The 69,908-nt window shown below is 42.7% G+C and overlaps 1 long non-coding RNA gene across 2 annotated transcripts; it reads left to right on the forward strand.

The window, feature by feature from the left end:
- Positions 1-31,200: 31,200 nt before the first annotated feature.
- LOC309335874 lies at positions 31,201-60,743 on the forward strand. 2 transcript variants are annotated; one of them, XR_014153784.1, is made up of 3 exons: positions 31,201-31,401; positions 37,280-37,333; positions 60,598-60,743. It is a non-coding gene; the product is annotated as an uncharacterized lncRNA (long non-coding RNA). The 2 variants fall into 2 exon arrangements; XR_014153785.1 differs by lacking the exon at positions 60,598-60,743 and adding an exon at positions 42,475-42,614.
- Positions 60,744-69,908: the final 9,165 nt, after the last annotated feature.

A 69,908-nucleotide genomic window follows, 5' to 3' on the forward strand; every position in this document is an offset into this window, starting at 1 on the left:
ACTCCATATCTGTGTGGAAGACGCACTTCCCATTTTCTGCCCTTTTTTCCAGCCCCCTTCTAAGAGAAGATGCAGCCATTAAGCTGTCATTTTTTATTGTTTTGCTGCAGCAGTGATTGTGTTTTACAGCACTTCTCCATTGTTTTCAGCTGTGTCTTGATAACAGGTGCTCCTCCCTACTTCATGAGCTCCTTGTTATGAACCAGAATTGCAGCACATTAATATTGATAAAATCTCTGGGGAAAACCAAAGGAAATGGCATGTTTATCTTCAGTGGGGTGCATTCACTGTCTTCTAATGAGGAAAAGCAAGCTTCTATGAAACACTTTTCTATGCAGAAAAGAGTCCCACCTGCTCCTGTTGAGTTTATATACCCTGTAAATAACAGAGGATCACCACAGCCATCTTGATTCAGGTAAGAATTTTTCAGCCCTGCCCCAGGAGTTTGGGGGGAACATTTCCTCAATTTCTCTGGAAGTAGCTTGCATCAGCCTTCCTTCCTTCCTTCCTTGCCTCCCTATCTGGCCCTTTCCCCAAGTCACACACTTCATACTTTTCATTTCCCTCTGACCTTTTTTTTTTTTTTTTTTTACGATCGCCCACACCCAGACATATACAGTGGTACCTCTGGATGTGAAAGGGATCTGTTCTGGAGCCCCATTTGCATCATGAGAAGAACACAACCCGCGTCTGCACGGGTCATGATTCGCTGCGCGTGATGTCATTCTGAGCATTCGCAAGCAGCAAAACCCGAAAGTAACCCGTTCCGTTACTTCTGGGTCACTGCGGGATGCAACCTGAAAATGTTCAACCTGAAGCAACTTTAACCCTGGCAACTCCAGGACAACATGCATAAATGTGCTAGCCTTGAGTCTCTTCACCATTCTTATTTGTTTTTACATTGAGTGTTTTCCCTGTGCTGGAATGTATAATTGAACTCCAAAAGTGCTTCGTGCTCACCTGGCTGGATTTTGCAGAGGGGCAGAGTTTCTGCATGAAAAAAACTAGCCTACTGTCCAAAGATAACATTTGCATTCATTGCCCCACCCGCTTTTACCTCTGGACATGCCCACCACTAGCATGTGGTCTTGTGGACTTGTAGTCTAATGTGCATGGATCCTCAGCCCTCTTCTGACATGATCTGGATTCTTGAGGAGTCAGCAGGACTGCACATTCAACATTCTAGACCTACTTACAGTGACGCCTTCCTCAGGAGCAAGGGAAATTGACCATGGCTTTATTGATTCCCAATGTAGGTAGGATTTGGCTTAGGCCAGGGGTCAGCAAACATTTTTAGGAGGGGTCCAGTTCACTGTCCCTCAGACCTTGTGGCGGGCCGGACTGCACGTGCGCGGCGGAGAGGGGCTTCTCTCTCCCCCCCCCCCAGCCTACTTTCCTATCTCCTCTGCCACTCTGCCTGTGGTTGGGAGTCAGTGGCGGTGGCAGCGACTCTCCTTTCAGGGCAGTTTTCCTGTGTGCCAGGTGCGGGGCCAGCAGGCACGCCCATCTCCAGCCAAAGCCCCGCAATGTGCCCATCATTGATGCCCACAGCACGGCCATGGACTGAGAGGCGGGTGGGCGGGTGGTAAGTCTGGGCCGTGCCTCAGCGCATGGTGAGGGTTTGGATTGGCTGGCACCAATCAAAGCCCAGTTCCCTTCCTCTGCAGGGCTGGGAGAAGCCAGGAGGAGGGAGGGAAGAGGAGGGAGGATGCACCGCCATGGTGTGTGTAAGGGAGGGAGGGGGGAAATGGCAAAAAAATGGTGCCTCCCAATGGCAAAAAAATGGCGCTACGCGAATGATCATGCCGATCCAAGCGGCGATTTCAGGACCATCTGCAGGCCGGATCCAGAGGGCAATTGGGCCTGATCTAGCCCACGGGCCTTAGTTTACCAACTCATGGCTTAGGCATTGGATGTGTATCCCTCCCAGCCTCCTGGTGGAGGACTGAGGAATGGCAGGGTCAATCATGGAAGTTATGGGTCCATCGCAAGACACAGGCCTACATGGATGGCCCTCCACTGAAGGGAGCTCTATGGCCTTTTAAACCCAAGGGGTAGATCAAAGTAAAGCCTGCTCCACTCCAAGCCCCAACCCATGGACTGGCCTGATAAGCTGGAATTCAAAATTGGGACTGGTGGGACTCTTGCCCTTCTCTGTGGCCGGCACAGGGATTTCCCAACTGTTGGCAACCCAGCCCAGCATTGCTCCCTGGGGTCAGGCCCAGTCATGACAGGCCTCAACTGCCACCCACCCCAGGTCTGGGTAAGCGGCCATTATATTTGCATCTGAGACTCCATGCACACAACAGCACACATGATCAGGTTTTATACCTTAGGACATGGGTAACATTTATATTCCCTTTGCATTTTGCATTATCATTTGCTGCATGATTTGAAAGTCCATGCCGACGGCATCACCTGTGGCTGTTGCTGATCCAGACCCAGCTGGGCTTGATCTGGGTCACAGCTGCTTCAAGGAGGGCATTTGCAGGGGAAAAAAGAAACAGCTTTAAAGAAATGCTGTGTTATACTTAGCAATATTCTTAGGTTTCATTTATCCACCGGCACATGAACAACCATCTGATGCCATGCTGTGCCCCTTCCAATGACATTTGACTCTTGGCTGATCATTATGTCAAACAAACCTTAATAGAATGAATAATTTAGAGGAGTGTAATTTGCCCTTGGTACTATAACTTACTGTCAATTTGTGATAATGATTCAAAAAAGAAAAGGAGGAAAAAACACCAGTGTTCAAAATGGAACAAAATGATAGGAAGGGATGTTTGGCTCTAAGATGTCACACTGGTCCCCTTTTTTGAAGACAGAACATAAATTTTAAGAGTCCTTTGATTTGTTAAATGGTGTCAGACAAAAGAAAAGCTTTCACTGCTTGGCATTTCCAGACCTTTTCAATCTGCTGCAGAAGAGCAGCATAAAATTGCACTGAGAGATCATTGCGGCAATTATGTCCTTGTGGACATAGATATGCAGAGGACTTGCCACGTTTTGGTACATGCTGCGCTAAGCTACATTTGCATTTCGTATTATGAATAGGTAGGTATATATCTATATATCATGACCTTTGGGAAGCAACCAAACTTCCCCTCATTCTTTCTCAGTTTAAAATGGTGGGTAGCTAGTTCACTGAGGAGGTGCGTGGGGAGGATATACATTTTAGATGTCTTTATCTTTAGAAAAAAACAAAAACAAAACATGTTTGGAAAGTTGCTAGGGCCCCAGTGCCCCGAAAGAGTCCACCATTGATATGTGTTCTGTGTCCTCTTTAGGAATGGAAAGGTTTGTGAGAAACTAGCATTGACATTCCACACAGTGCATCTAAAAAGTCGTTAACATTCTGTCACGGCTTAAAATTAGCTGCTGTTTCTTTAATACAGCATGAGTCAGTGGCCTACAATGAATGGGCAAAGCCTGCATGACTCAAGCAACCTTTTACCTACATATGTCTGTATATATAGAGTGGTCATTGATTGTATGTTGGATTGGAAGCTGGTTGTGTTTGATATGTATAAAGCTGTCGGTCGTGGTTGGAGAAGACTTTTTAGAATAAAAGCAGCATTCTGCAAAGTACTCTTTCTCAAGGATTCTTTGTGCCGACTAGGGTCTGAGGACCAGGCAAACACTGACACATTCTCCCTTTTCAAACACTGACACATTCTCCCTATCTTTTCCCACCCCCAGTTTTCTAGTTTCTTTCCCCAGCAGTTAGCATTCTGTGTTCACAGAGCATCCTCAGTCCTAATTCAGCCATTTTGGGGGATTTCTCCATCCATTTGTTGTTTTACCCCCAAATATTTTTTGGGCTTCTGAAAAACTCCCGATAACCTCTCCTCTTGTCTGTGAATGTGTGACATTTTAGCTACAGAAGAACAGGCACTGAGCAAATGAGGCACTTGGATACACAGGATCGTTGCTGTACCCCTGGTTATTTTGCTGTCCTGTCTATTTACTTGGGCATACAGTGGTACCTTAGGTTACAGATGCTTCAGGTTACACACACTTCAGGTTACAGACTCTGCTAACTCTGAAATTGTACTTCGGGTTAAGAATTTTGCTTCAGGATGAGAACAGAAATTAGGCAGTGGCAGCGGGAGGCCCCATTAGCTAAAGTGGTACCTCAGGTTAAGAACAGTTTCAGGTTAAGAACGGACCTCCAGAACGAATTAAGTTCTTAACCTGAGGTACCACTGTACCTCCAGTGAGGCAGTTCTGCAAATGGAAGCAACTATGAGAAGGAAAGTAACTGCAGCATAGGCCTGCCTTGGATTTTTACACATTTCAAACGTCCTGGGCTGTTCCCAAAGATCCTTTTAGCTCTGATAGCATGTACTTAAACCTGTGGCTTTCTGCATGAAAGGCACGCACTCTCCCACTGAGCTCTGCATATAACTCCTCAACATTTCACAGACAAAACTAGAAACACCTATGGGTGGGTGAAACTGACGCGCCATCCCCGGAGGAGGAAAAAACTTAAACCCCGTAGCAGAGTTCCTAAAAAATAGACCAGAGGCAATTGCGCTTCATCCTGCGGAGGTTTCACTGGTAACTGAAGGCAAATGAGCATAAATGGTCACAAATGCAATACATTCAGGATTGGCACAGTCCATAAAAAATCCAGTTGCAGCACTTACAATAAAACTTACAATACTTATAAGAAGACTATAATATAGGTTCATCCTGTTAATTGAGCAGTCATTCTCATTTGTTTGGAGAGAGGTTGTACAACAACAAACATCCTGATTTACTTGCAGGGTGTTTATACATCTTCCCATTAACCATTTGCTACATTGCACACTTTTCAGGGTGTTTCCCTCTCACTTTACTAACCACTAAAAGCTTTTTTCTTTTCTTTCCGGAAGTGGATTTGTTGCATCTGGCTGCATATTTTAATTGCGCAAACTTCAGATTCTGGTCCCTGATAACAAATTCACATCCTAGGGATTTGTAAGTATCCTTAACCTGCAGTATAAGTTACGAGTTCATCCAATAAGTTAATTATATGTGCCTTGCCTGGTGGTTCTTGCTAGATGCCACAGTTTTAAAAAAATTCTCCTAAAATCCCAACTGTCAATATGACAGTTTTTATTGATAATGTCTTTCTATGGAATATGTCAGTCCTAGCCTAGAGCAATTTTTGGTTTGAGCTTCAATGGCCTTTGTTGGCTAACAGAGTACATTATGGTAATGTAATTCATGTATTGGTTTCCCGGAATCCTGTGCATTGTGTGGAAACTTGGCCATCCAATCTGTGGCTCATGCAGCACGACTCTCAAGATTTATGCAGTTTATTGATCTTCATCAAACAGACTGTATTTTCAGACCAACCTTCCTGCAAATTCTTGAAGATGAGATTAGCTTTGTGCACAAAGAATAATCCTATTAAATGTGATGAGGAGAGAAAATATGAGGTGCAATCAGGAGGACCCAACAAAATATGAGGTGCAATCAGGAGGACCCAACTGTAGAGTTGGAAAGGGCCACAAGGTTCATCTAGTCCAACCCCCTGCAATGCAGGAATCTTTTTGCCCAACATGGGACTCAAACCCACAACCTTGAGATTAAGAGTCTCATGCTCTACCTACTGACCTATCCAAGGTGCTGATGCTACATATATCCACCCCCTAACAGTAATGCTTTTGTGCATGCATCCAACCAGCCATAAAATAAGACCCTCATAGTGTGATTCTGGGCTCATTGTTTCCAGAGATGGGAGTGCCCACTTCACTCAAACCTTCCTGCACTGTGTGGGAAGATCTGAATATGGCTTCTAAATGCATTTGCCGAACACACTCCACACAGCCAGGAAAATTTACTAATGCACAGTACCCAATCACAGGGAAGCTTCTATTCATGTTCAGCCGAACACGCACAGAAACTCCCTTCAGACCTTCCTATTGACTGTGGGTAGGTGGTTCCTTTGTCTAGAGGACAGGCTAGTTGCCGGTTCTGGATGGGATTGCACTCCCTCTGAAGGAGCAGGAGTGTAGCTTGGGGGTTATTCCTGGATACATGTTTGTCACCAGAGGCCAAAGTGATCTCTGCAGCTAGGAGTGCTTGCCAGACTCTGACGCACCAGCTATGGTCATATGTGGATTAGGATAGCCTGGCTAGTGTCATCCATTCATTGGTGATCTTGTCTGTATTATTGCAGTGTGCTGTATGTGGAACTGCTGTTTGTGGATATTGCAACTCTGCTAAAACATCTGCATTGGTTGCCTATGTGTTACTGAGCCAGGTTCAAGGCTGGTGTGTTGATATGCAAAGCCCTGAACTGTTCAGACTGAACAACTAATGTCTATCATACCTTATGGACCACCTGAGTCCTTACATCTTTGTGGGAAGTGATAATCCTGTGTGATTGTTATTCAGATAATATTAGAGGCTAATTGTTCATTAATTAACATGACAAAAGAGCTGACTATTATTAGTGGAAATGGGAAAATGCTAACTTTTTACTCTAACAGGGTGCATCTATAAAGTAATATGCACATATACTGGCTAAGAGCAGCATAGTTTAAGCTTTTATGGTTTTATGACTGAAGCTTCTTTGACACCCTTTAAAATGAATGTAAATATATTCAGCCTATTTATATGTTCTGCCATTGTCTGCAAGAATGCAATTGTGGACTGTCAGTGCATTATAAAAAGTGATGGTGTTTCTATTGCAAATTGTGCTCTATCCAATAAAACACACACATTTAAATGAAGGTAGTTGTACGGTGGGGGGGGGATTGCAAATTTTTATGTCCCTGAGGGGCAATAATGCATGAGGTACAGTACCTGCAATTTGTCTTTCAAACCCAAATTGGAATTACACTATATTGTACTTCAACATTACATTAATAGTGATTTAGAATCCCACCAGTAATAGATCTTCTATAAAGGCTGGACCCTGGTGATACATAACTATCTTTGATATATAAAAGTTAGCTGAATTAATTTTAGATACAGAAAGTTTAGGAAGTTGCTTCCGGAATTCAAGTGTATGGAAGGAACTCTGTGAGAGAGAAAGTGGTGAAGACCACTCCAGAGCTGGCTTGAGCTGGACTTCCTTTTCCCCTCATGGGGCTATCTACTATTAACTGTCCTTTGGTAGTTATTCCAGAAGAAAGAGGAAGGCAGGTGAAGACCATCTCAGAGCCTACTCCAGCTGGAGTATCCCCATAAGCAATATCAACATGTAGGCAATATCCACAGCATACATTGGAGGCACTAGTATAAGAGAGCTCACAGTTGCTGGATCATCATCTTGTCATGGTGAGTGGGCTTGCATGTTCCTATGACCCTGGAGAGAGAAGCCATCGGGAGTCTTGTACTCCCAGCAGGGTCATCCAAGGCTGTAAGGTCAAAGGGCAGGAGCTAGACAAAGTATGATCCAAGAAGTCCTCAACGGCAGAACAGGCGGATGATAACAAGTGGTATGTTCCAAATGGCTGTGAAGGCAGATGAAGACTGGAGCAGATAAAAATCTACCAGTCATTTTAATACTCATGCCATCGGAATAGAGCCTTACTGCGAAGACTGTGCATTGGTCAGCGTGCACTGATCTACACATACAAAACAAATTAACACAAAGGTATCTTCTAAAAACCCAACCCAAACCCCAAAAGTCCCATGGCAATAGGCAAATGGTAGCGGGGGCAGGACCATGAAATCTGGAAGCCCCTAGGCATGAATCGACACATGGGTGGTGGATACAGATTCCATCGCTCTGACTCAAGGAATGAGGCAGTTGAGCAGCTTGGTAGCAGTATCCATGACTGAGCAGCCCTATTTAGGATCCACTCTGCTCACCCCAAAAAGGGGAAGGGGCTAGAAAAGCTGCCCTAAACATAGTCTGCCTCCCTTTTCCCCTGACTGGATTACCGTGTCCAGTGGGGTCACCACCCAGTGGTCGTAAAAGACAATTGAACTTTGGAACGTGGAATATATGGACAGAGCTACAGTTCCCTGTGTGGTTGAACTATCAATCTCTCTTTCCAGGGAACTCTGAGTTCTTAAGCTGACTGTTTGCCTCCTTGAGTGCCTTAGGTAGAAATGTGAGATATAAACTGAAATAAATAAGTTAATGCTCATTAATTTACACAAGTAGCTGGGCTTATTTCTAAAATGAAGGGGTAGTTGTAAGTTACAAACATAGATGGCAGCACCGTTCAGCTCTATATGGAAGACTTCAATTCACGCATGCCCATGATTGATTGAATGGAATATTTACAACAGTTCACCAGAGCCCAAAATTATACCAGAGGAATTATCAGTTAAAGATTCATTTCTAAAAAAATAAAAATAATAACTTCAGGAAGGAAATAGAGTGAAAAATTAGTTTCTTAAGAATGGCATGATCTATGCACCCATCGTCATCCACTTCTACCCATAAGATTTGCCTTTGATATTGGCTTCGTTATATACTGTATGCATAATAAACATCAGCAATCTTTTGCACAAAAATAATTTGATAAAATAAAAACAAATAATCTGAAACACTTTAATCTTCATTAGGTAGTCATGTTGGAAACAACCCCCCGCCCAATTTATGCACAGCTACCAACAGAACTTTCTACAGTACCTTATGAATATCATGTGTTATTTAATGAATTAAAGTCATGATACTTCCTTGACTGCTTCTTGTAAAAGGGCAAGATTGTTCCATTTTATCAGCACAGCGAAAATAAACGCTGTCTTTCAAGTGTTCTCTTGTCTTGGCTGATGGTGGTTTTTATCTTCTATGGCAAGATTTTGCAAATTCATGGAGGTCTGGTCTCTCAGTAGCTATTGGCTGCAACGGTTAATGCAACCTTCATGTGCAAAAGCAGCACACCTCTTGGTAAGCAACATGGTATGGCTCTCACCATCTTGCTCTGTTAGTGAGCATGGTCATATATGTCAGGTATAGGGCAAGTGGGTTTGACATGGCCAGAACAACTTTATGGACCAAATGGTGAAGCCTCGTGGGCCTAAATAAGCCTATAGGCCAAAAGTTTCCTACTGCTGGTAGCAGTCCCACCTATATCTGGCCGCTCTAAATGCTACTATGGTTAATAGAAGGGAGCTGACTCAGGTTTGTCTCTTCTGCTTAAGACATTGTATTATGGGTTTCCTCGTGTCCATATCTAGAAAACCTAATATGACAGCTTTTACTCATGTGACGGTCATCGCTCAGCCAGTGCTATGTTGCAAGGATGGCAGCCATAAGTAGCCCTTCATAACATGGATGCAGGAAGGAAACAGAGGTGACAGCTGCTGTTAACAACAAAATTCCAATAGCATGATTAAGAGCTTCCTTCTTTAAACACCAATATGTTTTTGTTTCCAAGTTATAGCTCTGGGCTAACATGAGCCTGTAGAAGCTTTCTGAATGGATGTTTTAGGTCAGGGGTTAGGAACCTGAGGCCTGGAGGCTGAACAAAACTCTCTAGGTCTCTTTATTTGGCCCTTGGGGTTCAACCCAGACGACATTCCCTTCCAAGCTATACCCCTCACTGGCTCTTCTTCATACCTCCTTGAGTGCTTTTGGCTGGATGAAATGTGTCCTTGAACTCTGATCATGTCTCTTCCTTACCTGGATGAAGGATAGGGAGGTGCATGAGCACCTAAAGGCCAAGCCATCTGCATAATGGTAGTCATATAAATTACCCAGCCCAATATTGCATCTGGCCCCACACACCTCTGTCGTGTACCTCCCCGCATAAGATCCCCAGAAAGGAATGTGGCCCTCAGCTTGAAAAAGTATCCCAACCCCCGTAATAGCTGTTTGACAATATAATGCATAATGGTGCTAAGTTTGGAAAGCCCTCTAACACTGATCAGGTCAGAATAAGGATAAGGAATCTGCAACTACAGTCCAGTCCTCTATTTCCACAAATGCTTCTGCCTTATTTGAAAAGCCAAAAGAACTCAGCACGTGGGAAGAAATCTGTGCTGTTGTTTCCAAATCGTCTCTGGATTAAATAGCGGCAGCTACTGCCTGCCTATTCATCGTTTTATTTTAGCAAATCAATCCTGATAGCATACCAGGTCACATCACCAATAAATATTCATCAACTCTGGGGTTTGCTTTGGAGCCTCAGTGGTTTCCACACATCAAAAAACACCCCTTTCCCTCTAAATTAGATCTAAAAATAATTTGTATACACTATAAATATTTTTAAGATTCAAACAGGATATATGAGTTAATCAATGCTAGTTCAGTTGTCAGCTGTGATATATACAGAGCACATTTAATGCTGAATGGCTACACGATGATGTGACATTACAAGACGAAGTACCAGGCCATACCTGGGGTGTATTATCATTAATCTCAGATTGCCACTCCAGAGGAATACTTAACTACAAACTTTTCTTTTCCATGAAATGAATGCATGCTCCTTCCTTTAGCCTACATCTCTTGTTTCCCTGTTGTGACAGTTACTATCCTAGAAGCATACATCAGGAATTGTCAGTTGGGCACCCATAGGCATGCCAAATGCTTGGGCATTAATGCATGAATTTGTGCCTGGAGAGAGTGGGGCAAAAGCTAAGTGTTGATAAGTCCAAACTCATGCAGGTTGTCTATCCATGCAGAGAAGACTCCTCCTTTGAAACTTCCTCCATAACACATGGACTGCTGGGGGTGGGGGAGGCACTAATCTGAACACAGTGAAGAAACTTGTGTAGTGAACAAGCCCACTCTGTCCCCTGCATGGGATTGTAGTCACATGAGGTGAGAACACCTACAAGGGACTTGTAATAATCTTGTGAGGGGAATGCTTGGAAAGAGATCTAGGTTGGCAGCAGTGTTAGGAGCCTTGTTCATCCTGCACACTTAGACAATGCTTTGTCACACATCCTAACATAGAATCTTGGAACGAAACCCAAGAGCCATCTAGTCCAACCCCCTCCAATGCAGGAATCTCAACTAAAGCATCCATGACAGATGGTCATCCAACTTCTGCTTTAAAACCTCCAAGAAAGGAGAGCCCACAACCTCCTGATGAAACTCATTCCACTATTGATCAGTTCTTACTGTCAGAATCTCCTTTCTTGTAACTTGAAGCCATAGGTTGGAGTCTTATCCTAAAGAGCAGGAGAAAACAAGCTTGTCCCCTCTTCCTTGTGACAGCTCTTAAGATATTTGAAGATGGCTGTCATATGTCCTCTCGGTCTCCTCTTTTCCAGGCTAAACATTCACAGCTCCTTCAACCATTCCTCATAAGGCTTGGTTTCCAGACCCCTGATCATCTTGGTTGCCCTCCTCTAGTCACTGCCACTGCACCCCCTCCCCATGGCAAATGCTCATCCCCCAAACAAGAACTAAAATGTGCATAGCATAGGAAAACATCCTAATGACAAAGGTGTACCTGGTACCTTCTAGGTGTTCCTGACTACAGCTCCCATCAGCCACAGCCAGCATGGTTGATGCTGGCTGGTGGTTATGAGAGTTGTAGTCCAACACATATGCAGGGAGGATATGTTGGCATGGCATAATGCTTTGTCTTGTAGCATTTCTCTGAGTAACCCCCATCCCCACCTGCCACCTTGGGATAAGTAAAATAATACAATGAGTTTGCCCACTGCCTTAAAAGATTAATCTGCAAAGCTGGTCTCAGTACTGAACAAATGTCAAGCATAAGGGCATTATGTGAAGCAGTGGTTTCAGAAGATCAAAATACTTGGGTGGAACGAGCAAACAGTAAATGTAGTAGCAAAGGTTGCAGAAAGCAATCAGGGATGCATGGTTTGCCTGGTGATTTGATTCTCCCAGCAGAGATTCGTAAAAATTCTTGCTGGCTTCACAACTGAAATCACGCAAATATTAAAGGATTGAGGCAACACCTTGTTTTTAAATGTACTGTAATGACATGTTCTTTAACAAAATCAGCTTCTTTGGAGTGAGCTGTTTGTTGGTCATACAGAAATGGGATAGAATCTCTCTTTCTCTCTATATCTTTTGATATAAAAGCAGGTTATATTGAGGCATATCATTGAGATTCATGCACAATCCTTTGTTGTACTTCTGAAATTAACAAATGTGCTTGTGTGTTCATATAATACATCATGCCAGAGTTTCCAGTGCCAATGTTCTGCAACTGGGCAGCTGTATTTTATCCCTGCCTAGTCCCACCTAGGGATGCGGGTGGTGCTGTGGGTTAAACCACAGAGCCTAGGACTTGCCGATCAGAAGGTCGACAGTTCAAATCCCGAGCTCCCGTTGCTCGGTCCCTCCTCCTGCCAACCTAGCAGTTCGAAAGCACGTCAAAGTGCAAGTAGATAAATAGGCACCGCTCCAGCGGGAAGGTAAACAGCATTTCCGTGCACTGCTCTGGTTCGCCAGAAGTGGCTTAGTCATGCTGGCCACATGACCCGGAAGCTGTACGCCGGCTCCCTCAGCCAATAAAGCGAGATGAGCACCGCAACCACAGAGTCGGTCATGACTGGACCTCGTGGTCAGGGGTCCCTTTACCTTTACTAGTTCACCTAAAGCAGGGATGAGGAACCTGTGCCCCCCCCTCTGGGTTATTAGACCACAACTCTCATCATCCCTGAACACTGGCTGATGGGAGTTGGAGTCCTTCAATGCCAGGTGGGTCACAGGTTTCCTATCTCTGAAATATTTCATTGTATATGAATGGAAGGTTGCTGTTGGGGATCATTGTTCCTCACATTTGTTTCCAATGAAAAGAGCTGGCGCATGGTTAACTCAACACATTTTGCTGACTGGGGTGTAGCAGCAAATGGTGTCCTCCCTAGTCAAGCTGCGTAGTATAAAAGCAGGCAGAAAATATGACAAGCACTTCTCCAACAACTTTCTTGCGGTAAAAATAACAGCAGTCACAAATTCAGCTAGCGCCTTTGAGGGTCTCCCTTAGAAACCAAGTGAGATATAGCAGAAGAAGCTCAGAGAAAATCCTCAGAGACAAAGAATCCTGTTGGTTGTGGTGGTGGTGACTGTAAGGCCCAAAGTGACCTTCATTTCCTCACAGTCATACCTTCTGCTTCTTGCTTCATGCCAAAGGGTGTCATTATCCTTTCACATTACTCTAAGGGCGATGCTGGAAGTCAATTTGGAAGAGGTAAAAAAGGTGTTCCCTAAAACTGTTCACCTGAGTGATCTCTTCTTAGATCTATAGTATATTTAGTCCTGCTTAAAGTACATGAGGTGCTCTTTATTCTAAGCATTTCACCCATGTCTTAATATAAAAAGGAGCTTTGTCCCCAGAGTCGTTTAATGCTATCCATATGTTAACAGATGTTTCTAAGAACCATCATTAATTTCACTTCTGTTCCCTAATTCTTAAGAAGTCCACTTAACAAGCTGAATTCCTGCTGTATGTTTTAGATAGACAGACAGATAGATTATATATATTCATTGCTTCTCTCCCTCTCTCTCTTTCCACCCTTCCCTCAGGTTTCCCAAGCGCCTTCCAGGATGACATGCATTTTAATTTAGTTATGAGGCTCCTACAGGGAAGCAAACGGAATGTCAGCAAAACGTTTTTCTCTAGACGTGTTAAGCAGCTAGTCCAAAGAGATGAAGATCATTCCCAATGGAAAAGCTAGCCTGGAGGGGCTGGTCTTTTAGCTGCCCAATACAATTCCATCGGTGAAGAATGCAGCAAACATGACTGCTCACTTGTCCATCATTTATGGCGATGGACCCATGACTCATCCCTGGCGAAAGAGTCATAATGTAAACTACCTGGTTTTAGCAGCTGATTAATCTATTCCAAAACAGGGAAGTGAAAGAAAAAGCCATCAGTTCCATCAATAAAACATTGTCCACTGGAAATATTTTCGCCAGCCTAAGCAGTGTTATGCAAAACTGTGCCTTTTGTGAAATACATAAAAGCAACCACCTGTCATTTGGTATTAGTTAGTTAGCGTATGTCAGACACTTAAACAAAACACATTGTTCCAATACGACTGGAATATTTAGATGGGTTCTGGCAACGTTTGAAGTGATGGCATCTTTGATAGAAATTCTCTTTATTACTCAGAGTCCTACTTCCAACCCACCCACATTTTCTTCCCCTTTGGGCAACCTTCTTGTGCGAAGAGGTTGATTTATCTTTGTTTTTATTTTCAGCCTGTCATCTAGGAGTCTGTTGAGCAGTTCTTGATATTTGCTCGTTTGCTCCCCCCCCCATTTATATTCTGCCTTTCTTCCACCATACAACCCAGGGCAGTGTCCAATGTAGGCCCCATGTGATTACCCACCCAAGCGCTGACTGGATTCAGTTGGTTTCTGTATATGGAACAGGAAGAGTAACTATCCTTTTACACCCCCCCTTTTCTTTTTCTAAAAATACACATAATAAACAATTTCCATATACCCCACCCCTCAAGAAACATTTCATGCCTATACAGTGCAAATAATACAGGAAAACATACAGTAAATAGTTTAGATCTGATTACTTCAGTTAGGGGTATTCTACTCTATGTCTTAACAGATTGGTGGCAAGGAGGCAACACTATCCTTTACAGTGTACTAAATAAACATGTACCATATAAACATGTACCAAAAATTATCTTCTTTTTTGTTCCCAAGCACTCTAAGCTGCTTTGTTAGCTTCTCCATAAAGGCTATATTCCATATGATATGTATTGTCCATGTTTGAGGCAGGCATGACTGGTGAATACATGGTTGTTTATAAAGGCCTTTGGCTATTATTTCCTCCTTTTAATTAATTTTAAATTTAATTAATTAAAAATTAAATAATTTTATTTAATTTTAATTCTAATGACTGCTCTGTAATCATTACCATGGTCGTGGGTTTTTTTATGCTAATGTTTTGTGATTTGGGTTGAATTAAGGATTGTTTTATATTTTATTAAAGTTGTTCTCTTGTGATGGTTAGCCACTTTGAATTTCACACACACACACACACACACACACACACAAAATGTGTTACAGCTGAATAGTAAGAGCCAACTTCTCATTCTGAATTTCTCTCTCAAAATGATCTCCATTGGGTGATTCATGTTTTCATTAGCATCTTTTTATGGATAAATATCAGGAACTCAAATGAAACCACATCCGATTTCACCACAGGACTATAAAACGAATTGTCACCTTTCATTCCTGGAACAAATGAAGATGGCAACGGATGAGCAACAGTCTCTGCAATAGTTCCAGTTACAGATAGGTAGCCGTGTTGGTCTGCCATAGTCAAAACAAAACAAATTCCTTCCAGTAGCACCTTAAAGACCAACTAAGTCAGTTCTTGGTATGAGCTTTCGTGTGCATGCACACTTCTTCAGATACACTAAAACAGAAGTTTCCAGACCCTTCTATATAGTGAGAAGGTGGGGAGGGGTATTACTCAGAAGGGTGGTGGGAATGGGTGATTGGCAGATAGCTGTGATGAGCCTGTTGACGACTCTTAACGACTGCAATAGGTCTTACAGGAAAAAGCAAGGGGTGAAAAGGTGAAAAATGGCTTTGTCATGTATAATGAGATAAGAATCCAAGGTCTTTGTTCAGACCAGGTTTTTCCATGGTTTTGAGTTTGGTGATAAGTTGTAATTCAGCAGCTTCTCTTTCCAGTCTATTTCTGAAATTCCTTTGTAGTAAAACAGCTACTTTGAGATCTTGTATAGAATGTCCTGGGAGATTGAAATGTTCTCCTACTGGTTTCTCTGTCTTGTGATTCCTGATGTCCGATTTATGTTCGTTTATTCTTTGGCGTAAGGTCTGGCCTGTTTGTCCAATATAGAGAGCTGAAGGACACTGTTGGCATTTTATGGCATACACAATGTTAGACGATGAGCAATTAAATAGTCCCGAGATGGTATGTGTGATGTTGTTGGGGCCAGTAATGGTGTTGTCCGGGTGTATGTGGCAGCAAAGTTGGCATCTGTCTCTGCAATATTCATTCTCCCCGCTATGCGTGTAAATAAAACACCATCTTATTTGTGGGATTTCAGCATAGGTTTCCCCATCTGTAATGGAGGTGAGTTTGCATGTGTGTAAAACTAGTGATTCACAGGTGTTCATAATACTGTTGCATCTCACCCCAACTTCTGAGAGGTGTGAGATTCCAGGGGTTTGTGGTTTCTTTTGGGAAATGAGGCACAGTGATGAGAAATGAGATTGTTGCGTCTTTATAATATATATGTGCTATATATACAACCTGAGCCTATGAGAGGGGTTCACAGCATTAACACCCCAAAGGGTCTTGTTTCTCCCACAGCTGTAGCTTTAGGTTCATGCAAAATCAAATATGGTGCTGTAACTTTCTCTCCAGCTTGCTTCTTTACTTCTCGGTCACATCACTGCTAACTCTGCTCTAAGCTTGCAAGGCTTTCTCCTTCCAAGTATCTCAGAAGGAGGGGCCCCACCCATTTGCCATCTCACACTGAGTCCTCCTTTCCTTTGTTTCCCTGAATGGCTCATCACCCAGGCGATTACCTCATCAGGAAGCTAACCTGGCTTATATTTTAGGACTTGCTTCATCCAGGGGTTCAGGGGTAGCCTGATTTGATTAGCTTTCAACACTTGCTGGATCTAAAGATTAGAGGAATCCAGCACCCACACACACCAAATTCACAACAATATGTTGAAGTCAGAAAGTGCAAAGAAACCTCCGGTTTCCTTTTGAAAGTGTGAAGTGACTTATTTCAGTATTAGTGAAAAGGTTTTTTCTTTGAAGCATAAGGCAGCTTGCTAATTTTTACTCTTCAAACATATTTTAAGTATAGTTGGCCTGTATCCAAGAGCAGACACACATTGCCAGGGACTGCTGCGTGCGCTAAAACAGCAAATTAAAGTGCAAAAGTCAGTGTGAGCATAAGGATATCAGATTTAAAACCATGAAGAAGATATTAGTGTTCCTGACATTTCATTCCTAGATAAATAAGTGCAGTCTGGGTCACTTAATTTCCATGTCAGCTTGAATGATGTAACACAGGGGAAGAATCTGCTTTAAATCAAAGCAATACGACAAACATACTTCTTTTTGCCACTAATTTCACAAATTGTAAGAAACCATGGGGAAACCATAAGGATACAAACCTGGCTAAGGTGCAAATGGCATTTTTAGTGACATTGGCTGCATTCAGGTGGTCAGGTTTTGGCTTAATAAGCTGAGATGCGAATGAATTTCATACATCTGCATGCAATCGTTTTACTTCTCCCTTTGTGCAAGTAGGACAAACAAGGAAAGAGGCCACAATAAGCTATAGCTTCCCTTAACATATGAATTGGAGAACTATGCTTGTGCCTTCTGAATAAGCCAGGCTATCAAGTAGGGTTGCCATATATACAGGAAAATTCTGGTGATGTCCAGGGGGGGTGGACTAACATGGCAGCCCTGTGGGAATTTTTAATTTAATATTTAATGTCCAGGTTTTGTATTTTCCCTGGCAGAAGTGGAAGCACTGTGGAGAGGTTGCCTCCAGCCCGCTTGCCACCCCGCTGCCCCCTGCTCCTGATCGCTGGAAAAAAGTTCAACAACTTTGGATGATGACTTGAAGAAAACTCAACAACTCTGGACAATCACCCCCCAAAAGATGAGCAACTGTGTCCAAATTTTTACTTCTTGAAATATGACAACCCTATATCAAGTCAATGTCAAACCATGGCTTCATATCCTGGATTGGGAAAACACTCAAAATGGCTGGGAGAAAACATTGTCTTTGGCAGCTTGTAGCAGTAAGGGAAATGCAATGATACTCTGCTACAGAAATATGGCTGGGATTGGGGTAGCTAGAAGAAATCCTTCACAATTTTTGATATAAACAGATGTGATCCACATCTCTTGACTGAATGAGTGGACTGATACACAGCTATTTATTGGCATCCATATTTCTCCAAATCTGGTGATGCATTTCTTAGCTAAAGAAAATGAAAGTACCAGAATGCATGAAAAGTGCATATTTTAGGATAAAATCATTTAAGATAAAACACGCCTCAAAATATACATCTAAATCTGAAGTTGTGTGTAGATTTGTGTATTTATTCTGCAGACTAATGCAGAAATAGGACATGCTGAGCCATCCATCCCTAACTGTTCTTTATTCTTACCAAAAGCTTCATGGTATCCTTTCTTGACTTCAAGAGGTTTTCTGTGACACAATTTTATGACCTGATAGCATAGCTCCATGACATGGAGAACTGTCCTAAGAGGTTTCATTGGACTTATGCCAACACTTTTTGCTCTCCTTAAAGTCCCTTGGATATTTCAGCCAAGGAAAAACCTGCAGATGTCTTGCTTTGGGCAAAATTTGCTTATGTCGCAGTTTGGCAGTTTGTACAATCCCAAGTGCCTTCTACGCTTTTGGATAGTCCAATTCTACAATGTTGCACGCATATACAGTGGTACCTCGGGTTACAGACGCTTCAGGTTACGGACTCTGCTAACCCAGAAATAGTACCTTGGGTTAAGAACTTTGCTTCAGGATGAGAACAGAAATCGCGTGCTGGTGGCGTGGCGGCAGCGGGAGGGCCCGTTAGCTAAAGTGGTACCTCAGGTTAAGAACAGTTTCAGGTTAAGAACGGACCACCAAAATGAATTAACCCGAGGTACCACTGTATACAGACCATGCAAAAAGCCCTCTATTACCAAGGTACTTGGGACATGGGTGGCGCTGTGGTGCAAACCATTGAGCCTAGGGCTTGCTAATTGGAAGGTTGGCGGTTCGAATCCCCGTGATGGGGTGAGCTCCCATTGCTCAGTCCCAGCTCCTACCAACCTAGCAGTTCGAAAGCATGCCAAAAAGTGCAAGTAGATAAATAAGTACCGATCCAGCAGGAAGGTAAACGGTGTTTCCGTGCGCTGCTCTGGTGTTGGTGTTCCGTTGTGCCAGAAGCTGCTTAATCATGCTGGCCACATGACCTGGAAAAACTGTCTGTGGAGCAGTAAAACTCCGGCTCCCTCGGCCTGTAAAGCGAGATGAGCACCACAACCCCAGAATCGTTTGCGACTGGACTTAACTGTCCTTTACCTTTACCTTTTTACCAAGGTACTTAAGCTGCTCCACTCCCTCCCCCGAAGGTAGTTTTGTGCAGCATGCACCCATATTTTCATGTTGACCAGATGAAGCATATTACAATCCTTCTGTTCCCCTGAACATTTCTACTTAACTAGCAAGGCTGGTTTTTACAAAATTTATCAATATGTAGGGATGGCAAGGTGAAATTGTAATGAGGTTGACAATGGTTCCTTTTGGAGTGCTCTCCGAATAACCATAAATGACATGACTGACACGTTCGATGATTTTTATCCTATGCTTCCTCTTTCGCCTTAAAAAGTGCATTTTTTATTTTTATTTTATTAAAAATTAGAAACTATCGCTTCTGACCACACACTCAACCTATAATATTATCTGACAGTAAATACATAGCCTCATCAAATCACTTATCTTCTCACGCTTCAGCAATAATATTGAGGGAATCTGAATAAATTACATCTCAAATGGTACAGCTGCTCTTGAACAGCAGAACTAATGAATTGCCATGACTGAGGGAGGACTGGGGGTGTGTGGAGAGATGACTTGCATTCATAATCTAGGACAGCTGACAGGCCGATGTTTGATCCATATCAGTCACCGTAACTAATTGCAACCCGAAAAACTATTGCCACTTTTAGGTTAATGGTTTGTCAGCACCTAGTATGCCACTGGTAACTAGGTTGATTTGCCACACCAATAAAGAAAAATGGTTCATCAACTGAACAAAGCAGGTCACAAAGCTTTATATTGTGTGTGTGTGTGTGTGTGTGTGTGTGTGTGTGTGAATTTTAGTTGGTAGATAACAGTAACTTTGATCTTTTTGCAAGAGTTAGTTTCCTGGAATGCAAGGAAAATAAATTATACTGTACTGCAGTTACAATGGAAAATTAAGCCTGGTGAACACTCCTATATTCAAATGGCTATAAATCAACCTAACAGCCTGGAAACAGCTTTTCGTGGATTTGTTTTCATAAAAATTATATACCACTTGATTGTAAAACCACTACAACAAAAAGCCACTCAAAGCTGTATGATAAGTGGCATATTGATCGTCTAGCTATGTGTCTGTCTTAGTAGAACGGGATGAACAAGAACTTTTGATTATTTGGAGCTATTGTCTATATTTGGATGACCATGTGGAAGAAACTCGTTAAAATTTGTTGCTGATCAGCTTTCACTATGTGGCTGGAACCAGGCATATGTGGTGGTTCAGTCTTTCTCCCCATCCCCACTTTTTTTAAAAAAAGTCTGCTCAGTTAAAATCCTCTTTGGTCTTTTTTTAGACTTTTTTTTTAACACATGTTTTCTCTTCAAACAGGGGATGCAGGAGCAGAAAGGAGACTTCCATGGACGTATGGTTCCTTGCAAGCCACATCAGGGCACATTTCTTAAACAGAACTCTCTCTGATTTCCAAATCAGATAAACACTGAATCGGCAGAGATTGAAGCACCAGAAAGCCCTTCATTTGAAGGAAGCTATTTACATGTCACTCAGTTCCTCAGATGAGTACTTGAATAATTATGTGATTATTAATTTGCTAACCATAAACTCTAAATATTTCCATATTCTTTATTCTGAATAGCTAACAAACTGCAGCATAAAGCCCCAGAGACTTCATAGTGTGCCTTGGCATTGATAAAGAGGGATCTGGAAACCTGGAAGAAGAATGCCCTTTAACTGTCAATGTCAATGGGACTTTAATTCCTCCCCCCCCATCAGTTTTATATGAAAAGATTTTTGCATGAGCTGTGTATCTGATTGCTATAATCTGAATATGGCAGGCATTAGTTATTCATAAAGCACCACCCATGAAAAATATTTCTTCTTCAGAAAAGCATAAGATTTTAACTGAAAGGTGTTTCTCTTAAAAAACAAAAATAGTAATTCCCAGCTTAAAACAGAGTGAACATTCATGTTTTGTCCTTGTTTGTGCTGATATTAGCGAGTCCTACAGTCCTATGAACATTTTTTGGGAGTACAGTAAATCCCATTGAACCAATGTATAGGGCTGTCCCACCCATGTGGCAAGGTGAGACAACTGCCCCAGGTCGCAGGATCCAGAGACAGCAGGTCCTGATGTAGATCTTTATTCCTCCATTATTCCTAATGTAGATCTTCACTTTCCCCTTCTTCCCTGGCAGAGAAGGGGCACCATTTATGATTTGTCTCATGTACAAAATGTATTGGGCTGGCTGTGGGACATATTAGCTGTAAATCTGCTCCACTGGGTTGAATGGAACCTAGTTACAACTGACAGCCCTGCCATTTACAAATACAGTGGTACCTCGGGTTACAGACGCTTCAGGTTTCAGACACTTCAGGTTACAGTCTCCGCTAATCCAGAAATAGTAGCTTGGTTAAGAACTTTGCTTCAGGATGTGAACAGAAATCGTGCCGCGGCGGCACGGCAGCAGTGGGAGGCCCCATTAGCTAAAGTGGTACCTCAGGTTAAGAACAGTTTCAGGTTAAGAACAAACCTCCAGAACGAATTAAGTTCTTAACCCGAGGTACCACTGTAGAAAGCAAATCTGTCTGAAGTTAAACACTTATAAGGGCCAAAGTATCAAAGCATCAACTTTCCTCAATCCCCACCCCTTAAAGATTGCATTCTTAAGTATATATTTTGGGATCTAAAAACACAAACACCTGAATGCATATTTAAATCAAAAATACAAATCTGAATATGTAGTTTGAGAGAGAGAAAATACACATTTAAAGATTTATTAAAATACACATTTAAAGGTTTCGTTAATGCAGATTAATGCAGAATGGAATGGAATTAAGGGTAAAATTGTAACATGCAAAATTGAGACAGATTCATTTCTGGATCTAGGGATTGTTCCATTTTGAAATACAGTGGGACCTCTAGTTATGAACTTAATTCGTTCCGGAGGTCCGTTCTTAACTAGAGACATGCCTTCGCTAATGGGGCCTCTTGCTCCCGCTGCGTCATCAGGACACGATTTCCATTCTCATCCTGGGGCAAAGTTCTCAACTCAAGGTAACTCTTCCAGGTTAGTGGGGTTTGTAACCCAACGAGTTTGTAACCTGAGGCCACTGGTGGAGGAAGAGGAGTGCGGGGGGAGCGCACCGTCCCCAGCAGCGTGATCCTGGTGGGCTGCCATCACGGCTGCCCCCCGCTGGCGTGCCACACCCACAGGACCCAGGACGTGCGCCATGCCCCAGGAGACACGCCACACCCCTGTGGGTGGTGCGCCATGCCCCCAGGACATACGTCAGCCCTGCCCCACCTGCTCTCTGCCCCCCAGTGCCAGAGCATGAAACTCCGCCACTGCCTGAGGTGTTTGTAACTCAAGGTACCACTGTATCTCCTTACATCTGTTTACCATTACTATTACTACTACTACTACTTCCATTATCAGAGACAGGGTATTTCTATTATGTGAAATCAGTGCATTTATTTTATCCATGTGTGTGGGCTTGTAGCTTTCACTCTACAGTGACTTCAAAGCCCCTGATCACATTGTGAGATATGATGATGGTACATACCTGAACAGAAAACACAAAACTGCATACAGAAAAATAGAATCGGGGGAGTGGGCGGAAGGATGTGATATTTGAAGGAGCCCTTACAGCTTGAAGAGCTGTAGAGAATCGTGCGATTCCCCTAAACTGTTTTCCTGAATATTTTCGCCATAATTGTGTAAGTGAAGTTAAAGGATCTCAGGCAAGCGCTGCACTTTCAGAGAATAAATATGTTGCTTGAACAAAATGTCAAATCTATCCCGAACAAAACATTTTGGTAATACTATAGCTTTAATTGTTTACTGCGCTTTCCACATACACTACGAGAAAAGCATGAATATTTCCCATTAATCCTATTAGTTTATTCTCGGATAAACGTCTGCTGGATAAACCCTTGGCTAAGCTTCTGCTGTGTTTCAGAGCACATTGATCATCCTCTCTCTACCAACTACATTATAACATCAGCGGTTCCGAGTCCATCTGTAATGATGTGTTTTGCCACAGATGATGAGCTACTGCTGTTCGGAACATTTCTCCAAAGATCAGCCAAGTGATCAAACACCTGTTTCTTTCAGCATTGTATAAAACTGTTAATGGGACTGCAGATGGTGAAGTACCACAATTCTTTTAGAGGTGCATGTTAAGTGTTATAGAGGTGTGCATTTAGTAGCCATGAGTGACAGATGAAACTGTGCTGTAAACGTATTCAGAGAGAACAGGGAGTAAATGTTAAGGAGTGATTACTGGCCTCCAACTGGTCACACTTCCATTGGAGATGAAAATAAAATTCAAGACTGCAGATATTCTTCCCATGCTGGTTCACGGACATTTTTCACCTCTGAAAGGAATACTCTGTAACGTGAATGTGAAGTAGCTTATCCAGCCGATGACACTTTAGTGTTTTTGGCAGGGATTAGTGGTTCATCATTTGGACACATCAGGTACCAACTTTTCAGCTATCACATAATTTAAAGTGTGCCTTTAAAAAAAGAGGGTGACCAAAATGGCAAATGCTGTTCGCCAATGCAAATCGAGAAGAATTTGAAAGATTCATCAGCATGACCATGAAAGCTGGAGTCCTAGAACATCAGAACAAGGGTGCCAACTTGAATAATATATTTGGGCCCCCAGGTAAGCCCTGCCCCACATAATTGATCATAAGACGCAGAGAGTGCACACCATTTGAATGGCAGTGCCCATCAACTATGGGAGGCCCAGTCCCCTCAAATATTTTATTCGGGGGGCAAAGGAACCACACCCCCTAGGAGTTGGCTCCTATGCATCAGAAAGGCCACAGGTTGGGGAAGGCTGATTTAGGGCTTACTGGCTTCTTCTTGAATCAACAGAGCAGTTTAAGAATTTCCAAAGTTTTTCCATTTTTCTTCTTCAATATTTAGAAATCTTTTTCGTTTCTATGAAATTCTGACCTTTCCTTAATGCTCTCACAAGTTTAGTTTAGTTTTGTTTCTTTTAACCGAGGCGGTAATATTATGCTTGTTTTCCTAGCTATAACATAGGTGCTGTCCCTTCATTAAGCCTCTACCTGTGGCTTTTCAGCTGTTGTCAGGGATGATTCCCAGGTAAGATCCTCCCTCTATTGTGTGGGCAGGTAGTCCCTCCCCTACCTGGCCTGGTCTCCTTGGCAACGCTTCCCCAGGTGGGATTGGACAACTGATCGAGGTAGGCGGAGATCTCCAGGTATCCCACCTGGGGGAAGGTGAAGCCAAGCCTGTGCTAATGGAGTCCAGGGGCTGCACACGTCCACGCAAAGGGCGCCTACCGTTTAATGTGAGGAGCGGTCATTGGGAGATGTAAACCAGAAATGTCAGGGCAGTTGTGTGTTCTCCATTCCTTTCCTACCTCTTCTATATCCAGCTTGGTCCATTTCCTTAGTCCTACAGGTGCTTCTAAAATCTTCTTTCCAAGGCAGAAGAATGCATCAGGAATCTTCAGTTCTCTCCCCACCCCCCGAATTTTATAGGCATGCACATAGTACGCCACAATGTCCAGTTCCTTCAGTGTAGTTGTACCTCCCTTTCCCACTCACATGCTCTCTGGGATTAATGGGAGTTGGAGTTCTTGAACATCAGGAGGGCCACAGGTTCCCCACACCTGCCCTTACTGTTCAGTTTTGGAATTTATTTGAAACCAGAAGCCAGGAGGAATAGAAGCAGACTGGGGAAGGAAACAAACAATGGAAAGGAGTTGTGCAAGGCAGAACTTTTATATGACACCCTAGGGATTGGCAGTCTTTTGAGGCCCATGGGCCAACTTGCAAACCAGAGAAACTATTGTGGGCACCATAGACTCACACGCACCAACATATTCTATTGACTACAATGAAATGCTTTTCTCCCTCTCTCTCTCCTGCTAAGCCTGTTTTATTACAAGGGAAATGTCCCTTCAGGAAACACCTGACATAGTCTTTTCATTTCTAAGTATGGTTGATCTGCATTCTCTCAGATTCACAAAGATGGAAAATTTCTGGAATTTTGTAGTCTGATAGTTGTTTCCACCCATTATAGAAAATACCTAAACAAAAGGTTGATTTTATTATTCCAGTGCTCTTATTGCAATGCTGGGTCAGGTCTCTCCCAGATTCTTCTTCATCTTCAAACAATAGTTGGTAGTGAGGCTGATTTAGAAAATAAAAAGTGGTTGGTTAAAGGATTCATTGGCAGTTTGAAGGTGGTGTTTGATCTTTTTAAGGCAGGAATATGATTTTAATTTCTCTCAGGCTGGTGTCCATTCTTCCCCCTTCTCTTCCTCTTCTGTTCTTAGCCTTAATAAGCCAGTCAATGAGAAGAGAAGGGATTTTTCTTCTTCTTCTAACGAGTCTTGCTGAAAGCAATTCGCCTGGTGTATTTTCTTGGGATGACTTGCCTCAAAGCAGTTTGCATACCTGAGGAAATTATGGAGGGGTGTAGCTCCTTTCAAGTCTAATTATATCAAGTGAGAAGTGGACTCCATGGGCTCCAGGAAAGGCCTCTGTGGGTGCATGTGCACCTTTGGGTGCTACACTTATCCTCTTTCGGACAACTTACCCTGAGCAGCCAGGTAAAACGGATTGTTTTGGTTCCTTGGTGATGGATTTATTATTAATAAATGCATCCCTTTAGAAAAAGAACAGACTATTCCCCCCCCCCTTGCTATTCCTGCAAAAATCAATTCCTTTTCTGAATATCCAAGTGAATATCAGGGTCTGATTAATAAGCTCAGGGAACACAATAAAGACAGCCATAAATGTAGCTTGGATGAAGAACACAGAGCATTTGTGGGCAATCAATTGAAATATATTTATTACCTAAGGAGCTCTCAAATGACTAGATCTATACCAAATGAAAAAGACATAGTACCGGCTAGTTGGTATTGATAGCTACGTAGGGCAATAGACTGCAGGCTTTTCTGAATTTCCTGCTGACTCCCAGGTTTCCTTTTTTAGCACAATATATTTCAGTATCTGATTCATAAATAGGTAGCTATTGAAAAAGGAATCAACTATATCATTAAAATGCCTGCCAAAGATTCTGGTGATTAATCTCTTATTTCCAGGTGCTTGAGGATAATGTAAAGGTTTTAAGAACAATTCTTCCATAATTAGTATTAGTCTACACAGGACAAGGGGTGGATTAGAAGTGTAAGGACCCCCATGTGGAGTCACTCTCCCAGGCCATTAGTGACAAGGAAGACCTGTTAGGTTATTTTACCACTCATTTACACCCGATTTCTGGTGAAACCCTTTTTACCACTTTGTTCAATGATATAACAACTGCATCACACAGTGACAAGTTGCTGCTTGATAATATTGTTTCAGAAGTGAGCCAAGCTGTTTCCTGATTTGGGGTGAAAATGTCTTGGGATGCTTCCAAGCCAATCCAATGCAGGCAGAGGTAAAGGCAAGCATTGTTCATTCAGCTGATCTCCTTGGATGATATTCCAGCTCTTTCAGTGGCTTCAGTTAAAACTAGGATTCAACAGCATTTTACCAAAGGAAATCTAACTGACACATCTGACTTTCTACTTCTTCCTGATTCATTTCATGTCAACGAGGTGAACAGTGACTTTTCAGTAACATCAGCATCATTTTTGCACTCAAAGTAAGGTCATTATTATCATTCTAAAACACAGCTGATTCATATATTATCTTCTTAATGAGGACCTGTGTGCCTTCAAGTCCCACGACTCATGTTCTGGAATGTGAAAGGAAGGAAGAGACTCCTTTTCCCAGGTGGTAGCTGGAGAGGCTTCCAGGTAGAAATGGGGTGGGGATTTGATCTGGTTCATATTTCAAAGCAAACCTGCCTAATTTGCAGTTTCTGAAACAATATGCCTACCAAAACACAGCCATCCTTTGAGATTCACACTTCTCATAATTTTGCAGTGCAAATCTCATGCCAAGGTAATAAGTACTGGTCCATGGGGTCACAAATAGTTGGACATGACTAAACGACTAAACAACAACAATTTGCTTACACTTAGGTGAAGTGTACATAGAAATGCAAATACTGTAGGTAGAATAACACACACACACACACACACACAATCATTAAATCAAGGAAAATTGCTTCACAAATGTGTCTGTTAAGCTAAAGCTGCATACAAAAATATTTGTTAAAATCCACCTGTGAACTGTATTTCGTGAGTCTCTTTGTCTCAAGTTTATGGATGCTTGAGGAATTCAATCTTTGCGCATTCATAGCTCAAACAACCTGATCTGCACCAACCCACTGGGTTTCACATTTCTCCAAATGTTGCAACACCATTCTTGGTGTTTCAACAGATCTGTTTCAACAGATCAGAATACAAACTGAAAAAAATATGCCTATAGGAAGCCCAGAAACAGGATCTGAGTACAACAGAACTCCATGCCTCCTGTGGCTTCCAGCAACAAATATTCAGAGGCATAATGCCTTTGACAGTGGATCACTTGTCCTCCATGATTTTTTTCAGCTGCCTCCCTCTGTTCCTCATTTTGTCTCACAATCATTCTTTCTCAGATCTTTTCAAATCGGCCTCTTTGTCAGTCTCCTGGATGGCACTTTGGCCATCTGGGCCCCCTTGAACTTCTCACCACCCACTCATTAGGAACCTGTGCTCTGTCATCTGGGAATAAATGAATAAGGTGATTAAGCACGCCAATTTTCAACATGAACTAAACCTGTGCGATGGCTCTCACTTCCTTAGAACATCGGTTCTCTAGTCAGGCCTGGGGCTGCTGGGGAGTGCAATTCACAGCAGCGCAGCAAGGAGCCAAGACATTTACAACATTGTATGTGCATATAAGAGTGCATACATTGATGTGGGATGGGGCCCACCAAACTTGGCATTCAGGCTGAAAGTTGCAAGTGACCAGCATACTCATCTGAAGTACCTGAAGGAGCATCTCCACCCCCATCGTTCAGCCTGGACACTGAGGCCCAGCTCCAAGGGCCTCCTGGTGGTTTCCTCATTGAGAGAGGTGAGGTTACAGGGAACCAGGCAGAGGGTCTTTTCAGTAGGGGTGCCCACCCTGTGGAACGCCCTCCCATCAGATGTAAATATGATAAACAGCTATGTGGTTTTAAAAAGACATCTGAAGGCAGCTGTGCTCCAGGAAGTTTTTAGTGTGTGATGTTGTATTGTATTTTTACTAGTTTGTTTTTGCTGGAAGCCTCCCAGAGTGGCTTCAGTGTATCCCAAGTTCCCTCTAACCCTATGCAGTACAGATTTCACCAGTCATGTTTCTCCCCACTCTATTTTCTTTTGCCTGTCCTTACATTAGCCATGTGAGCAGGATTATCTTATTTTATTTTATTTTATTACTCTGTACCAGATGCCTTGGGTTGTGCCATAGGTGTCTTTAAACAGTTTGATTTGGCCGTGCTTTGGCAGGAAAGTGTGGGAAATTGAACTGGTGTATACGAGATCACCATAAGCACCTTTGAAGGTGCTGTGTGTTTCCAGAGGTCAGCTGCTCAAGTCTTTGGTACCCATGGGCTGGACAAGGAGCATCTCTGAGGCTAACCTGCCCCTCCCAACTAAAACTGTGATCATGAGCTTCCAAGAGTCTGTGGGCCAGAAACATCTCCCTGTTCACCTTAATGCTATGATTCAGGCAAAGGGACAATAACCTATTATTTGTGACCCTTGCCCAGAGCCGGCTTACCCAAAATAGCTGAGCTTAGATTAGGAACACAGGAGTTGCTGGTCCATCTATCTCAATATTGTCTGCATGGATTGGGAATACCTCTGCAGGGTTTCAGACAAGGGAAATCCCAGGCTAATTAGATATGCTAGCATTGAGCCCGGGACATTCACCCTACTGCTGAGTTAAAGCCCTTATTTTAAACAATGTTAATGTTTTGTTTTTTTAAAAAAATGGTGTTTCTCCTCCCCCCCTTAAAAATTTTTTATTGTGATAACAAATGTGGCCCTTGTTCAATTCTTGCCACATATTTTGCCTCCTCTTCTGTGCTGAGCAGGAAAAAAAAAATCATATAGCTGGGATAGAGTGGAATCTATCTGCTTACCTGACATGGGACTTAGACATGTACCGTAGAAGACTTTGAATTCTCTCTAGGGGAGCATTTTAAAAAGCAATTTGGAATTAGACGAACTACGTTGACCTCTTTGCTGACCTTTTCCATATATTTCTGGAAAATATGGAGAGGGGGGGCGAATTATGTTCTTCGTCTTTTAAACCACTCTTAGACTAACTATAATCACAAACCCATTGGATCTTCTTTGCAGCAGGTTTACAGGTGCTGTGCTTCAGCTGAAGGTCAGGCTAGAAGGAGGAAGGAGTCAGGCAGGATGAAATCAAATTGTGAGATCAAAAACTGCTTCAGATAACTAGCTTTGGCCTTTCACCTCCATCTGTATTGTATTGTTCAGTCTTATCCCTCGCCCCACAAAAAAAATATCTCTGCCTCAAAAGAAAGGATGGTTCTTTTACTCTGATAAAACTTTGTTCTACTACAGTGGTACCTTGGGTTACAAACACCTCGGGTTACAAACAGTTTGGGTTACAGACTCTGCTAACCTGGAAGTAGTACCTCGGGTTAAGAACTTTACCTCAGAATGAGAACAGAAATTGCGTGCCAGCGGCGCGGCGGCAGTGGGAGGCCCCATTAGCTAAAGTGGTACCTCAGGTTAAGAACGGTTTCAGGTTAAGAATGGACCTCCAGAACGAATTAAGTTCATAACCCGAGGTACCATTGTATTTGGTTTCCTTTTTGTTACACGTTAACTGTTCTCTCATCGCTTTTCCTTCCTGTGGCCAGCAAATATTTAAATATTCATTTTCGTTGCCTCCCATCCATTGTGATAGCTAAAAGTGTATTTAACTTCTTTTTTTACATAATTGACTCTGCCACTTGCATCCAGAAATGAACTGGATTTCTACTGAATCCTGCTATAGTCAAAGTATCCTTGATAATGAATTCCTTTCCCCATTAAAAAGATCCTTTTTTCAGAAAGAAAGGGTTCGCTTATCCTTTCCCATACACACATGCACACAAACACACATATCATTATTTTATATGGCAGACATATCTGTAATAAAAAAACACAATAAAAATATTTAAACCATTTTAGTGATGTGACCAAATCATGGTTATTGGGCATTCATCCTGACTTGCTTGCAGGAAGATTAGACAATGTCAGCTTTTTAATGAAAGTTTATCCTGATTTGTTTGTGAGGAGGTTGGACAACATTGTGTCAAAGCAAGTATCATCCCACACTTTCCAGTGTTTCTCCCCACCACCAGTGGCGTAGCATGGGTTGTCAGCACCCGGGGCAAGGCAAGTAATTTGCGCCCCCTAACCCTAACCCCCAGATGTTGCGCCCAGTGCAGCCGGCTCCCCCTGCACCCCCCACGCTACGCCACTGCCCACCACATATCACAAAAAAGAGAAAAGCTTCTGATCTTTTGGGGACGTTGAGTTGTTGTGCAAGACTATAATTGCATGACATGAATTTGCAGGATATGATTGAATCCCACCCGAAAATAGCAGAAGCCTGGAAGCCCCCTAAAGTCTGATCATTCGGATACATTTCATGTGAACTAGCCCTAGTTATTTGAAAATATCTTCTAAAATTGTTTCTCAAACACCAATTTTTAAGCATTTTTCTTTGGAAATATATTCTGCTTCTGCTCCTGCTCCTGATCTGATCAACTTTGTAGCCTCCAACCCCATGAGAAATCAATTGGCTCACGGCTAGCTCAGGAATGTCTCTTGGCTCAATTGCCTTTGCCAGCCCAGGACATCAGCAGCAATCAGTACCATCTGGGAATCACCTATATCCTCCCTGTCTGCTTGAAGTGATCCATCCATCTTACTAAGGAAGGAATTCACAGACTACTTTAATGGTATACTGTAGCTTCATTGAGTTCACAGGGACTATGCCTAATGCATTCAGTTCATTTCTGCCATTAAAAAAATCCAGAAGAAGTGTTAAGAGTTACATGCTACTGATTCTAAATACGATTTATAACCATACATCACATTAGAAGTGTAAATGTCAAGATGTAAATGCCTTTGAGGTCTAAGAAGGTTGTCCTGCCTGATCAGATTACAGTATAGCCTATCTCTTGCCATTACTGGAGCTTGAAATGAATTAATATATTGTTATTATTCTCAAAGGGGATTTAATTTATTTCAAATGGCAATTTTATAAGAGTAGTGCAAGACATGAAATCTTGTTTCAGTGTTATTAACAAATATAATTACCTGGAACAAAGAATAATTATATGAAATGAAAATTAAAACCCCACAGGTTTTACAAGAACATTATTTTCTGGACTGCTATTGATTGTCGAGAAGAAATAATCCCGGTACAGTGTGTACACTATGCTACGTGCTTGGATTCATGACTACGGAGAAACTGGCTGCTTGCACTGGGGTTGGTTTGACAGAATGCAGCAGGAGAACCAAACTGTGATTCAGCCATTTTTTTCCAGGACAAACATGATGTAAACAAGAAGGTATCTTGTTAACTTCAGGGTTTTTCTTCTCTTTTGTTGGTTTGTTGTTTTGATGGGTTCATTACAGGGTTAATATATTTTAAGAGGCTTTTCCTTGAAAAACGATTCAGCCATTTTGCAATGTATACTGAATTTGTGAAACTTGGTGTTTTTGAGTTGTGTGTATGAATTAATATACTCATATGCTATGTATGCATTTTTTTTCTATTTTATGCTCTTTTGGGGGTATTTCTGTTGTGTGCTGCTTCAGAGGATTGGAGGGGAATGTTGGGAAGCAGCTTATATATACTTAAAGAATTTCTCTTTTAACTTTTCCATAAAGAAAATCAATGGAGTTCAAATGGGGCTTCTGATGTGCGTGGACATGACACCACAAAGTGTCACCAGCAATGCTTGTTCACACATTCATGCTCACCCATTGATATCTGGATTTATTTGTTCAAGTTGGCTGCAGTCCTAAATCCCTACCCTTCCTGCCCCAGGTAGGAGCAAAGTAGACCTTTAAGGAGCAACATTGCATCTTCAGTCATCAATCAGGTTAGAAGATGGAACAGGAGGACAGAAAGATTGCTCTACCAACCTGAAGCTTCCCTACCAATTTAACCCAAATCAGGCCTGAAACCATCCTGCTGGGAACATTCCAAAGGCAGCCACCAGGAGGCTAGCATAGGGTGACACAGCTAGGCATGCAGGAACACCCCCACCAAATCAAATCCCCTCAGTCTGGTGCAGAAGCAGGTTTGGATTGTTTTGTGTCTATGTGGTGCTGTGGGTTAAACCACAGAGCCTAGGACTTGCCAATCAGAAGGTTGGAGGTTCGAATCCCCATGACGGGGTGAGCTCCCATTGCTCGGTCCCTGCTCCTGCCAACCTAGCAGTTCGAAAGCATGTCAAAGTGCAAGTAGATAAATAGGTACCACTCCGGCGGGAAGGTAAACGGTGTTTCCGTGTGCTGCTCTGGTTCGCCAGAAGTGGCTTAGTCATGCTGGCCACATGACCCGGAACCTGTACGCCGGCTCCCTCGGCCAGTAAAGTAAGATGAGTGCCGCAACCCCAGAGTCGGCCACAACTGGACCTAATGGTCAGGGGTCCCTTTACCTTTAGCTTCCCCATCTTTTTTTTTTTATTAAAAAAACTGGCTTATGATTTTTAAAGATGGAAATCCAAAGCAGGGGTGGGGAGCTTGTGCCTCTTCAGATGTCATTGGAACACAGCTCCCATCATTCTTTATTTTTGGTGTTGCTGGTTGAGGCTGATGGGAACTGGCTGCTGGGGAAGCAAGGGGAACAGAACTGGAAAAAGAAAGAATGAAAGAAAGGTGCAATTTTCTCATATGTGCTATATAGGCTGTTCAGGAACTATTTCTCCACTAACTCTGAAACTGCTATTTTCAGCCCCCAAATGGAAATAAGAGAATATTTACCCTACCATGTGAATAGGTTGCACTGTTCTTAGGTGGAAGCTGCTTGTGTGGAGTTATGTATGTCAAGCCTTGCTGAAATGATGAATCTTGCATATATAAAAGCAGTAACCAGGTTCTGACATAAACAATAAAGCACTTGCATTGCAGTCCTTTTGGTCTTGGAAGGCATATGCAATGAATAAATTAAGTCAATAAATTGAACATGTCATGTCTTATCCATGTTGAGGTTCACAAGCTATCTTGAAATATGGTAATCATTTTTATCCTCCCTGATGCTAAACGCCACCCTTATGAATTGTGTTTGCAGAGATCTTAAATATTTGGCAAAATACTGCCAACATATTCCTATCATAACGTTGCCTTTGCACAAATCCAATCTTGGATGTCTTAACTGGTTCTAAGAAATGGATATATTTAGCAGTGCATTACAGTTGTCAAATGTAAACCCTGGAAAGGAACGATTGCAGAATGAAAGGTAGATTCCCTAGAAAAACAGACTGTCCTGTCAGTTTCAAGGGTGTAATAATTAGGACAACCTTTGCTGTCAAAACTCTGTGTGTGCCCTGCTGCCAGGAGCAGTCAAAAACATTTCCTTACTCAAGGTAGGGCAATAAAAGGTAAGAATGTGCACCAGGTACAAGATTTGCCTTGCATTTGTATATACAGCATTGTGAAACAATATGATGTGTTTTGTATTTGCTGTGTCTTTCCATTTAGACTTAATACATGTGTCCGAATCAGACCTGATGAATCTGAAGCTCTCTTCACCCCTCCCTATCATTGACTATAATGGAAAAATGAAGATGCTATTATCCCCCTTTTCACATAAGTGGATAGAATTTGTAGGAAAAAGAACCCTTCCAGCTGATTAAGCCTGCCAAATCTCAGGCAGAAAAACCCAGGATTTTTTATTATTTTTTTGCAACCATTTAAAACCAGCAAACTGTTTATTTTCTGCCTGAATTGAATGCAAATTGCAAGCATGGTTGTCCCTTCTGAAGTTATGAAGTCTGCCATGAGCAGCACACCTGGGACCTTACTTAAGGGAAAGGTTTAACTTATGGGCGGGAAGAACCACACCTAGAGGAGGGAGGGGAGAGAACTTCAAAAATACTGGACAATAAGAGCTGGATGTAATTAAACCATCACTAGCTACCTTCAAACTGAAGAGAGAAGTTTCAAATTTTGAACAAGCAGATGAAAACCAGAAGAGAGAGCGAGCAACAAACAAGCACATCAGAAGAAACCGAGAAAGAAAATAGAAATACAGTCGCAACTTGTTAGTTGAACGCCTTAGTTGTCGAACAAATCGGTTCTGAACGTCACAAATGTCGTAAGTAAGTGTTCCGGTTTGTGAACGTTTTTGGGAATCCGAACATCTAATGTGGCTTCTGAGGCTTCCGATTGGCTGCAGGAAGCCATGCCTTGGTTTTCAAACCATTTCGGGAGTAAATGGACTCCAGGAATGGAATAAATTAGAGAACCAAGGTACGACTATAGATAAAAAGCAACAAACACATTCATGCAGCAGCAGTGGAAGGACTTCAAGAGAAGTTTGTACAAACCCAAAGAAAAGCAAGATTAAAAAAATGGAATGAAAAACAAATAATTAAGATAGGTGTTGTTTGTTGGAAAACAGAAAGAGAGTAGGATAAAAAGGAGCCATTAAATCATGTGGAAAGTCATAAAACTGAACTGAGGAAGAGGGAAATAGAATGGCTCTACTGAGCTGTCCAAAATGTTTGTAGACATCCCACCTAACCCTTCCCAAAAAACCAGTGGCCTGGGAAAATGAGGTGCTGTGGATCAAATTTAATTTCATGATTTTATTGAAAGTAAGTAAACCTTGGATCAGGCAGTCAAAACAAAAGTTTCCCCATCTCTAGGAACATAGGAGGTTAAACTGAATGAGGCCATTGGATCGTCTAGCTTAGTGTTGTCTACACTGACCGGCAGCTCCTCTTCAGTCCCAGCCCAAGACTGAACTGGGGACCTTCCACATGCAAAGCAGAACTATGGCCATTTCGTAAACTGAATTTCTTCCCCATGCCTACCTTGGAAACTAACCCAAACAGCTGCCACACACACACACACACACACACACACACACACACACACACACAGTGGTACCTCGGGTTACATATGCTTCAGGTTACATACGCTTCAGGTTACAGACTCTGCTAACCCAGAAATAGTGCTTCAGGTCAATAACTTTGCTTCAGGATGAGAACAGAAATTGTGCTTTGGCAGCGAGGCAGCAGCGGGAGACCCCATTAGCTAAAGTGGTGCTTCAGGTTAAGAACAGTTTCAGGTTAAGTACGGACCTCCGGAACGAATTAAGTACTTAACCTGAGGTACTACTGTAAAAGAAGAAAACAAGCAGCAAAATAGCTCAAGAGTGCAAGTTTAATAGTGCACGGTATTCTAATGGAGAATACAGCACAGAGCAGGGGGTAAAACCCTTCTCCAATGTGTAATAGTGGGTAGGGAAGTTTCAGGACTCTTTGCTAATGTGGAAACAGTGTTACTAGTAATGGTATACCCATTTGTTTGTGAGAGAGAGCATTACGGTCGCCTTACAGTGTCACTGGATTGAATGCTGATCAAGGCAGTCTTTTTCTTTTTCCTTTGCTCCAAGAAACGCTTACTGTCAGGAGTGGTTTTTTAAAGACGAAGAAGCAGAAGAAGAAGCAAGCCATTTCACAAAGGTCAGGGAGTATTGTAAAGATCATAATTGCCTAAAGGCTTCATTAACCTTTGCAAAATAGTGCTTGCCGGATTGTAGAACATAGGATTAAATGACCATTAACATCCAGAGCAATTAATGAAAGTAGCACCCACAAGGTAATACAAATGACACATAAACCACACAGGCCTGCACCCCAAACAAAAGGCTGATTTCCAGCAGTCAGGCATGAAACAAGATGTCTATGGAAATTGCAAAGAATGGTTTATGCACTGTATAATCTACCACCCCCCCCCACGCCAAAACAGAAAATCAATTGTGTTGGCTTGGGAAGAGGTTGCTGTAAGCAACATCAGACAGCAATTGCCTGCTTCCTTTCTGTAGGCACCCTTAAAATAAATAGAGTCCTGTAAATAGCCCATTTGAACATATTTTGATTCGTTCTTTTGTTTAAAAGGAGTCCGTATGCGTTCAAACAGTAGGAAATAATTTTGTATTTCAGGGTGGGTGGGTGTTTTGGAGTAATGCCTGCCTTCAGAAAGAATCTAAATTGCTCCACGTTCCAGCAAACAGGCTCATAGCAAGGATGAAAGCCTATTAATCACCGTCTCTACATAATCTAATCAACTTCAAAGAAATAAAGCTTACCTTGTATAGTCAACTTAAACAGGGTGGCTTATTCTGCATCATTAGTATCAGTAGATCATCTTATGACGATCCTTGACTTCCCCATTATAACACACCCCTGGGAACCTCTGCTAATAAAATTAATTCCACATATAAGATAACAGCCAGAAATGCACATGCTTAGCCAGTGTGTGTGTGTTCTGTGAACCACACCATACCTTCTTTTATGGTAGCAATTGCTTGTTCCATATCATAAAGGTAAAGGGACCCCTGACCATTAGGTCCAGTCGTGGCTGACTCGGGGGTTGCGGTGCTCATCTCACTTTATAGGCTGAGGGAGCCAGCATACAGCTTCTGGGTCATGTGGCCAGCAGGACTAAGCCACTTCTGGCGAACCAGCGCAGCACATGGAAACACCGTTTACCTTCCCGCTGGAGCGGTACTATTTATCTACTTGCACTTTGACGTGCTTTCGAACTGCTAGGTTGGCAGGAGCAGGGACCAAGCAACAGGAGCTCACCCCGTCGTGGGGATTCGAACTGCCGACCTTCTGATCAGCAAGTCCTAGGCTCTGTGATTTAACCCACGTCCCTGTTCCGTATCATACTTTTTAGCAAATGGCCATCTGTGAAAAGGTTACTCACAAGCAATGGGTATTGAGTTCATCAAAATATGGATATGTAGAAGTTGCTAATTCTAGCCCTGTCTAAGCACTCATGAACACACAGTGATCATTTTGTGAAGGGCCATAACTCTGCGCACTCAGCTTGCACACTATGCTGCCCCCCAAGTCATCCCTTCCTTTAACCCTGCAGGTTCCATTTCATAGGAGCAAATTATGAACAGTCTTGAGGAGGGGTTGGCATTGGGCATGGCATGGCAGTAGAGCCAAAGTGGGCATAGGAGGCTCTGCTCCTTTCCCTCACTAAATCTCCTCCCTTACATCACTTGTGTGTGAAAGTCTGGATCCCCCCCCCCCCGTTTAGGCCCTGATGTGACCCATTAGGGATCTGCACTGCAGCTGTCACAGGTGCGCAAATCTCAACTTGCAGGTGGGCTGCTAAGTGGAGAGAAGGAGTTGTCTGCTGTAAACGTCATGTGCTGTGCATAACCAGATTGTTCTTCTTTTTCTTGTTTGTCAGGCACCTGCTGCTATCAAGCCACTGCAATGGCAGAGAAACAGACAGAAAAACAAAGTGACCAATGAACCAGCCAATGATCTGACTTGATATAAATCAGCCATCCAGTATTCGTAAGTCTTCCCCAGCCTGTTACTCTTGTCTGAGTTTACAAGCGTGCACTGCTTTCATGGTTCAAAAGACCCATGAAACCCCACCCAAGGAGCCCATGTGAGCTAGTTAATTTGTGACACGACTAAGGATAGGAGAATCTGACAATATTGGTTTCTCCCAATTTCTCATTTTTTTTCAATCATAAGCTTGTAGTTGTTTAATCGTTTAGTCGTGTTCGACTCTTTGTGACCCCATGGACCAGAGCATGCCAGGCACTCCTGTCTTCCACTGCCTCCCGCAGTTTGGTCAAACTCATGTTCATAGCTTCGAGAACACTGTCCAACCATCTCGTCCTCTGTCGTCCCCTTCTCCTTGTGCCCTCAATCTTTCCTAACATCAGGGTCTTTTCCGGGAGTCCTCTCTTTTCACGAGGTGGCCAAAGTATTAGAGCCTCAGTTTCAGGATCTGTCCTTCCAGTGAGCACTCAGGGCTGATTTCCTTAAGAATGGATAGATTTGATCTTCTTGCAATCCATGGGACTCTCAAGAGTCTCCTCCAGACCATAATTCAAAAGCATCAATTTTTCAGCGATCAGCCTTCTTGATGGTCCATCTCTCACTTCCATACATCACTACTGGGAAAATCATAAGCTTAGTTCTCCACATTTCCATATCAGTTTCATTATTTAAAGTCCCCATGAAAATTAGCCCGCATTTTATTGGGAATGTCCCCTAATTTACATATTTTATATGCATTCCCCTCCCCAATATAATGCATTTTTGTTTGCTCTTTTCACTAGTATGTGACCCGAGCATTTGCCTTTTTTGACCCTTTACTTTAGATGGAGAAGTGGGTTGCAAAATTTGGAGAAGTGAGAATTTCAAAGGATGTGTGTTTAAGAAAGTGTGGATTAGGTTGGTTCTCCTTTAAATGCAAACTGAACTGAATATCTCCACTTTCCCCAGCACAACTCATCTCTCAATATACTTGCATGACTTGGCTTCACTTAGATCTTTGGCCATTATCAGGGTTCCTGAATCTTCTAAGGAGAAGTTTCTAAGCACATTCAGCTGAACACATTTAGAAACCCCTTTTAGACCTTCCCTCTGCATGTGAAAAGCTTGCCGTTGGAGCTGCCACAAGGGCAGTGGATATAAATGGCCCACCAAGGCCCGCCCAAGACATTTCTCTGTCAAAGGATAAGATTCCACATACAGAATCCAACTGACCTGACAGCTGAATCTTATTTCATCACTGACATATGGAACAATACAATATCCTCCACTGTACCAGACAGGAGCAAAGTAGGCTAGGCTAGATCAGGTTAGGTAGTTCAGAACAGGGTAGCTTAGGGAATTCAAGAGGAACGGAGCATTGTGTGTTGCCAAAGACAATTGCCCCCCTTTGCTTAATGGTAAGGATGGCCCTGGTTGTTTCTGCTTTGCTGGTGTTGCTACAGTGTGAGCACAAACCAGGGCAGTCTGTTTGTCCTGCTGCTGGCACCCAACCCTCTGTGGCTGTGGTCTAGTGTCCTCACACTCACAAATATATATAGATGATATCTGACATACTGACACCCCAGCACCTTTCTTTCTGCATGTCCTTCTAATGTTGTCTGTTCTCTAAACGTCCCAGGGTCAACCAAAACAAACAGTATTTTTATCCTTCAGTTTCTATAATTGTGTGTGTGTTTGAATCAATGCACTATAATAATAATTGTATTAAAAGAGGAAGAAAGAGGTGAAATGGTTGCCGGGCAACACCACCTGTAACCAATTAAGCACTTTCAGGCATTACTGGGAAAGGGTTTTTTTTTTAAGCACACATTTTGAAAAGACTTGAGTAAAATTACAGTCCAGCTCTGCGTTTTCCAGATGAATCATTTTGTAGCCTTAGTGGAAGCATGAGTTCCCATAGGAACCTTGATGTGAAAGGCAAGAATATCAAATTGGACTTTGAGCACACTTTGGCATTCAGGGCTGCTTTGCGCTTAGCTTTGAAAAGGTTGTGGGTGGTGTTTTATCCCACAAATGGTTCTGTGTTTGCCCTGTAGCAGGTCACAGCATACTAGGCAGTGTAGCCATTTTAGGCATGCCGTCACGACTCATTTACAGTTAGCAACGCTGAACAGCTCTATCTGGGATTTTGAGCTAGGGTTGTCTGAGGCCTTTGGGTGATCCTCTTCGCATAACGGCAGACACATCCCACTCGCATGCAGATGAAGAAGTCCAAATGCACGTAGGCTGGAGATTCATGATCTTCTCCCTCCTCCCTGTTTTGAGTGGAAAGTATGGTCCAAATGGTGCTGGCTGCAAATGGAGTTTGTAACTCCAAACTTCCAAAGGGCACTAAGTTGGTGAAGGCTGACACAGACCATCTATATCTCATGTTGATATTATGGGCATGGTGTCCACTGCTTCACCAGAGGAAGGGGATTGCTAGGTTGTTGTTTTGTTGTTTTTTAAATGTACCGTATTTTTCGCTCTATAAGATGCACCAGACCACAAGACGCACCTAGTTTTTGGAGGAGGAAAACAAGAAAAAAAATATTCTGAATCTCAGAAGCCAGAACAGCAAGAGGGATCGCTGTGCAGTGAAAACAGCAATCCCTCTTGCTGTTCTGGCTTCTGGGATAGCTGTGCAGCCTGCATTCACTCCATAAGACGCACACACATTTCCCCTTACTTTTTAGGAGGGAAAAAGTGAGTCTTATAGAGCAAAAAATATGGTACTTTTAGCATTTGGCACTAATTAGTTTAAGAGCCTAAGAAAAACCTGGCTGCTGGATCAGGCCCAATGATGCATCTAGTCCAGTATCTTATTCTCATTGTGGCCAACCACACGACCATGGGAAGCCTGTAAGAGGGACCTGAGCACAACAGCACTTTCCTCTGTGCAGGATTTTAAGCACTCTTATATGTATTTTATGGAGTTCTGTGCCGCGTTTTATATGGGATCTAACTTGTTTTTATGCTGATGTTTGTGTTTTTACAAATTAATATAGATATGACTGTTAATATCATTTGAATATGCTTGAAATGTTTTCAAAATGTGCTATGTTCTTGCCTTTGGGGAATTTGATTGTTTTATATTGTATTGTAATTTTGCAATATGTGCAAAATTATTACATTGTATTTTTTCCACTTCTGCTTTTGTTTTTGTTTTGTCTTTTTAATGGTTCACCCCCTCCACTTTTTGCTTTTTTCATTGCACAACTCCTTCAGACGATTGAATATATGTTGACAAATAAGTTGATGTCAGCCATTGTTGTCATCACCACCACCACCACAGCCTTACATGAGAGTTTCATGCAATGCCCTGGCCTAGAAAACATGTTAGAAGGAAAACTATTATTCTAACAACTAGTGAGAGACAAAACAAGGGAGAAAACACATATAGTGTCTTTGGCTTTGCAGACACACAGCTATATGCCCATGTAGTTTGTGTTGGATGGGGGAGAGTGTGTGGTTTGGATGAAAGCATCCCTCTGCCTAGTCTTGCCAAACCTCCAGGTGGCCAGCATCAGCAGAGTCATGATTGCATTATTCTGTGTGGATCTTCCCCTTCTACCTGATGAATGAGAAGGAGAGTGGAAGATTTGCCCAGGGATTCCTGGGCAGTGTCAGCCCTAAGGAAGGTCCAAAATGAGTCTGTCAGGGAATGGAAAGAGATCCCCTGCCAGGTCCACTGCCATCACAAGATGGTGACAGGCTTGTGTGCCAGGTCTGGCCTGGTAGAGCAATATGGCTGCCCCATGCCTCACATCCTGCCCTGGCCATCATTTGCAGGAAAGCTGTGGATGTGTTGGTAGCCCTGTTGCTTTTGCAAAGTCCTGCCAAGCTGGCAGAGGAGTTAGCATTTCTCCCTAACAAGTTGAACGTGGTCTTCTAGTTCAAGTTCCTCTTGGAAATATGAAGATGCTGTTCCCCTGCTGCCTCAAAGCTTTGAGGACCCAAACCAATGGCTTCAAGGTACAAGAAAGGAGATTCCGACTAAACATCAGGAAGAATTTTTGGACTGTAAGAGCTGTTCAGCAGTGGAATGGAGTCATTCAGGAAGTGGTGGACTCTCTTTCATTGCAGGTTTCCATGGAGAGGTTGGATGGCCATCTGTCATGGATGCTTTATAAGCCCACCCTTTGCATGTTTAGTAAAGACCTGTTTCCTTTATTTCTACAGGCTAGTGAAATCTGTATTCTTCGTAATTAAACACTACCAGCCAGCCTAAAGCAAAAAGGTATTTTTTGCTATAGTGCTATAGGCATGGACAACAAAAGACATACTTCCTGGACAGGCAAGGGCTCTCCTTTGCCCTCAAATGTTCCCAAAAGGGAATTCCATTTCCTGTATGTGATCTGCCTTAATATTCTTTATAAACTGTGGGGGCCATAAGACACCCACAAAGCCCTCAACGTATAAATATGACTTGACCCCCGATTCCAAAGTCAAAGGAGAGGAAAAAGCAATAGAAAGTGTGCAAAGGAATCTGAATCTGGCAGAAGACATGATATGAATATGAGATATATGATTTTTAAAAAACTCTTCCCAGGAAGAACCTATTTAAATCAGAGTTGGAGAGAACTGCCTTTGACTGACAGCTACTGTACTAAATAGTCTGCAGCCAATCAGTCCCCGCTAAGTGCAGAAATGGGAGAAAGACAACTATGAGAATCCTTACCTATTTATAACTTCCAACAAATCCTGGAAAAATAAGGGAATATCTTTGCATCTGTTGCTGGGAAGAAACATGAGGCCATCAAGTGCAACCCAAAATGGAATTCTCAGTCAGAATTCACCAAATAATCTGTAATTTATATGAGGGTAGTTCAAGGAATAGAATGGGGAAGGGGCTATTGGGTTGCTGTTTTTATTTTTATTAGGTATTTTGTGGTTTTATACCTTGATTTTATTCTGTGAACCACCCTGAAACCCCCAGGTATAGGGCAGTATGCAAATAATGATGATAATGATCATAATAAGGAATGCAGGAAGTCAGAAAGTCAATCACCATGTAGTAACAACAGAGATTTGGTTGGGGTGGGAGAGGCTATATTGCTTAACAGTACAAATGGTAACGAAATTGAATTTTGTTTGAATTTTAGTGAGCAACTACTTAAATCAGCTCTACCTCTTTGTGGGGACTCGTTGCAGGTGAGCCACCAAGCCTCCCCCCTCAGCATGGGGGGTGGGACTGCATCCCGCCTTATGCTGGGGAGGCCCGGCCACACCAGTTACCCAAGCAGCCAATCAAGCGGCTTGGGGGCATGGCCAGGGCCAATTTAAACCATGATGCGGTTGGGGGAGCTTCTAGAACAGATTTACAGGGGGCGTGGGGGAAGAGGAGGTGGAGAATATTCCATCACGCAAGCAGAAAGCCATGTGCTGACAACATGATTGCCCTTACATTAAGTTGGATTCAACCCTCTAGTGGGTAGTCCTTGGAAAAGTATGTGTGGCCCCTGGTAATTATTTTTCTGTCAAAAATTTTTCTTGAGCAGTATCCATCAATTAAAGAGAAAGGAAATTGCTTTCAAAAACTCTAACACAGGCATAGGTAAACTCGGCCCTTCAGATGTTTTGGGACTACAGCTCCCATCATCCCTAGCTAACAGGACCAGTGGTCAGGGATGATGGCAGTTGTAGTCCCAAAACATCTGGAGGACTGAGTTGGCCTATGCCTGCTCTAGCAGGAGAAGGTAAATGTTGGTGAAACTGGCAGTGTAGAGTGGAGGGTGGTTATTGTGCTTAACTAACTTTTGAGGTGGGTTCATTTCTTTCATTCCACATGTCCTCTCTGAAATGCTCTGCATTTTGCAGCCTCACTGGATGCCCATGTTACCTAAAGTCTCCATCACTGGGCCTCCTTATAAATGCAGGGAAGTAAGGGAATTGCCTGGCATACACCTGGCAGCTGCCCATTGTTGTTGTTGTTGTTGTTGTTGTTGTTGTTGTTGTTGTTTTAAGTTAAGTCTTTTTATATCTAAAGAAATCAATACAGGAGGTTTGAAAAGAAGGGTAAAAGGAGGAAGCCTCAAAAACAAAATTGATGAGCACAGTGATCTCACATACTCAGTAGATAGCGTCCATAACATCCCTTGTTTCAGTTCAAGCCCAGCACAAGACACCAAGGCATGATTTTCAGATCAGGAAGTGCAGGCAGCTGGGGAGGCTGCACAGCACTGTGGCCGTGTTTAATGGAAAGGAAAACACACCACCAGCCCAACAAGACAACGACAATTATCCACCAACAGCATATGAATCAATATGGCTAATCTGATTCAAAAACATCCACTCACACATGAAAGCAAAGTTCACTACAGTCAATCACAAAGAAACAACCACACCCTAGGCCCACCCCAACCTCTCTCACCACCAAAGGAACACACACAAATAGTAAAGGGAACCTGCACAAGTGATGCTGACGCAAAACCCCACCACATACATCAAGTAAAATAGAAACATCACCACCCAACCCCACCCTCACTCACCATGACCCCCTCCAACTCTTTCCCCCCTTTCTTCCTAATGTAACACTAATGTCTCAACAAATGAAACTGATCTGTAGAAAATGTAACTTGAAACAAGAGACATTGTGCATACTTTTGTGAACCAAGAAATCTTTAATAAAAAAAAAAAAGTTTAAAAAAGAAAAGAAAAACACACCACCATCTTACCAGGATAAGGTAAGACCAAGTGAAATTAGTCTTAAAAATTATAAAGAAATTCTGAAGTGCCTTGTGAAGGAGACAGGAAAACAGAAACCTCTTCTCCAGGTTTCAGCACAGCACTACTTGTAATTTCACAAACAATAATCAACAGTGATAAAACTCTCTCAGGAAGGTTGACAGACAGGTATGTCCTGGGGGCCTGAAGTGTCTTCACAATGGGAACTGTTAGAAAGGAAGGGTGAATCTGTCAATTATTGTATTTCTTGGTTTCTCATATTTCTAATCTTGAGCCAGTTCTTCACATTTCCACAGCAATTTTCAATTTTAAAAAATCCTCATGAAAATTCATCAGCATTTGGGTGTGAATTTCTCTGAATTTTTGTGTTATATACATTTTTTCAAAGCAATTCCCCTGATTTCAATGCATGCTTGTATGTTATTTTCACTATTGCATGCATTTTGGGGCACATACTTTAGTCAAATATATGCAGTTTTGAACCATTACTAGGCTGGAATCACACTGCAAAAATTTAAATAAATGTGTCTTGGAAAGGATGGCTGTGTTTCGGTTCATCTATTTTTTCAAAAAGTGTGACTTTGGTAGGTTCACTTTCAGATGTGAACTGAATCAAATGTCTTACCCATCTCTAGGCATGACACTGTGATCTCAGAATGCTGGGCAAACTATGATCTGATCAAGCATGGCTCTTCTTTTGATCCTCTGTTCTATTTGTTTTGCCAGTGATCTTTCCCCCAGTAGATGGAGGTGTTTGAAACCAACTGCAAAACCATAATGTTCACCCATTAGGTACGTCTTGGTTTGGGGTATGTGAAACAGAGAATTAATTATGTTTCTGATTTCTTGTGCTGCCAAGGAGAAAATTAATACAATTGAACTTTCACTGACATCTTGCAATTGTGTATACTTATTAATAAAACTTGTCTATTAAAATTAGCAATAACGTAGCTGTTAATGTTAGACTTAAAATTCTGGATAACTGGTGCCTCTACAACAGTCATTACATCCAAACGGTAACAGAAAGGAAATAATTGCATTCACTAATCACTTGGTTTAGTTGATGTAGGGAAAAGGGCAATGTCAGAAAACAGGGTCATGAAAAAGTCATCTATAGAAACACAATATTTTAAATAACAATGTGGGCAATTCAGCCCCAGCCTAGAGATGGGAGACTTCTTTAAAAAATAAATCAATCAATCAATCAATAAATCAACATAATCATCATTCAGATAGCTAAATAAAAAAATAATCCAACTTCTGATAACAGATCAGCATTGAATGCAAAAGGTGGATCATTTAAAAATAGCATGAATTCTCACACAATTAATTAAAAACTAGCATAGTTTGTCTCATTATTTTTGTAAGTGTTGAAGCTGCAAGTTTTTGCAATTGACCCTCCACATTGTGAAATTTGAGACTTCCACCACATCAACACCATACATTTAAAGAACTGTTATACCACAATATTTAAAAGTCATGTCTTCCCCCAAAGAATACTGAGAACCGTAGTTACTCACTAAGAGTGCTGCAAGTTGAATGGAGATATAGTCATCTTCCTAATGAGGGTCAGTAGCACAGATGTTGTAAAGGTGCGGTGATCTGCCATGGAACAACCCGACTGAAGAAGAAGATAACAGTAATTACCCGGACCTTGTTGCTGGTTGAGAGCCTCGGACGTGAGATCTCCAGGCTAAACAGTATATTAGACTGATGAACATTTGTTGGGGACTGAAACCGGGAAAGGGGTGGGTGGAGTCTGGGAATCCAAAGGGTATATAACTATAACTTGCTTTGTTTTTATTTTGTTTTGCTATCTGTATGGAATTTGGGAAAGCCGTGGAAGGGAAATTTTGGTTGACTTTAGGAAAAATGTTTAAGAATGAGCAACGATGTATAAGTATTGATGTTTAAGTCTGGATATAAGGATTTGTTGAACTAATAATTTAAATTGGAATACAAGAAGGGGAGATGTGAGGAGGTCTGAGAAACAAGTTAAATGAAAATAAGTAATTGAAATTTTATGTGTTTTTAATTGTTTTTAAAGTTTTGGATTTCTGTATTTTTGTTATTTCTTGTCCAATTTTGTTTTTGTGTGGTTTTTGAAAATGCCAATAAATATTCATTTTTTAAAAAAAGAGAGAGAAGGGTCCCTCATGACTGTTCAAACTTCAGGATCCAAAAAATTTAGGTCTGTCTCTGCATCTGCGTATACTAAGATGGAACATTGGCTGTTTTCATCTTGGGTGATATTCTACTTTTAGGTAGGTGATTGCACTATTCACATATGTATCCTAGACTGCTATTCCATACTGTGACTCCTCAAAACACCAGTATCTTTTTTGTAAGCATTGATTTGAAAATTTGGAACCTCCAAAAATGCTTTATCTTCTTCCTAGGGAGCCATTACATCATGACTGTTTTGTTCCCATTTCATGGCATAGAGACAACAAGATCAAACAGAAGGAACCTTTTGCGCTGACATATTCTGACCAAGTCTATTCAGTTGCTGGTGGGCAAACTCCTTATTAGAGAATCACAAATAAAGCAAAAGGAATGGCTGAGTGAAAGAAGAGGTACAAGGAAGGAAGTCTGGGGAAAGAGAGGCTTCTGTAAATAAACCAAACACATTTGAAATAGCCAGTTCAGAAAAGAATTCAGTGATCATCCTGATGTGAATGCCAGATCCCTTTATTTTCAACAGTTATTGTTCGTACTGTGGCGCTGTGGCCTCTTGGGCTTGCCGATCGGAAGGTCAGCAGTTCAAATCTGCAAGACGGGGTGAGTTTCCGTTGCTCTGTCCCAGCTCCTGCCAACCTAGCAGTTTGAAAGCATACCAGTGCAAGTAGATAAATAGGTACCACTGTGGCGGGAAGGTAAATGGCATTCCCATGCACTCTGGCTTCAGTCATGGTGTCCCATTGTGCCAGAAGCGGTTTAGTCATGCTTGCCACATGACCAGGAAAGCTAGCTGTGGACAAACACTGGCTCCCTCGGTCTGAAGTGAAATGAGCACCACCCCCCATAGTCATCTTTGACTGGACTTAACCATCCAGGGGTCCTTTACCTTTACCTTACTGTTCTCCAGTGTATTAAGCATCATACACGTGCACTAATGACTAGTTAGTGTGTTGCCAAGCTAAAATATTGAGCTTCCTAAGTTACGCACTCTCTTACGTAAGCTAAGGCAACAGCTTTTTAGCTTGAAGACTTAATGAACAGTTTTCAGGCATGTGTTATGATTATTACACAAATGTAACAGAATACTATCTTCTCTAATTAATCTGTAGCTCCAGTGTATCACTGTGGATATTAGATGGGGAAGAAAATATTAAGAACTCAGAATATGGAGTAAGTGGCTTGAGTACTTTACAAGAACATACATTAAAAGGGCAAATATTCTGAAAATAAGGAGAATAAAATTGCTCATAGTTCTATCTCAATGTAGAAGTCTTCCCATAAAACCTTTGATATTTTATGTTTCCTGATTATCCTAAACTAAGAATATAACTGAATATCAATGGAGTAATTTGGGGTATGCTCAAACCTTTGACATTTCCAGTTAATGGATCTGCAATAGCACTCACCAGGCAGTCCTTGATGAAAAGGCCTTCAGGACTGTATAGTTATCTCCACCCTTCATTGACATACTTCATGTTGTCAGCCCTCCCAAGCTGGCATGTGGTTGCCCGGGTCTGAAGGGTACCATGATGATGCAAATGGCTTTCCAACATGGGGATAGGACCTTCCATGTGTTTGTGACTCTGCAGAGCTACTGCTGGTCAGAGTAAATAGCTGCTATGAAACTTGGTAGACATATGGCACTCAATTTTGGAAGGATGAAGTCAGTTTCTTTCTAGAAATACTTTTCATAAAGCCAATATTTTCTTACTTCTATCCAGTTCTTATCTGGACTATTGACTAGATTCTGAGATTCAGTCCAAACTCAGAAATGAAACTTGATTCAGTCTTGGCACTTAATCCAGTCTAGTATCCCAAATGGAGTGACCATTTGACTTCATCTCATGTCTGTAGATGCCACTGATATAGCAGGTCACCAAGCCATGAGGCACAGGAGGTCTTCCTGTACTCTGGTCCTGACCCATCACTGTGGGTTGATAATGTTTTCATATCTTAAGTGCAACCACAACTGCATAAGACTTTGATAGCTATACACAGCTATCTTTTGCTGTGATAATTTCATTAATATATCCCAACCAAGCCTAAACCAAATACGGTCACTTGAGAGCTGACCGGACCCTTCCTTTCCCCCTTCCCTCCTTAGGACCAACACCTGGGACAGGAGGAAGCCTGGTCCTCAGTGGAATCTTCATGGTACTGCATGAGTAGACCTTGATCAGCCTGCACCTACTCATGAGTATCCAATACAGGACACTCGCTTTTACAAATGCCCCATTTGATTTACTCACAACACCTCAGGCTTTTCCACAACTAGTGTAGCATTCAGACTCAGCTGTGTTGGGAGAGAGAGATATAAACTATTTCCACATCTCCTCCACATGCCCTTTTCTTAATGGGATGTCAGGCTCATGGATGAACAACCTTAGCTGCATCCAAGTAATATGCAAATACACCCAAAGAATATGTGTAAAAAGTTGTCCCAAAGGAAGGCAAGATAGAAACAGCTATGTGTGGCTAACCTATTCATGAGGAGGTAGAACCACCATTTCATTTGAGGGTACATTATCTCTCTCCCCTGCCCCACATACATAGATGAAGATGACGAGTGAGACCTCGTCGAAACGTCGCCTAGACACCCCAACTTTTACACGGGAAGACACCCGAGGACACCAAAACCTGCATTCCTGTACCCGTGAAAATCTACGAAAGCATATATATATATATATATATATATATATATATATATATATATAGTGTGTGTGTGTGTATACACACACATATGTACTATATCATCAACTAACATAAAGAACTAAGTGCAAAGAGGTGCTCAGCAGCAGACAGAAACATCGCCTAACACAAATTTGAAATACAGGCTAGCAAAGAACACTAAACTGTGGCTGCATAAGCTGGGACTAAAGTATTACATATCTCTCCTGAATGTTATATTATAAAAGTGCTAATAGAGAATTTACAGATGTATTCTAAATGCCAGGGAAATTTAATCAGGTTCTCTTTGAAGCAGCCACTACTTTTTAAAAGGCCATCTTTTTGAAGTTTACCCACATCATATGGAGAATGACTAACAGGGACCTAAAATGCATTTTACACTTTGAATGTCTTGTGATTGAACAGAGTACTTGTTGCAGATAGAGAAAGATAAGAGACCTCGGGTGCAATTGTGTTTTAAAACTCTGAGCTGTTATTCATTGAGCATCTATTCATTGAATCACAGTTTATAGCCCCATCAGTGAGTACTGGCAAGTAGTTAAAGAATGTTTATCAGAAGAGAAATGGATGTTAAACCACAATTGAGCCATGAATCAAACTTTCATGGGAAGAAACAGAGAGCATCTTTTCCACGTGATTGCTAGCTGAAATGAAAGATTTAAAATATGAGGTTTCTCTGACGGGAGAGATTTATGGACTGGCTATTTGTGCTCTGTGGAAAAATTCTCCCACCCACCCCCCGGTCATTCTCCATCAATTAATGAGAAAAGAACCTGCATGTGAAAATGATCAAAGGAGAAAGGAAGTGTTGGTGAAATTCTTGTGGGTGGAGTGAAAGGCTTTTTTGTGCTTGCCTTTTGTGGTTTGCTGAAAGGTGGAAACCTGTCAATTATCCAATTAAGAAGAAAATAAATTGCACTTGAAAGCAATCAAAGGAGACAGAAAATTTCAGTGAAATCCTCATAGGTGGGTTGCAGGGTGTTTTATGTGCTTACATTTGTGGAGGCAAAGAAATATTTGTGAGTGTCCTTCCTTTCATTCTGCAAATCAGCTATCCATTGGTCTGTACTCTGAAGCCTTACTGGGTTGCCTGTGCTTCAATCAGTGTCCTGGGGAAACATCATGATGTACCACCTTCTAAAGGGGACTTTTTCGATCAGGGGCTTTGGGGTCTACTGAGAGCTGGAAAGCTGTTTAATAGAAAGAAAGAAAACCACACATCACCCCTGGCTACCTTGCAATGATAAGGTGAGGTCAACACCCATACCCATGTAATAATAATAATAATAATAATAATAATAATAATAATAATAAATATGCCCTGGAAAAAAAGACAGGAAAATAGAATCCTCTTTGATGGCAGTGGAAAACTCAAGAACTTGTAAAATAGATTTTGTCACAGCTCTGCTGATTGTGATGATGATTTTGCTTAGACCTGACTTCGAAATGTCTGCCTTGTTGATGATTTGCCAAAAGCAATCATGAGAATGACCTTGTCTGAAATTAGAGAGGGTTTGTGGCCGTGATTTGTTTTCCAGGGTTGGGGTGGTTACATTGTGATAATTCATGGAAAGAAGAAAAATCTGTTTGCCACCAGAGCCTAAAATAAAGAATCTAGACAGATCATGCTGTTGAGTTAATAAAACATGAACTGATTCCATATTTTATTAACTTAACACTATGATCTGCAGGGATCAATTTCTGTAGCAGAAGCTCACTCTTAGGAGACCCCAGCCGACCAGCCTGTGGGACAGATTCAACATTGTGCTTATGTAATTGTTCCATCAGCTTGCTAGAGGGAATGGCCACACCCCTCTCCTTGCCTGCTTGCCTGTTCTGGGGTTCTCCTGTCCACTCCTGAGCGAATTTTGGGGGTGCGTGAGGGGATGAGATGGGGCAAATCCCTGCTTGCAAGGGGAAGCCCTTACTCAGGGCTTCTACTGATGGGAATCACTCATTGAATCCCACTCTGCATTTATTTGGATGAGCTAGCCCCTGGCCATGGAGGGAGGTTCCTTTCCCTAAACACCTGCTTTTGAGTCAGCCTTTCTGAGTGGATGTCTGAGTCCCAAGGGTGATCCATATCCTGCCCACAGGTTTCACAACAACCCTGTTCACCTTCAGAGGTGCCTAAGGGACCTTCACCTAGCATCACCCTTACCTGACATTAGGTGAGAAGATGCAGACATGGACATATCCAAACATGTTGTTCTGATTTTTGCCAGAGCTTTCTGGAGGGAAAATGTCCACAGAGCGGTTCCGTTTTAAAGCACACTTAACATGCAAAACATATAGGAAGGTAAATTGAAATGTCACTTTACTGAGAAAACACTATAAGCAAGGAGGGAACTGGTGCTGACCAGAGATAATGCATAATGTAAAAGGGGAACAAAATGCAGAAACATCAATAAAGGTCATTTGTGGTATGAAGAAAATAACCAAAGATTTCAGCCATGTGAGGTTTATGAATAGGAGCCCTCTTTTAGGCTTCACAGAGAACCACCACAGATTTATTTGGGATAAAAATAGGATGACACAAACACAGCAAAATGTCAGGCTTAATTTAAAACAAACCAGCATTTCTGAACAGTATGAATTCATAGAATGATAGAATCATCAGTTTGGAAGGGACCATAATGATCAACTAGTCCAACTCACTGCAATGCAAGAATATTTTACGCAACATGGGGCTTGAACCCAAGACCCTGAGATTAAGAGCCTCATGCTCTTCCAACTGAGGTAACCTTCAGGGGTGATATTATTTGCTGTTGGGGGGTGGGGAAGAGATTAAGTAAATGTAATGTATATACAATGACCGCTCCCCGCATAAAATGGGGGGCGACCTTTGCGTGGACGCGTGCAGCCCCTGGATCTGGAGCGGCCCCATCAGCATAGGCTTGGCTTTGCCTTCCCTCAGGTGGGATACCTGGAGGTCTCCGCCTACCCCGGTCAGTTGTCCAATCCCACCTGGGAGAAGCGTTGCCAAAGAGATCAGGCCAGGTAGGGGAGGGATTACCTGCCCACACAATAGAGGGAGGATCTTACCTGGGAATCCTCACTTGGCTCCAGAGCTTCTCCCACCCTACCCACTCTCAGTTAATGCCTTACTTTGCAGGTTAACTTTTCTTCATAGGTTTTGCAGGTTAACTTCACAGGTATGCAGGCGCTGCTACGTTAAGGTCACTGTCAAAGGGCTGGAAAGGAATTTCCCTGCATTGGCAGATTTCGCCTTTCCCGTAGCAAAACGTCACAACTTTGGCGGTATCAGGCCTTGGGCGGAATCCTTTTGTCCATCTTCCTCTTTGCAGCGGTGATACCAGAGTTCCCCGTTAAAGGGGTTTCTGAAGGGAGGCTTTGACCGTACGCCAAAAGGTCGTCATTGCTCTCCCCTGTGGTGGCAGCGTAACGGGGGCGGCTATCTCTGCTTGAACATATGTTCTCCAGAGCCGGCCCATCCCCCACACAAACACTGGATAACCCTGATGCTCCCTAGGTCCCCGGCTGGGGACTGGGGAGGGAGAACGCCCAGTGCCTGAGCCAAGGTCTACCCACATTTGAAATTTAATAAAGTTGTGGCCAATTTAATCCCATAGCATGTTGTCTTGAGTCGTTATTCCCCATGACGGGGGGGGGGGCGCTTGGGATCTGGGGACTCCGCCTATCCACGGAAAAGAAATAAGGGCAAACTTCTCTCATGGTGAGGTAAGCACAGTCCCATCAGAAGTGGAGAATACTGGGTGGCATAGATAATTCCAGTTTAGTTTTAGAGCTTTGTTAACTTTGTGGCTCCCTTGAGTGAAAACCATTATATTGGTGGCACCTTTTTCTCCCAGGGTTTAGCTATAGAATATTTCTTTACAGCTATTATTTCTTGATCAAGGATACTTCTGGATCCACTACTGTTGCTTGAGACCCAGGTAGCCTTGGTGGCATGAAGTGCCTTCCGTCACCTTCAACAGGTAGCCCAGCTGCACCCATATCTGGACAGGAATACCCCCACTTCTACTCTGGTAACTCCCACTTCTGTTGTTTATGCTCTGGTAACCATAAATCATCTGGATTACCAATAGGAAGCTGATGCTGAATGACTTAAGATCAAGGGTGTTAAATAACTGATTTTGGTAACTATGTGTCAATCAAAGATTAACAATTAAAAGAATTAACAAAAATAATGAGAGAAGGAAAAAAACATAAACTTATGTTCAAATGCAAAATCAGAGGACATACCAATTTTCTGTTTGCAAAGCAACAATCCATCTCCAATACTGTGAATGGAGAAAGAATTCTTCTTAGGCTGCAGACTTCAGAATACCTATCAGGAAGTAAATCCTACTGAATTAAGTTGAACATACTTCTGAGCACAGTTATTTTGGATCAGCTGGAAGAACTTGAGAGCTTGCTGAAATAGAGATAAAGGATTGATCCTATGACTTGAAGATGCTGGTGCCTTTAATGGAAAGAAGGGAGATGGACAGATGACATTGGAACAAAACCTAGTGTATCTTAATCCCCAGGAAGCATCTGTAGCCACAAGTCATTTCCAGTAATCATTTTATCATTTCAGGTGTATAGTGTAGTCCTCCACATTCAGGTTTAAGGTGCAGAAATCACAGGCCCAACATCTTCACCCACCATGGTGGGGCAAATGTCAGGGTTATATCAGGACCTGGTGCATTGTGGGGGAACGAAGAGAGTAGCACTGTTGCTGGAGAATAAGGTTACCAATGCTTACTCGTTTTGATGGGTGTATGCTAATTCCAAGGTCAGAGGCATAATATACCTGAATACCACTTGCTTCCATGGAACAGCAGCGCATGGGGGCTACTGCCCTTACATCCAGCTTGTGGGCTTCCCAGAGGCATATGGTTGTCGGCTGTTGAAAACAAGATGCTAGGTAGCCCTTTGACTTAATCCAGCACAACAGCTCTGTTCTCTTCGTAAAGGGACCCTTGGCCATCAGGTCCAATCACGGACAACTCTGGGGTTGCGGCGTTCATCTCGCTTTATTGGCCGAGGGAGCCCGCATACAGCTTCCAGGTCATGTGGCCAGCATGACTAAGCCGCTTCTGGCGAACCAGAGCAGCACTCGGAAACGCCGTTTACCTTCCCGCTGGAGTGGTACCTATTTATCTACTTGCACTTTGACGTGTTTTTGAACTGCTAGGTTGGCAGGAGCTGGGACAGAGCATTGGGAGCTCACCCCGTTGCAGGGATTTGAACCGCTGACCTTCTGGTCAGCAAGCCCTAGGCTCTGTGGTTTAACTCACAGCACCACCCACATCCCTTTTTCTCTTCATAGTCATCTCCATTACTCTGTCCCCTGGGACCATACCAAACCAAAAGAGATTCAAATTTACATTTTACATTGACATCAGAATATGTTTTGTACATAGTGAGAAAGCAAGTGGATGAGCCTGCCCTCAAACACTCATTAACTAATGTTATAATTTTGGCTGATGGTCAAAGTAGACCTGTCACCAATTTTCACCAACTTTTCAGCAATATCAGAGGAGCAAGATAAGGTTTTCACCCAGTAAAAGCATCTGAAGACTCTCAAAAGGAAAGAGCTTTCACAAGACTAAGAGAAGTGAAATAATTCTGATAAGATTAGTATAATCTCCTACACAAACTTTAGATAAGTCTCAGTGAAATTTTGGGGGATTCCCCACTCCCATGTCCATAGGGTGTGCAATATTCATTGCTAAAAATGTGTTGGATAACACAGGAATACTTTAAAAATCAAGATATCAATTTCACTTCCTCTCTCTGACTGTTGAATCTTCTTTTGATTTCCATTCCAGCCAAGATGGACACCTAAACTGTCACCAGTGGTTTTCCCGGCCTCTTTAAAGATGATCTCATTAGGAAAATGAAATTGGCCTTAAGTATATTAATGATAATAGCTGTGAACTGTGCACAATTAATTCTGTCACTGTACATATCTGTAATATTAACTGATCACTCCTCTACTGGGTAAGTGGGTATTAATTAGGGGAAAGAAACAACTCAGTCTGAAACCATCTATGACAAATTCCATGCAACAATGCTACTTCAGTGGGTTTGTTTTTATGTAGTAAAATATTTAGCAGTCAATGTAAATTGTAGGAAAAATATATTTGGTGGTGGCTAGATTAGTACTAAAAGGACTTTCATTTATTCCCTCTGCATGACTTTAAATGTAAGCTAGGCTGCAGTCATATAAACAGTTACCTGGAAGTGTAGTGCAATCCTGACCATATCTCCACAGAAAGAAGTCCTATTGGATTCAATAAATCTAACTCCAAGGTAAGAGGGTTTAGAATACCATAGTATGACAGAGTCAGAACGGTTTCAGAAAGAGACAGAGTTGAATGTGGTTAAAAAAGTAAAATACCTAGGGGTAAATATAACAGCAAAAAATCTGAGTCTATTTAAAGATAATTATGAGAAATGCTGGGCAGAAATTAAGAGAGACTTAGAAAGTTGGACAAGATTGAAACTTTCCTTGTTAGGCCGAATTGCGGCTGTAAAGATGAATGTATTGCCAAAAATGCTTTTTTTATTTCAAACATTACAGATTGTGGACAAAACAGAGTGTTTCCGGAAGTGGCAGAGAGATATTTCTAAATTTGTCTGGCAGGGCAAAAAGCCCAGAATTAAGTTTAAGATATTAACTGATGCGAAAGAAAGAGGGGGCTTTGCCCTGCCAGACTTAAGGCTGTACTATGAATCAGCAGCTTTCTGCTGGTTGAAAGATTGGCTGCTTCTCGAAGACACTGATGTACTGGATCTGGAAGGTTTTGACAATGTGTTTGGTTGGCATGCATATTTATGGTATGACAAGGTTAAGATTAATAAGAATTTCAAGAACCATATTGTCAGAAAAGCAGTGTTTAATGTCTGGACAAAATACAAAGACTTATTGGAAAACAAAACTCCAAGGTGGCTTTCACCATTGGAAGCTAAGGCCCGGAAAAGACTTAATATGGAGGCCAAATGGCCGAAGTATTGGGAAATATTAGAAAAAGATGGAGATAATTGGAAATTGCAGAGTCAGGAGAAAATGAAAGACAAAGTGCGAGATTGGTTACACTATGCTCAGATTAAAGAAGTTTTTAAACTTGATAAAAAGTTAGGATTCCAGGTGGAAAAATCGAAGTTAGAAACGGAACTGTTAGAGCCTAAGACTAAGGTACTCTCAAGAATGTATAACTTGCTGTTAAAATGGAACACACAAGATGAAATGGTTAAATCGGCTATGATAAAGTGGGCACAGGACATTGGGTATAATATTATGTTTGAGGACTGGGAAAAGTTATGGACTACTGGGCTGAATTTCACTGCATGTAATGCTTTGAAAGAAAATGTAATGAAAATGATATATAGATGGTACATGACCCCAGTCAAACTTGCAAAAATATACCACTTGTCTGATAATAAGTGTTGGAAATGCAGGGAAAGTGAAGGAACGTTCTTTCACCTCTGGTGGACCTGCCCTAGGGTTAAGGCCTTCTGGGAAATGATATATAATGAGCTGAAAAAGGTATTTAAGTATACCTTCCCTAAGAAACCAGAGGCCTTCCTTTTGGGCATTGTTGGCCAGAGGGTGTTAAAGAATGATCGAACATTTTTTATGTATGCAACAACAGCAACAAGGATACTCGTTGCTAAGCATTGGAAAACCCAAGATCTACCCACACTGGAAGAATGGCAGATGCAACTGATAGACTATATGGAACTGGCTGAGATGACTGGCAGAATTCGAGACCTGGGAGAGGAGACGGTGGAAGAAGATTGGAAGAAATTTAAGGACTATTTGCAAAAATATTGTAAACTGTATGAATGTTAAGGAGGATGCTTGATCACAAACAATTTGGCACCATTGAATTAGATAAAGTGAACTATGAAGATAAGTTAAATTTAGGAAAAAATCAACCTTTAGATAATGATTAGGCTAAACTAAAAGTTTTTAAAAGTCAAATGAATATATCTAAAATTCAAGATATAACATTGGAAAACTAGATAAGGTGGGGATAAGGTGATAAATTGCTGAATTAATTTTTATATTTTGGAACGTAGGAGCGGGAGATGTGAGGAAGTCCAAAAAGGATAAGAAAACATGTTATAAAATGTGATATTTTTTGTATGTTTTGTTTAGTATGTTGTAATTTAAAAAAACAACCATTAATAAATATTTTAAAAAATAATAATAGAATACCATAGTATGCAATTACGGTACCTATATCGTATCTAATTTCTATCCTACCCTTTGGCCAAGGGTCTCTGAACACCATAGTTTAGATTATCTCATTTTAATCTCACAAGTGCCCTATGTGAGGTTGATTAGCCCAAAATATGCCTTTCCAAGATCATTTGGGGGAGCATCATGGCTGAGTGTGAGTTTAAACCCAGATCTCTCCAAGTTAAATTCAAACCTTCTGCTACATCACGATGGCTCCATTATTATCTGTTTTATTTTGTTTGGTCTATTTATAATCGCAAAGAACAATTATCTTTCAATTTGAGAAAATCTGGCATTGGGCCCTTAAAAATTCTTTTATGTAGCTTTTTTAAGAAATGTGAGTGCACATCAAGGAAAATTCAATGGGCTGGTTACGAATGTTCTAATAGTTTACATTGCCTTCTTTGTCAGAATCTGAGGGGAAGTGTATCAATTTGTGAATGACTAATGTCAGTCTTCCGCATAGACCCTCTCTTGTCAGAGTTCATTTAAGTCGAAAGGGAGGAAAACACTAACAAAGTTTCACAATGCATATTTTTTCTGCCTAAAAAAGGAGAGAAGTTTCACACAAGGAGTGACATGCTTTATTGAGGTATTAATATTGAAACACACAGACCGCATGATATATGTATATATTGCTTGGATAAATCACCCAAACAATCTGCATTCCATGAGACACTTTTATTGGGTCTTTTGGAAGGTGTCAGCATAAACATTCTGGATCAAATGATAATGTCACTGTGCTCCTTGTGTGCGGCGGTTTCTAAAACTGGTTTGGCACCCTGTATCCCCCCTGAAGCAATCTGAGTCTTAAGGCAACCAGCATTTATAACTTTTCAATGAAGGAATATGCTGCTAAAGTACTGAAATCTTTGGGATGTGGCCAGGATAAATACACCCCTTGGAATGGGATGGGAGCCAGTGTGGTGTAGTGGTTAAGAGCAGTAGACTCGTAATCTGGTGAACTGGGTTCGCTTCCCCGCTCCTCCACATGCAGCTGTTGGGTGACCTTGGGTTAGTCACACTTCTCTGAAGTCTCTCAGCCTCACTCACCTCACAGAGTGTTTGTTGTAGGGGAGGAAGGGAAAGGAGAATGTTAGCTGCTTTGAGACTCCTTTGGGTAGTGATAAAGCGGGATATCAAATCCAAACTCTTCTCTCTTCTTCTTCCTGCCTATCTATAAACCACTGTGTATGTAAATATGTTGCTGCTAGTCAAAAGGGAGGGAGGTAGGTAAATAAATAGAGAGAGAGAGAGAGAGAGAGAGAGAGAGAGAGAGAGAGAGAGATTGTACTAATCAGGGGTCAGCAACCTTTTTCAGTCGTGGGCCCTCAGACCATGTGGTGGGCCGGACTATATTTTGAAAAAAAATAAATGAACAAATTTCTATGCCCCACAAATAACCTCGAGATGCATTTTAAATAAAAGGACACATTCTACTTATGTAAAAATATGCTGATTCCTGGACCGTCCGCAGGCCAGATTGAGAAGGCAATTGGGCCAGATCTGGCCCCTGGGCCTTAGGTTACCTACCGCTGGTACTAATCGTATTTTAAAAGTCAGACCAACTAAGGGGAGGATGCGCGGGGTGTGTGTGTGTCCTGCATACTGGGAATGGTTGTGATGTTTGCAGAAGAACTGTCGTGTATGTGTTTAAACCTCCCCTACCAATGGCTGCAGAGGTTTGCCTTGACACATTAATGCTGCCCTTGTGTGCTCATTGAAACCCAACAAGCATGCAGGGGCCCTAGGTCACTGGGTGGCCATTGGGCTGAAGGGAAACAGGCAGCTTGCCACTTTCTTCTCTTTGGAGCCCAAATAAGGAGGTGGGGTGACGTTGTGGCACCCCATGAATCCCCTGATTGGATAATTTAAACTGTAACAGGGGCACATTTCCTTGAAACTTAAGGAATCACAGAGAAGGGTGAAATGGAAATTGTGTTACTTGAGTATTTGATTCATTAGAATTACAATACTCAAAAAAACCCATGATAGATATAACACACCTTCCCCATATTTACTCCTGTTTAATGCAGTTGCCTGATTTTCTGCTCCCTCCCATTTTGCAGATTTTAATGATGAAATACGGGATCTATTTTGAAAAGTTTTCAGGTTAATTGCTGCCGTTATAACGTAAAGATATTCCAACTGTATTCTTGAAACCAATTCCCATTGTAAAGAGTAAAAAACTCTTAAGTTATCCTGAACTTTTAAGAATTATTTATCACCCAGCATAACACAGTAGGTGTTTTAGAACTGTTGTTTATGCATTGATGTTTGAAATATGATCATAGCCTGTCTGAAAGCACTTCCAGAAAATTGTACAAGCACGGAGCAGAAAGCTGAAAATGTCACCAAAGGGGGGGAAAGGGTGGCAATATGATTTCTTTGAAATATAGTTGAGAGTCGAGTAACCTGTGAAAAGTTGGTTTGATGGTCTTGCTGATTTCACAGTTTAATTCAAATGCTTTAAATCCTTTTGCAAACAAAACCGACTGTGGTGTCCTTTAAGTGTTACAGGAGAGCAAGGGGAGATATTTCTGGGGCTTCATCCCAAAGTGTTAGAATCACTTTTAAAGGCCTGCCAACACATAGGGAGGGCTGATTCCAAGAAACTTTTCAATGGGATCAGTTTCTTTCTCTCTATAGAGCAGAGCTTTCCAAACTGTATATCATGTCATGTTTGTGGGTCTGCTGCAGTGTGTAGGTGTGTTGTGCAAACGCTCCCAGCACTTCTCCAAGGGCTGGGAATGGGTTCGGTTAACCTCCGGTTTGCTAGTAAAACTGAATTACTTTGTCATGAAATGATGCATGTCTAAACAGTGTGTCACCAACATGAAAAGTTTGGAAGGCTCTGCTGTAGAGCACCCATTTGATGGAAAAGACCCACCCATTTACTCTGCCTACAACTGTACTTCTCTAAAGATATATATAAATAAATATAAGTCTGCAATCCTTAATTCACTAATAGGGACACAGTTGGGCTTACTCCTGAGTAGAGTTTCCTAGGACTGTGCTGCATAAATTACATTAGCACAGACTGATGAACCCACAGAAAATTGATAATGGTATCAACATTTAAGGAGCACCTACAATCTATTTGAATGCAGTCCTGAATAAAGAGACAGGACACACAATGGAAGAAAGGCAGAATGTAAATATAAGCAAAGAAATAAAAATGTAAAAACTGTCTAATGTGGAGCACAGGGCATTATCAACATCTGCAAAGGCTCTTTGAAGCATTGTCTTGCATTGCTTAGCAAATGGATGTATTCAGAGAATGTTCTGTGGGGCAATGAGAACTGCAATCTGAAGCATTAAGCAATGGGAAGTTTTAAAGGACCTCGTCCCCTTTTTCATTGTTCATTCTGTGTTTTCATTGGACACTGTCTTCAGTCTGTAAATTAGGGCACATTCTCCAATCTGTCTAAAATATGTTTGATGCTTTTGGGAAGTGGTAGAAAACCTGGGGAATTCATGCAATCTTAGATGGAAAACAGCAAAGTTTTAAGCATCAGAAGACATTCTGGGGCTCTGCTGCAATCTACGTAAAAATGAAAACCAAATGAAAATTGAATGAAACAGAAGCAAAAGAGAAAAAGAGAGAACAATTAAATGACTGGAGCTATATGTCAGAAATAAAAACAAATGAAATGAAATGAAACTTTTTTCAGAACACATCACATTGTGAGTTTGTGTTACATAAGTGAGCATGCTCAGTACTGCTCCTGGGCTTGCACTGTGCAGTTATTCCGATAATTTGAATTGAGAAACATTTCTTTCCAAAGAATGTGATCAGGAAGAATATAAACTTGATTTCTTCAGTTTTTTGAATAGATAATATACTGCTCTCTGAATATCACATGTTGTTTTCCCATCACATACTCATATTTCATTCATTGTGTGGCAAAGAAAATGTAGAATGTATAAAATGTATAACTCCCTCCCCTTTGAACCAGGCATGCTGGTGCAAACTCATTTTTTCTCTCTCTAGCTGTAAGAAACCAATAATAATGGTTCACATGATCAGTAATCCTGGAAAACAATCTCTGAACTCATTTTAGGCTCTGGTTTATGTGCACATTCAGGAAGCAAATCAGAGAATAAATTGAGCTGAAAGTCAACCAATAACCCTCTAGGAAAACCAGAGGTTCCTTCTTTCTAGAAGAAATGACCGTGTAAACCATCACAGTCTTCATAATCTTGGTGGGCATTCACAGGTTTAAAGCAGGGGGTGGAATCCTGGCAAATGATCCAAGATATCTGGCAAGGGGATAAAAATAGCAAAGGTGGCTAACCTCTGGCCCTCTAGAAGCTGCTGGACTCCCATCAGCTTCAGGCAGCAAGGTCATGAGCAGAATTGTTCTGCTTCTGGAAAACCACAAGTTAGCCACCCATGGCTTAAAGATTACTGTTTATTATGGAATAAGCTTTCATGGAGAAGAGGCCACCTTGTCTTATACATAATGAGCAGGCATCTCTGCACAAGATGCTGGGGTGTGTGGTGGGAATGCAAATGAATGAGGTCAGAGGGAAATGATATGCAAAAAGAGCAGTGATAATTATGTGAAAGCAAAATAGTTACAGTGACAATTGATAAGGCAGGGCTGGTGATAGGAGAAGTGTACACTGTTAGATTAACATATGCAGCATGATAAAAATTCTCAATTCAGCTGCAGGTGATTGAATATCCTGAAGAATTATAATGCACCAAGTTTCATGCTGAAGTTTCCCTTTGAAGTGCCTTTGTTAACAAATGGTCACTTGCAGAGTGTCCTGATGCGTTGAAACATTCTACTACTGGCATCTGGATAGAGCCATTTCTGATGTGAGATTTGTTCTCATTTATTATTTTGTGTAGAGACTGGTCTATTTGCCCAGCTTCCATGCAGAACACACCACAAGACCCATCTGCTACAGCCAAATACCTATGATACAGCCGCTCAATGATGTGAAAAATCAGGTAAAAAGGAGGCCAGACAATTATAAAGGAATACTCTATTAAAGGGAAGATCTAGAGGAGAAAATGGCAGCACACTAGTCATCTATAGCTCCTACTCAGTTTAGGATTACGCTTCACACATCTGGTCCTTGCATGTCTATTCCAAGGCTGGAAAACCTGTTATCTTCCAGAGGTCCTTCAAAAGTGGTTGGACTACAGCTCCCACCATCCCTGACCATTGGCCATGCTGGCTCACTCTGATGGGAGTTGGAAGACAACTGGCTCCCTATCCCTGGCTTCTGCTGTAATGAATTTGTTAGTTTTACAAGACTGCCTTGATTTTGCTGTAAGGGACTAGCAAAGATATCATAGAATCATAGAATCATAGAACTGTAGAGTTGGAAGGGACCCTGAGGATCATCTAGTCCAACCCCCTGCAATGCAGGAATATGCAGCTGGTCCATACAGGATACAACAGAGAGCTGCACAATACTTTCCCTTTTTATGCATTATTCTTATGAGTAAGAAAATGCACATTCCCACATTGTACAGAAGATACATGTATTGGTTCTGCCCCATGACACCCTATAAATTTGGGATTAGCCCTATGGACATATTAGGGGGACATGTGTGGACAGGGAGCTGACACAACTTTATGGTGTGAGCATGAGTGTTTTCCTGCTTGCATTTATGGAGAAGGGTGACTTAGGGAAAGGGTGGCCTGTAGAAGCCATAAAACATATTGAAACTCCTTGTTCAGGTGGACTGAAGTTGCTTTCTTATAATATTTATGATATAATAACCTCTGAATGTTTATTGTCTTGTGAACCTTGGGGAACTCTTAGCAGTACAGTGGTACCTTGGGTTACATATGCTTCAGGTTACAGACTCCACTAACCCAGAAATAGTCCCTCAGGTTAAGAACTTTGCTTCAGGATGAGAACAGAAATCATGCGGCAGCAGCGGGAGGCCCCATTAGCTAAAGCGGTGCTTCAGGTTAAGAACAGTTTCAGGTTAAGAACAGATCTCCAGAACAAGTTAAGTACATAACCAGAGGTACCACTGTATAGTATTCTTCACTGCTGGAAGAGTCTGGATATCAGCACCAAGGAGAGCACCACAGAGGTGATCAGTTGCAGTGATGGGGTGAAATCCCCCCATGGCAATGACCGCTCTCTTGCACTCGGCGCGTGGTGACAGTAGGGATAGGACCATTGCCCGGCTGAGGCGCCGTCTTGAGCGGCGGGATTCACGCAGAGGGCGCTCTGTGTCACCTCACAGACGCAGGCGAGGACGCAGTAACAGCTCCGCTGACCGCCGTGCTCAGGAAGGGGGATCACGCTCATCATCCGCATCCACCAGGCGCAGAGGTAGGTCCCCCCGTTCCAGCTCCTCAGACAGGTACAAGAGTGACAAGAGCCCTGAGTCGCGCAGATCGCGTCATCGCGGGAGGAAGCACCACAAGTCCAGGAGGAGGGGCCACAAGTCCAAGAGGGACTCGTCTGGATCATCTAGTTCCTCAGGTAGGTCCAGCTCCACTGATAGTGAACAGGGGGGGAGCATCAAAGGCTATTGGGTTACAGGCCCCGACGCCCCAGGGCTGCCGCACTGGGTCTGGTGGCGCCGCAACCGGAGGCACAGGCGTGAACATGGTGCTATCGTGCCTTGCGGGGAGGAGGGCATTGACTCCAGAGGTAGAATTAGGAAATCCAACCACAAAAGAACCGACCAGCCCCCAGGCATTCGCCTGCGCGAGAAGTTGCGGGAACGCATCCTTAATGGGGAGTTCATGGATTTCTTTGATCTGCTATCCCCTGCCGCTTCGACAGCCCTAAAATCTAAATCCGCCGAGCAGAGGAAAAAAGATAAAAAAGTGAGTGTTGAGCGTACCTTTCGTAATTGGCTCACTGCATACACCACTTACATGGGTATTATAGTCGCTAGTTACCCTGACAGGGGTTGGCACCTGACCAACTACCTACTCATCATCCTAAAGGCTGAAGCCATGTCTGGGGGGGAGGCGGCACTCGCCTATGACCAGGCATTCAGGGAACGGGCGGCAGTGGACGACACAGTTAGATGGGATATCAAAGATGATGACGTGTGGTCTGAGTTGGTGTCGCCGCTCTTCAAGAAAGGGCCCGACAATGTGAAGCAGTCCAAATATCAATCCAAGGCCCCCAAGAGATCTTGCTGGGAGTATAACAACGGCTCCTGCTTCAGAGAAAAATGTCGATTTGCTCATGAATGCGAGCGCTGTAGTGGATCTCACCCCACCATGAAATGTTTTCGGGGGAAGAAGCTTTTTCGAGGTTCCCGCGGATCAGGCGCAGGCGCATCTCAAGACAAAAGAGAGGCCGGAGCCTCTTCAGGCTCCTCTGGCACTCAGCAAAGCAAAAACAATGCCCGCAAATAGTGCTCTCCTTTCCCTAGCCCCCTCACCCATATCCCTATCAGCAATGCTGCCTTTGTTACACCAGTACCCCAATAAAGAGGCAGCAAAATACATTGAGGAGGGCTTTAAGGAAGGCTTCCGCATCCCAGTGGTAGGCACCCCCTCATGCACCAATCCCCCTAACCAAAAGTCTGTCCGAGATATGCCACACATTGCCGAGAAGAAGATTACCAAAGAACGCTTGCTGGGGCGAGTGGCAGGTCCCTTCACAGAACCTCCATTTCCTAACCTCATAGTGTCTCCACTAGGTATTGTACCTAAGAAGGCCCCAGGCGAGTTTCGATTAATACATAACCTTTCTTACCCAAAGGGTGGGTCAGTAAATGATGCCATTCCCCAAGAACAATGCTCAGTCAAATATGCATCTCTTGATCAGGCAATCAGGCTGGTCAGGGAGTGTGGCCCGGGCGCGCTCATGGCAAAATGTGACATCGAATCGGCCTTCCGTCTGTTACCAGTCCACCCCAGGGACTTCTGGTTGCTAGGTTTCAAATTCCAGGACCAATGGTACTTTGACAAAGCTATGCCCATGGGCTGTTCCATCGCATGCGCTGCATTTGAAACCTTCAGCACATTCGTGGAATGGGCCATGAAACGCAGGTCAGGGTCCCACCGCATTACCCATTACCTAGATGACTACTTTTTCATCCAGCCAACGGGCTCAGACGCGTGCGCTAGGGCGCTGGCATGCTTCATTCAGCTGGCAGCTGAATTGGGCATCCCATTGGCAGCGGACAAGACCGAAGGTCCAACCACCGTCATCTCATATCTGGGTATTGAACTGGATTCTGTCAGCCAAACCTCTCGCCTGCCCCTGGCCAAACTCGCCACGTTGAGGGAATTGATAACCAACATGATGGCCCAGAAAAAGACCACGTTGCGTCAGGTCCAGACACTCTTAGGACACCTCAACTTTGCATGCAGGGTTATCTCGCCCGGTCGCGCCTTTTGCGCACGCCTAGCCCGTCTCACAGCTGGCGGTGTTGCCCCCCATCACCACATCAGGGTCACCCACACCATAAGGGAAGACCTCAAAATATGGCTAACCTTCCTGGAAAGTTACAATGGGGTGTCCTTCTGGCAAGATTGGCTGCTGCCTAAGGAACAGCTACAGGTGCACTCTGACGCCTCTGGTCGCTTTGGCTTCGGCGTCTACTTCAGGGGTCACTGGTGCGCGCAGCCTTGGCCGACATCTTGGCATGAGGAGGGCATTACACGTGATTTAACTTTCCTTGAGTTCTTCCCAATCCTGGTGGCTCTCCGTGTTTGGGGGCACCTCCTCAAGGACACCAGGGTGTGCTTCTGGTCGGACAACCAGGCGGTGGTAAGAATCATTGCGAAGCAATCCGCAAAATCCAACAGGGTAATTCGCGTGCTCCGTCTCTTCGTGCTGGAATGTCTGAAAAGTAACATCTCCTTTTCTGCGCGGTTCATCCCGGGCCTCAATAACGACATCGCAGATGCCCTGTCTCGCTTTCAGATGGAGCGCTTTCGTGACCTAGCACCCGAGGCCGATCAACTCCCAGAAGCCTTTCCGGAGGACCTCTGGGAAATTGGACGGGAGAAGTGACAGCAGGAGTTCTGAGCGCCCTTGCACCATCAACGCTGCGGTCCTACACCAGAGCATGGTCCCAATTCGAGGGGTTCAGAGATAAGTTTGGCTTACGTCGCAGGCGTACAGCTAAGGAGTCTGATGTTCTAAAATATCTGGTTCACCTAAAGCGTGGGGGCATGGCCCTTAAAACCATCAGCCTGCACAAGGCCGCTATCTCCTACTTAAGCAACTGTTTTTGGCTCCCAGACCCCTGTAACACTTTCCACGTAAGGAAGCTTATTGCAGGGTGGCATCGCTCCCACCCGCCCATTCCAGATAAGAGGAGGCCAGTAACCATAGAAATCCTCCAGCTGATCTGGGATGTGCTCCCCAGTATTTGCTGGTCCAACTATGAGGTCAGGCTCTTCAGGGCAGCCTTCTCCCTGGCCTTCTTTGGTGCACTCCGTATCGGGGAGTGCATAGGGGGCACATTGTCACCTCATCGCAGGGGCTTGTCTCTGGCTGATATCAACCTTGACAGACGCATGATACAAGTCAAAATCCAAGTCTCCAAAACCAATCAACTAGGTAGGGGTTCCACACTAAGTCTAGCCTCCTCCCCACACACTGGACCATGCCCTGTCGCGGACACACGCAAATTCCTGAAGGTACGTCCTCCGGGACCAGGCCCCCTCCTCATTCATGCATCAGGCCGCCCCATGACCCGTTGCCAATTTGTCTCAATATTGCGTAAGGCCATCCATGCTTGTGGAGGCGACCCGGCACAATTCTCCGGGCATTCATTTCATATTGGTGCAGCAACCTCGGCAGCTGCGAGCGGCCTCCCGGCAGAACACATAAAAACAATGGGGCGGTGGCGTTCAGCTGCCTTCAAAGGCTATATTCGAAACAACCAGCAGTCACTGACAGATACCATATAATCCTTTCTTTCAGGCTCAACCCCCAAACATGTGTGGATCTTCGGCCACAGCATAGTGCATTGGGCGGCCATCCATGCCACTACTGGTCCAGGCGGAGAACATCTGGGTCTGCAGCCAAAGATCTCCATTTCCTGGTTCGGCCAACGTGGAATGCGATGGGATGCCCTGCTCCCTCGGTTGCGTCACGAACTTGCGTTCCGCCATCCGCCAAACGCGGTTGTGCTCCACCTTGGCGAAAATGACTTGATCGTGCAAAAAAGCATAATTCTGATTAAAACAGCGATCGCGGACCTGGAAAGCGTACATGCCGCTCACCCCAACATCACGATTTTCTGGTCTGAACTTCTGCCACGCTTGCATTGGCGTGGCAACATCAATCCCACTAGACTTAATTACACCATTGAAAAAATCAATAGGGCAGTGCGCTCTGCAATCACTCGCTTTGGAGGTCGGGTCGCAAAACACCCCAACATTAAAGTCTACATGAAGGAGCTATTCCAGCCCGATGGCGCGCACCTATCGGACCGTGGTAACGAGCGTTGGCTGAGCGACATCAGGCATGGCCTGATTGACTGGTTGGAGGATGGCAAAGGGGTTTTTCAGATGTAGGTAGTCTTGGCGGCGAGACCGCAATCTTTGCGGTCTCGGGTGGCGGTATCAGGCCTTGGGCGGAATCCTTTAGTCCATCTTCCTCTTTGTGGCGGCGATACCAGGGTTCCCCGTTAAAGGGGTTTTTGAAGGGAGGCTTTGGCCGTACGCCGAAAGGTCGTCATTGCTCTCCCCTGCGGCGGCGTAACGGGGGCGGCTATCTCTGCTTGAACATATGTTCTCCAGAGCCGGCCCATCCCCCCCCCACACACTGGATAACCCTGATGCTCCCTAGGTCCCCGGCTGGGGACTAGGGAGGGAGAACGCCCAATGCCTGAGCCAAGGTCTACCCACATTTGAAATTTAATAAAGTTGTGGCCAATTTAATCCCATAGCACGTTGTCTAGAGTCGTTATTCCACATGACGGGGGGACCACTCGGGATCTGGGGACTCCGCCTGTCCACGCAATGCTATTCTTTGCTCAAACTGTTTCTACAGAAGTATGTGAAATTCATAGTATCACTGTACCACAAGCAGGCAACAGTTTCAAGAATTAAAGTGAAAGTCGGCATGAACAAATAAAGTCAAACTCTGATTCACAGCCTTTACAGTGAAATCTGTTCAGGGAGAAAAATAGCTATGATAAAAATGGAAGAATTTATTTATTGTTTATTGGGTGACCACTTCATATATCTGTGAGTAACATGGAGGATTTTCCCTGGAATTCTTCTCTGTCTGTATCTATGGTGGATGTGCCATTTAATGTGCTCCCCCTTCCTCTGTCTGGATGTCTATGAAAATTGCTAAGACAGCTTGTCACCGTGCATTTTGAGTTGTGAGCTGAGCTAGCTGGGATTAATGGTCGAAGTCATTTGGAGTTTGTGTTTTACTCTCCTCTCTGGCAATAGGCCACCTTGACGTTTTTGGTCCCCCAGTTAGAGATTGTTCTAACAGAACACAGATTTCCCTATGAAGCCAAGAACCTTAGGTAGAATGTGTGTAGAAAAAACTGATCCTGGTGGGTGAGGGTACAACGTGTCTCCACTTGTGGAGACCAGCCACTGTTTCTTCACTGATTATTATATAACTTTAACACTTTGATTAAACTGCATGAATACAAAACAGTGTCTGGTTGGTAGACACATAAAGGCTGAGTGTAGCACTTGAGTTTCAGCTGAACAGCAGCTTTTTAAGTTATATAGGAAAATGTCAAATGGACCACTTGGAGATACCACTAGAAGTAAGGTAAACCTGCTCCTTTCTCAGAAGGTAAGGGCCCAACCCAACCCTGTTTTCCTTGTTCTGAAGATGCTTTCAAACAGGAATGGGAAACCTGTAGTCCTTCAGTTGGGTTCCAACTCCCATCAGCCCCAGCAAGCATGGCCAATGGCAAGGGTTGATGGGAATTGTAGTTCAGCAGCATCTGGAGGGCTACAGGTTTCTTACCCTTGCTTTAGAAAATTGAATTCTCTAGCAAAAAATCTATTCCTCTCTTCTATTGAGTCTCAGATCAGAATTTGATTGTCCACTGGTTTCCACTGTTGTCTGAATATTGCAGCGCAGGTCCATTTTATCAAATGTACACAAATAGCGGTTTTCAGTCAATGTCAATGAAAAACAGTATGTGTTTGCCATCTCTGTAAAACTATACTCATTTACCCATAAGGGCATAAACAGCAAAACAGAATTACATATGTCATTTTAATTTAAGCTGACGAAAGCACTTTGGAAAAGAAAGGCACTGTCCTGCCATTAAAGTGCTGAGACTTTAAAGCAACACAGGTTTTAAAATACCAAGCCATGTTTCTTTGAGGAGACAAGAAACAGCATGAAGGAAGGGACAGTGATTTAGGAGGAAAGAGCAAAGAATTTGGACAAATGAAAATAATAAACATCATAAAAAGGAGGGAAATCACACAATATGTATATATAAATGATGGGAATAATAATAATAATAATAATAATAATAATAATAATAATAATAATAATTGAATACCATCTGCTCCAGGTAAAAGGGAAGTACAACAAAATGGATGAAAACCTCTTGTGTTTCTTGTGAATATGGGGGGTAGAGGATATATATTTTGTAAAGAAATACCCCTCAGGTTATTGTTGGAGAAAGGGTAAAATGGAACTATGTAGGAATCCATGCAAGATAAGGTTTCTTCAGGTGGTGCTAATTGATGAGAACGTGGGTCAACAATTTCAGAAATATCTGACACTCTCTTGGGCAATTTTCAAGGCAAACATTGTGATTTTCTTCTTTTACCTCACAGTGAGAAATTCACCTAAATTTTGGGGCTGG

This window comes from Podarcis erhardii (assembly GCF_964252035.2).
Source record: "Podarcis erhardii genome assembly, chromosome: 1".
NCBI lineage: Eukaryota > Metazoa > Chordata > Lepidosauria > Squamata > Lacertidae > Podarcis > Podarcis erhardii.